General features: G+C 41.3%; 1 protein-coding gene across 1 annotated transcript; it reads right to left on the reverse strand.

Annotated features, from left to right (window-relative positions):
• Window positions 1–6,754: 6,754 nt before the first annotated feature.
• Window positions 6,755–52,095, reverse strand: enpp2l (ectonucleotide pyrophosphatase/phosphodiesterase 2-like). Its single transcript, XM_063465587.1, has 25 exons — window positions 51,949–52,095; window positions 50,078–50,183; window positions 49,062–49,211; window positions 46,494–46,619; window positions 46,350–46,410; window positions 45,808–45,905; window positions 45,531–45,610; window positions 45,213–45,332; window positions 44,868–44,923; window positions 43,763–43,828; window positions 42,657–42,729; window positions 42,453–42,561; window positions 41,214–41,339; window positions 41,094–41,125; window positions 40,855–40,982; window positions 40,462–40,540; window positions 39,664–39,751; window positions 39,147–39,313; window positions 38,957–39,014; window positions 38,602–38,741; window positions 36,367–36,508; window positions 35,609–35,686; window positions 33,927–34,059; window positions 31,790–31,943; window positions 6,755–9,047 (listed from the first exon to the last, which is right to left on the reverse strand). Exons 1-25 carry the CDS (start codon window positions 51,964–51,966, stop codon window positions 8,877–8,879), a joined length of 2,559 nt encoding a protein of 852 aa, XP_063321657.1. The 5' UTR covers window positions 51,967–52,095; the 3' UTR covers window positions 6,755–8,876.
• Window positions 52,096–59,860: the final 7,765 nt, after the last annotated feature.

Genomic DNA, 59,860 nt, shown 5'->3' on the forward strand with positions numbered 1-59,860 from the left:
TTTTAAAGATGTTTGTAATGACTCACTGACTCACATTTCGCCGCCAGTTTTATCAAAGCTGTCGGGAAGGCCTTGATTTGTGTGTGTCACTAAAAACCTTGAGGTTGGAGCTGTGGCAAAGCTTGATAAGGTCTCATTATGAACTACTGAAAGATCAAGACCTTTGAACTAGGCTGTTTTTTTAAAACTGGCAGTGTAATAAAGTAATGGTATACTTATTGCCACTTTAAAGACTTGTGGTACGTAGAGTGAGAAGGAGGGTCCAAGTGCAGACACGGAACTGAGTTTAAACAACAAGCGAGTCGTTTATTTGCAAAGCAAATGGGGCGTAAACGAATTTAAAACCCAGACTGGGAAAACTAGACTACGATAACTGTGACAAAATGGACATGAACATGATTCAGGGCAGGAGCAGGCCAGAAACTATGAGGGCAAAACATGAACATGAAATATGAGCTTGACCTGACATGGTGGGAGGAAAACAGACGACCTGACAAAGACTGAATGAAAACACACAAACTTAATGCACACAGGAAACACATGGAGAAACAGCTGGCTCAAATAATCATGATCATAATCATGACTAAGCACAATGAAAATAGACACAAGGCTTTCAAAATAAAACAGGAAACATAGACAGACATGAACTGGGACAAGCAAGCTTGACACAAGAGACGGAGGAGAGCGACACAAGGGGAACCTACGTAGATGAGGAAGCAAAGAAAAAACCATTAACAAGACTAAAACTCAACCAAGACAAAATAATAATGCTACTAGAATTTAACTTTATTCCATAAGTAGTGCTGTCAGCGTTAATCTCGTTAAAATGCCGTTAACACCATAACTGCATTAACGCGGCAAATCTCTGTTAGCGAGTTAACTACTCATAAGTAACAATATACAGAATGACTCAACTCTACCCGTAACTTAAGAATAGCACATGACTTTAACATAATAGGAAATCATAAGAAATCAACAATTCAAAATAACACAAAACACTGGGTCACCGCCGCTAACACAGTTAACAGAGAAGCATTCATTAATGGCAGGACTTCTTTGAGCAGTCTTGTAGGAATGGAGTCTAAAAGAAACATTGATTGTTTCGAGGAAGTAATTACTGAAGTTAACTCAGAAAGGATTCATTATTTGAATTTTGTTTTAAAATTTAGAGACTTACAATTGATCAGGAAAAATAAACATTAAATTATACAGACCAGTATCTCTTTATAAATTCAATTTCTTGCGGGTTAAAGTGGATTTTCCGATCTCACTGCAGAAAAAAAAGACCCACACTGACTGTTAAAGGACTACTTTTTCATTCTCTTCCATTCAGTGGTACACGTACCTGAGCGCACACAAACCTTGAAACTTTTATTTTTTGTGAAGTAATTTTCACAAAGTAAACATGTTCAATCCGAACATTGTCATATAGGATTTCTTCCCATTTCTAATAGTGCTTAACCTTTGCCTTTTAAGGCCTTTAACCTCCTAGGACCTGCCGTCCACATATGTGGACATCACATTTTGTGTTATATAGACCAAAATACTCAATTTTGCTCTACATGGGCCTGATATCCACTTACGAGGACATTATACTGCTACTGTTCTATCAAATTTTTAAATGAATATCCTCATTTGTGGCTCTCATTTTTCTTAAAAACAAAAATAAGGTAAAAAAAAAATCTGGAAATTCTTTGTTTTTACATTCATCGGGCCCCAATATGCCCAAATATCCAAGAGAAATTAAAAATGCATGTCGTGGAAGAGTTCGGGTCTTAGGAGGTTAAAATAAAAACAAAGCTCTTTCATTGAAATCTAAAACCAGTTCAACTAGTGACAAAAGAACACACGAGGCTTCTGCAGAAAGGTCAAATATAATGACACGCATTACCATTAAAATTATCTCAAAGGAAAAGGAAATTCTTTCACGCAGTCTTGCTTTAACAATATTCTTCTTTTGTGGTGCCAGACGTCTCAGGTCATTATAATTCCCGGAGCAGAAATTTCATTTAGATTTTTTAATTTAATTTTCAGTGTGAAACAAAAGTGTTGGTGCCAACTTCTGACATCCATTAGAGCACTCTTTGAAAAAAATAAAAACCTATAAATGACTTTATTTTTTACCACTGCTCTACTCTATCCAAGGAGAGCCAGGATATTACAGAAAAGGAGTCAACCTAACTGAGAGGCATTTCTACATAAGTGTGCCTGATTATAAATCACTCATAAAACTATGGTGCAGTGTGATAACTGGACTCGGCTGATGTCCAGAGGGGGTTTTATATGCGTCATCTCTCTTGGTTACAGTGTAGAGAAACATGAAGATCAGTAGAATAACCTTATCTGTAGGGAGAAATAAACACAGACTGAAGCATAAAAATGCTCCCACCCATAGAAGAAGGTGTAATTTGTAATTTCCAACAAATAATATTATATATATTATAATCATAAATATAAAGAATATTACAGATTAAATATGTATGACTTACGTTTGACTCTAACTGTAACAGGTCATCAGCCTTGACTGAGCAGAAGCTAGGCTGTTCCCTGCAGAGGATGTTCAAAAGGTTGGAACTATTTCAGTGTGTTCTGTGCTTTAAATGGAGGAGTACGGGGCAGCGGTCATTTCCTGTTTCGTTCTGTGGTGCATTATGAGAAATCTCAGTTTCTCGCTAAACGTTCTCCTGTGACTGGCGAGCAGGTCATGGAGTGGGTGGGTGTTATCCTGCATTGTTCTTATCTTGGATAACATCCCCTCCGACACCACCCTAAGGGAGTCCAGCTTCAACTTACTCACTTTTGTGAGATTTGCTATCGTATTCGCTTTAAGTAGCATTATTGCTGGAGAAATGTTAAATATTAGCTCATATTTCATATTTAAGTGGGACTGACTCGTGTTACCACTTGAATATTGTCATGGTCTGGGTCATGCAACCCAGTGTTTGGAGTTTCACTGTATTTTGTTATTCATTTATATTCTAGCTTAGCTTATCCAGTTATTTCTGTTATGCCTAGGTAGCTGTTATTGTTCTTTGTTTAGTAGATTCCCGTTGTGTTTTCACTGTGTTTTGGTCTCCCTTAGCCTTCATGTTGTCATGTCTGTCATGTTTCGGCTGTGTGCAGGCAGGAATTGGACCCAAACGCAAACTCACTAGAAACAGGATTGAACTCAAAATGGCAGCTTTCATTGCTGAACAAAGAACATCTACAAAACCTAAACTGAGAAGAATCTAACAAAACACACACAGGGAGACGCAGGGGGCAACACACAGCATGAGGGAGATTGCAACACTGACACAGAGAAACACAGGGCTTAAATACACTGGGAAATAACGAGGGGAATGAGAAACAGAAGGGGAGCACAGCTGGGAGAAATCAGAACTAACGAGACAAGGAAGCAAAGTAGGATACACTCACATGAGACAGACCTTCAAAGTAAAACAGGAAGTAGCACAGATGCAGACTTGACTAGGGGAGACGGAGCAACTAAGAAACACAGAGAACAACAACAAAGAGACACAGAGGGCAGCTACTAAATACTCAGAAAACTAAACAGAATACAAGAAAACCAAACTAAGACACTAGACTACAGAATAAACTGGGGCGACAAAGAGAACTAAGATCATAATACAAAAACTCTGAGACTCAAGAAACTCAACACTGGGTCTCCGACCCAGGACTGTGACAATGTCTGTGTCATCATGTTTGATTTTGAAAGAGTCTGGTGTTCTTTGTTTATTGTATTTAGTTTCACCCTCCCTGTCCCGTCATCTGGTTCATGTGTGTCAGCTGTGTCCTCTTGTGTCTCCACTTCTTCTGATCAGCTCATTTGAGTATTTAATTCCTCTGTCTCCCTTGTTCATTGTTGCGTCATCTGTGTATCTTCCCCTCATGTTATGTCTGGTTTCAGGTGTGCTGGTCATGTTCATGTTGCTCATTCATGTATTTGTTTTATAGTTATTTCATTTTCCAGCACAGACTCATCATAGTCACCCATTCATAGCCTTCCTAGTTGTCTTAGTTAAGTCTCAGTTTCTAGTTTAGTTTTTGCCTCTGTGCTTTCTGCTTTGTTTGCCACCTTTAATCAGCCAAAATAAAGGCTCGCTTTTTGTTTCAAGTTCAGTGCTGTCTCCTCGTCTGTGTCCGCACCTGGAGGAGCTGGAGGAGGTGGCTGGGGAGAGGGAGGTCTGGGCTTCTCTGCTTAGTCAGTCTCAGCTGACTGCAGGTTTCCCCAAACCTTATAAACAGTAGATCTGCATAATGACTGAAACCAGCCCACTGAAGGAACAATGGGATGGGAGGTCGTCCAGATAAACAGAATCAATCAGGTGGCATAACAGCTCTCAAATGTAAGGATACTCTTTATAAACAGGAGTATCCTTTGTGTGCTCGATGCCAAAGATTCTGGCTTTATCATGCAGGCTTAAGCTTGCCTCGTAAATGCTGCTACTACTTTGGATGGTTTTTAGCACAGTATGAAAGTCTTATGCAACATCTTTGGTTTAAATTTCCACAAATGATAATGAATATTATAACTTGTGTAACATGTGCCTGAAATTTTACAGTGTGGTAAGGAAAAAATAAATATCAGTATAACTTCATCAAACTTGCTCTTTGACCACACAAAGTATCTGTTAATCTAAGCGACAGCGTGAGTTTGTCGATTACTGTCATTAGTAGCAGAGGCGATACTGCGAGTTTTACTGCTTACTTTTGCCAGAAGTTACTCAGAATTTTCCAATATTAAGTAATCCATCAAAACTATTATTCATCCATTTTCTTCCGCTGAATGAATTCAGGGTCAGGGTGACTGGAGCAGAAGGCAGGGTACACCCCAGACAGGTCACCATCTGTTGCAGGGTTAATACAGAGAGACAGAGAACAATCCACTTTCACACCCACAGGAAACTTAGAATCACTAATTAACTCAAGCCCACTAACTACATGTCTTTCTACTGTGGAAGGAAGCCAGAGTAGCAGAAAGAACCTTCACATACTCAGAGAGAGCACACTCATCACAGAGCGGCCTCGGCCAGATGGTGGATTCAAAGCCAGGACTTCTTTGAATGTTTTAGCAACAGTGTTAACATCGTTGCCAAAACATGGTTCCCGGCGTGATTTGTGATACCGCAAACACTATATTTTCTACCACGAATTATTCAACCTCACTTCAAACTTGAAATTGACCTCACATTCACAAGTAAGGAACATAGAGCCTAGCCTTCAGCTGGGGTTACTGCAGATGCATAGACACACCTAGTGTGATCTAAATGATGTAAGTCATGATTATGCAGCTTATGTAACCTGTGAAAAATTCCCCCTTCTAGCAGAAAACAAGACTGTCATTCTGCTAAGAAAAACATACCACTGAGCCACTTAAGCAAAGAGTGAAAGAAGCTGTGTGCCAATTATGTGCCAACCATGAGCCAAACACCCACACCGCCAATTATTATAAAAACAAATACCCAGTCATGCAATAAAATGTAAGAAATGTAAAGTAAATACAATCATATTAATAGCATTTGACTGAGGCTAGTGCAGAACTCACCGTGACAAGAGACACAAAGTTCTTCTTGACATTCAAGCATTCCTGAGTCTAATCAAAGTGCCTGCGCGGCCTTGGTGTAACTGCAGATGGGAAGCTGGATGTAAACCCTTGTCTCTGTTGTAAGAGGTACACACTTTGTACACCAACCCTGACAACCTCAAACTGATTCTATGGTTAATGGAGCTACAAGTTATTCCCTTCACCAGCCTAACTGAGGAGTTCAAGGTCATCAGAACCAGGGAGGTGCTACTTTTTTGGAGCCTCAGCAGACACTGGAGTTTCCTCTGCAGGTGTTGCTGTGAAGACTGAACAGAAGTGGCAGGCTTTGGAGGCTTTTGAGTGAGCACATATTTTGAGTTGCTCCCCTAAAGCCCTGGTAGAGGGGAGAAATATATGACACCACTGAGGTCTTGAACACAGTAGCTGATGCGATCTCTACAGGGAACCAACAGGCCAAACGCCAGATTTACCAGATACTGATTTAAACCTCTGAACTAGCTGAAGACCTGTACAGGCTTTACAGGCTTGTTGACCTTTGAACTCACAATCCCCCTAGGAGGACCATTTTGAGGATACCCATGAGCTAAAGGTGGCAAAATATCAGCAGCTTGTAGAATTCTGACGGGTGGAGGGTCTGCTATGAACCCTTGAGATGGGCTACAGGAGGTTCCTGGGTCAGTCTCCGCAGCACACACTTACAGTTGTTGGCATCAGAGGGTTGCAGGAGTGGAAAGCTTCCAGATGGCTGTGGATCAAGAAAAGGGAACCGTGGTGTAGTGCACTGCTTAGACACAAGCTGGGGCCCGGTCACCTCCAGCTGAGTCACCCAGGTGAAAGAACGCCAGAGAACCCTGGGCTCTTCATTGATAATGTGACCCAGCTCCTCACCTGCGCAGGTGATGTTTCTTTAAACTTAGTTGTATAGCAAAATCATTTAGGGGACAAAGGTGCATGTAAAACATACTCTGTGAGGGCATACTGACTGGCTGTCCTGCTCATCACAACAGGTAACATGAAGCATGAGCAATAAATTCAAAGGAAATCTGTTTTGCAAAATAAAGTTGAAGTTGAGCCATCACAGAAACCTTGATGCTTTCTTAAGATCAAAACGTTTTTTTTCAGGTTTTCAGGAGTCACCATCTGCCAGTCCAGTGGTTGCAGAAGACAACGCAATAAGAAACAACTCAGTTAGTGAACATTTCCACTACTCTACAGATTTTATTTGAAAGACTACAAGAATAAACATGGCTTCATACACATCTTGACAGGTCTATTAACTGACTTTTTATTGATCATTTTACTTATTACCATGACTATGGCTAAGCAGTCATGAGTAGTTAGGTATGGTAACAATGGGCTAATGTTACAAAATGCCAAACGTGAAAAAATGCAGGTTCTGACTTATCAGTGTAGAAATAAAGGCGTGGAAGCAAAGTTGAATTTGAATAAAGAGATAACATCAGTGTTGCCTCTCCACCGTTTAAACAGAACTAAAGGACACTTCCATGTTTTATAGGTTAGGTCTCATTTTAAGCTATCATGTTGTAACTCAGCTGGTTCAAAATCAAAGTGAAGGTCAAACGATATTCATTTTAATTTGTGTTTTCAGTATCTCGGCTATACTACACTGTATTGCAGAGAAACATGGTTTTACAACAGCCTCTTTGCACACCTAATGTCTGCATTCAGTTTGCAAAGTAGTAATCATTTGGACTGAGATGAATGCATTAGAGTTATGAGTTTATAGCTTTCCCATTCCCCTTTTCCCCATTTAGTTCATTTCTCTTTTAAATGTTCTTAAAGAGGTGGTGACATTAAGTTCTTGTTTTTAAACTGGACATGTTCCAAACCACACTCCTTTGTTGTGATTGTGAGTACACTGTTAGAGCGGGAAAAGCAAGAAAACAAGACTGGAATTGGCATGCTGTCCTTGTGCTGGCATGGGCTCCCTGCAGGTACTCCGGTTTCCTCCCAAAGGTGTGAATGTGAATGCATGTCTCAGATGTTAGAGCTGTGGAGGATTGGAAACCTATATTGGGTGTACCCCACCTTTCACCCAATGATTGCTTGGTTTCAGCTTCAGCTGCCCAAGACACTGAACAGAATCAGAGAAGCGATGGCTAGCAGGATGGACGAGAGCCAAAGTTATTATAAATATGATAAATTGTATAAAAATTCACACCTTTTGGCAGAGTTAGCTAAAGAGATAACAAGCAGGTGCTTATGAAATCACCACGACAGCTTTTCACTGTATGTGCAGGACTATGGTAGGTGAGGCCTGTTGGATTCACTATCACACAAGTGTTAGTTAAATCATCATGGAATCTAAACTAAACACCAGCAAATTTGTACATTTTAGCCTTTAAACTCTTAACATCCGCTAGGTCACCATCAAGTGGTTTAGGGACAAAGGGATAAAGTTGGGTTTTGTAAAAAAGAAGTGTTACATTTTCAGAAATTAAAAGATAAGAAAATATGTGTTCACTTTTTTTCCATTTGGGAAAACTCTGCCCATAATCATAGTCTTATAGTTAGTGGCACAGGCAGTATAAAACAGGGAAGTACTTTTGGAAAAGTTAAGCCAGTGCAGACATGCCTTAAAGCTGCATTCTGTTTGAAGACCAGCTGAAGGCCAAGAGTTCTGGACCTATAGAAGTCTGTCTTAATCTTGATCAACTTTTTGATGAGTTTACAGACTCAGTGACTAATTTGGGGGTATGTTGAAATTTTAAAAGTTTGTGATTCCACCTGTTATACTGGCTGCGGTGAACAGGTTCAACTACAAGATTAAAAGATTAAAGCCTGATTGATATGTTCTCATTTTTCTTGTAATTTTTTAACCACTTTGATCTTATTTGCGTGTTATTTTCTTACAGTTTGCAATGAAAAATTCTCACTGTGTCAGTTCACAGTGATCATGTTCCGTGATGGAAGACCACCAAGAATTGATTTTTCTAAATGACTAAACACATTTAACTTTAAATATTAAATCTCATAGCATGCAGTGCATATACCAGTAGAAATGTGAAGGAGAAATCAGTTTTCACTGGCGTGGTTCTTGATGTGTGCGTTACAATGCGTACTGTACCTGCCCTGCATCTTTCCTGTGATAGCTTATTCCTAAACAGATTTCGTAGCTAGGGTTGAATATTCCTGTCATAAAAAAACATTCTTGTAATTTTCAAATATGTGTTCCCTTTCCAAGCACTTCTTGGGCGGTTCTTCAGCAGTGGAACAGCATTATGTTGTCTTTCCAAAGAGCATGCAATAAAAATGCAGAAATTTTACAAAGGGTTACATCCTATATGATCATCTCTGTCTCTGGCTCCTACTCATCCCTCTCAAAGGTCTCCAGGTAGGTTTTGAGAATTAGGGTGTTGGTGTATGTGAGGTTTGTGGATCTGTAGAGGTCCAGGCCCGTAAGGATCTCCACATCTCGTACTCGGGCTGTATGGAGCTTCAGCATGTCCTCGACCCACTGCGATTCATCCTCAGCGCTCTGCAGAAACAAAGGCATCAAGCTGTTATTCAGCAGCAGATACCATCATCAACTTGTGCATTCATTTTTTTTCTAATATTTTCCACAATAATTGAAAACATTTCATCCCACAAGTTGTGCAATTGCAGTGTGACTTTTTCAAGTGATTCACTGTCTGACTAACAGTAAAGAAGAACGATGTCTTTGTGAATGTCTCTTGTTTCCTGTTTTACTTAATCTTGTTAAAATGACATTAACGCCATAAATGCATTAACACGGCAAATCTAAATTAGCCGTGGATCACCCCATGCGTGGGGCTGGACGGGGTCAATGCGTTAGTGCGGTTAGCTCATTAACACGTTGACGCCATCCATTTTAATGAGATTAACGCTGACAGCACTAGTTTCTAGTTTCTGGTTTCATTCTCTTGTATTCAGTGTAGAATTTTTCCAGCAAATAAAGCCGCTGTTTTAAGTCTACTTTTCCATGTTCTGAGTCCTGCGTTTGGGTCCTCATCCCGCTTGCCACACAGGGAAACATGAGACGAAGTTATTTCTAGGATCTGAAATATTTGTAGAGAAATATCTAACATAACCTCTGCACACTGCAAGGGTTGCACACTTTCAGTTTGTGCAACCCTTGTCAACCTTTGACCCTGTACTTTATTTAGTTTACATTTCATCCCTTTTCCTTTTTTCTGTTTTTCTGGTTAAGGCCTCTGTGAACTGGGTGGATCCGCCTTTTTTGGGGGGCTTGCTGAAGTTTCACATAGCTAAAAAAAAACAAATATCCCCATGCTGTATCTCTGCCTCTGTATATATTAATGTTGTGAAATTTTACCAGCCAGAATGTAGATTAAATATTACACATGCTCCAACAAGCTACAAAGAGAGTCCATAAACCTTACTCATATCAAACAGCAAAAATGCCAGTCCAGCTATTTATGTGGGCTGCTTTGGTGTTAGCAATATGTAAAACTATGAAAACTCATTGTTGAATATCCAAGGTGAAGAAAAAACCCTCTTTAGCAGAGAAGTACACTTTAAAAACTTCTAAACATTTAGAGCCCATTGAGTTGTTTTCTCTAAATTTATGTTTCAGTAATTTGAAACTAAAGCTAGATTGTGTTGGTTCTGCATGATACCATTTTACCAAGATTGAAGATTATGTGAGATTATGTGAAATCCCTAAAACAAGTTAAAATACTGACCACATAACTATGCTTCAAAGCCAGCACACCATTGTTCATGGGAGAACAGAAACACATGTCAGCACTTGCCCTGCTAACAGAGTTTGGTTTACTTATTGCTATTTTGTTGACTCACTTTCAGTACTTTGCAGAATTAACAGGAATTTCAATATCAAGCAATAAAAAAAATTTCAAACAGCTTTTCATGCTTCCTCAAAGGAAACTGACAATTTTAGCGATATGACACATGACACAGAGCTGCTCACTGATCCCAATATTGCAGTTATTATGCATGACTTTAGAGCTGGTGAATGTGACTTTCCTTAGAGCTAGATTGTGACACCAGTAATGCTAAACCTCTGAATCACCAGCTGTCTAGAAATAACATGTTTTAAGCTTCTAATCTGAGAGTGACTCATAATTTTTTAATATCAATATTTGCTCACGGCCTGAGTTGTCAGTTCCTGTAAAGTTTATAGTCAAAATGCCAGTTACCTGAAATTATACAAGGTCTTCATGTTTTTGTTGTTGTTTTTATATCTTAATTATCTCTTGTGAGGTAGCAGCATTATGTAGGTATTGGATTTAGGAGAAATCCAGTATTGCAAAGTTTCATATTGTTTCCCTTCTGAATCCACATTTACTTAGTTTTGCAGATGAAATATTGGCTCTGTACTCTGAGCCTTTACCAGCCTTATTTGCTACAGCCTCCAAGATTAACCCACAGCTCATAGACACAGATGACATGCTGGTGAACACAGTAGAACATCAAGTGGCTAACAGACCAGATATGTTTACAGAGTTGATCTAACACACAAATTGTCATTTGGCTTCAGCGGCCCGCTTTTCTGGGTTATGGCATTAGACAGGTCTGACACTCCCAACCTTTAGCTTTAAAAGTGCAAGTTACTGTTGTAGTAGGGTACTTTATACGCCAAACTACAATCTTTTACAAACTGTACACCCTGGCGTGAGAATGAATTTACTTCAAAAATTGTTCTGGTTCAATAAACGGTGGTTCTGCTGCTTAACATGGAGTTAAAAAGCAATCCAGAAGCTTTCAGTACCAAACATGTTGTCTCCTGTCCACAGGACAAGCGTACTTAAAACTTGCTGGAAGTAATTTCTAACTATTTCTAACCATTTTGGACAGTTCAAGATCGTTCTTGTGTTCACAAAATAATATACAAAACATCAACAATGGAATCAAACCAGCAACCTCTAACCACTACACTTTGTTGATGATAACATTGACAACAAAATGCAAGATGCATCAACTGATGGAAATAATGTGAAATTTAGATTGTATAATGCCACTGCTGGGAGTATGACTAATGCCATATCAGCGATCTTTCGGAAAAACAGATCAACGGCATTAGCATTGATGACTACTATTGACAACATTTCATTGCAACAGACAAAAATAAATATACAATAGGGGTATTTGTTGACTTTAAAAAAAGCTTTTGATACGCTGCAACATTTTATTTTGATTTCTAAGCTGAATACTTACGGGGTGAGAGGAATCGCTTTGAGTTTTCTAGTTATCTAGAAAATAGGTCCCAGTATGTGCATTATTTAGGCAATTCATCTGAAAGACTCAAAATTGAATGTGGGGTTCCTCAAGGTTCTGTTGTGGGACCAAAACTTTTTAATTGATATATAAATGATATTTGCGATGTGTCCAAAATGTTAAATTTTGTTTTGTTTGCAGATGACACAAATTTTTATTGTGCTGTGGACAAATTGAAAGAATTGGCTGAATTAATGGTTTCCGAAATGGAAAATCTAAAAAAAAAATAAAATGGTTTGATGTAAACAAATTCTTTGAACTTGACAAAAAACGAAATTTATGATTTTTGGAAAGCGTGTAAAAGAGGATGAAGTAAGTCTGTCCATTGATGGAGTTCCAATTGAGAGAGTTACTGAACTCCGTTTTTTGGGGGTAGTATTGGATGATAAATTAACATGGAAATCTTATATTGAACATGTTAGAAAAAAAGATGGTTAAAAATATTTATATTTTGGGTAATGTCAGAGATATACTAGATTATAAGGCAATGCGTATTTTATATTTCTCACTAATTTTCCCCTATCTCAGTTATTGTGCTGAGGTGTGGGGGAATACATATGCGACTTATATAAAACTTTTATACTTGTTACAGAAGAAAGTGGTACGAATGGTTCATAATGTTAAATATAGAAAACAAACAAATCTGTTTATAAAATCGAAATTGTTGAAATTTGAAGACTTTGTGAAATTACAGACATTATTAATCATGTGCAAGGCAAGAAATAATACATTACCTCTTAAGTTACAAAGTTTGTTTGTATTGTGTTCAGGAAGTGGGGACAGTAGAAGGAAGTTTTACTTTAAGCATCAGTTTGCGAGGACCACACAAAGGCAAATGTGTCCGACAGTTAAAGGTATAAGAATATGGAATTCTCTTCAAGATAATCTCAAGGGTTGTACAAATATGGACCGTTTTAAAATGTGTTACATACTTAAAACGATAAATCAACATGAAGAACATGAAAGTAATTTGGGCTAAATGTGGAAGGAACATTTTTGGTAGGGTGTCTGATGTAGGGAGGAGAGGTAAGTGACGGAAGTGACGGACAAGGTAAGCGACTCATGTTGTAACTGACGTCAGACGCCGGAGATTTTGGCGGAAAATTAAAGCGAATGGTAGTTTAGATTTGAATAAATTCCTTTAAGCTTCAGTATAACCAAATACACTTATCAATTGTCTTATAACTAACAACATTTGTCTAAATAATCTCCAACACCCTGGAGAACAACGGGGAGAGTTTAGAGGCTCTCCAAGATTACATTGATCAGTACTTCCAGGATCTCGTGATGAAGAAGGCTCAGAGTGCAGCTTCCCCGGCCAAACCTGACACGCCGTCGTCGAAAAGACTTCGCCCGGCAGATTCCCCCGGCACAACATCGCCAGCCGGCAAAGATATTGTCGACATACTGGAGTCAATCGACCAACGACTGTCCAGTTTCGATGCAAGGCTGTCCTTGGTGGAGATTCTTCACCGGGAATTTAAATCCTTGCGAGAGTCCCTGGAGTTCAGCCAGCAGCAGGTGGAAACGCTCGCTGCTGAAAATGCCACGCTAAGGGAGTCGGTGAAATGTCTCACAGACAATGTTACTCAGCTAAATAGAGAAAATAAAAAAATAAAAGAAACAGTTATTGATCTACAAGCTCGTAGCATGCGTGATAATCTGGTATTTTCTGGTATTCCAGAAGCCGCTGGAGAGGACGCGGAGACCACGGTAAAAAGCTTCATCAAAACCCACCTGAAGCTGCCCGAGGACACGGTGAAGAACATCGTCTTTGATAGGGTGCATCGCCTCGGCCCCATTCGGGCTGCGGCCGGGAGACCACGTCCTATCGTGGCCAAATTCGGCCACTACAAACAAAAGGAACAGGTGAAAAGCCGCGGCAGGGAATTAAAAGGAACGGACTTCAGCGTGAACGACCAGTTCCCCAAAGAGATCCTGGAACGACGCAGGGTCCTCTTCCCAATCCGACGCAGCTTTATCCAGAAGGGCTCCCGCGCTGTCATCGCTGTGGACCGGCTGTACGTGGACGGACAGCTTCACCGCGACCCCGACATCACTCCGTGGCTGTATTAACTTCACACCAGATAAGAATCCGCTACACCCTTTCCCCACCCACTCACACTAACTTGCATTAACATCTGTTTAACTTACTAGTATCAAATCACATCTTAGGTGTGATTTCATAGCAGAATTAACACCGTCACTCTCCGTCAATGGTTTGATTGGAATGTTTCCGGATTTTTTTTTTTCCTTCTCGTTTTTTGTTCTCTTTTTTCCCCCTCTTGTTTTTATGCTGCTCACCCTTGTCCTTGGTTTCTTTCTTTCTTTTTTCTTTCTTTCACTGCTTCGATCACCTGCTTCCACACTCATCCACAAACAACATCCTTTATTTGGACACATACGCACAGCACGATCACGCACAGCCATGCGCTCAACGGCAGCACATTTACATCAGACAGCGCACACAGTCGTATAGGATACACACACTTAAACCAAGCGTACTCATATTAGTAAATATGCACACACATAGTCAGACTCAGGGAGCATCTCACCACACATTTTTTCTCTTTCCCCCTCTTTTTATTTACGAACAAGTGATGTATTCTCTCCACCTGTCTAAGCGACACACACAGCGCACACCGCTAGTTATACACAGACATCTATGGGTGCACTAAGATTCGTTACATGGAATGTAAATGGAGCTGGCTCCAGAGAAAAGAGGTTAAAAATATTTAACCAACTCAAAAAACTACAGGCAGATGTTGTCCTTTTACAAGAGACCCACAGACCTCTTAGAGGTTCGAATGAACTTAAAACACCTGAGTTTCCTAATGTGTTCTCAGCTTGTTATAATTCTAGACAAAGGGGAGTAGCAATTTTAATCCATAAAAAAATTAATTTCACAGTACTCGATACAGTTATAGATCCAGAGGGCAGATTCTTAATCATTAAACTATCTATACTTGATAAAAAGCTATGTATTGTAAGTGTATATGGTCCAAATGTTGATGATCCCTCATTCTTTCACGGTTTTTTCAGTGCACTCTCCGAACACTTAGATGGCACACTTGTTCTTGGAGGCGACCTCAACCTTGGACTAAATGAAGAAATGGATAGGCTCAATACAGCAGGAACTCAGCGTAATTGGCAGTCCATAAATATAATCAAACAGTATATGAGCGACTTTGGTCTTTGCGATGCATGGCGCTCCCTTCACCCCACCAGTAAGGAATATACTTTTTTCTCACATGTCCATCACTCCTACTCTCGTCTGGATTATTTTTTGGTCAGCAGCTCACTGCTGAGGGACATTTCAGACACTGAGATTCGCCCTATAGCTGTCAGCGATCATGCTCCTGTATCTTTAACACTAATGCACAAGAATAATACTACGCCTAGTAAAAACTGGAGATTTAATACATCACTGCTTAAAGATGAAGACTTTATTAAATATTTTAAAAAAGAGTGGACTTCATATTTAGACTTTAATGACACTCCCGGAACATCAGCTTCTGTTCTATGGGAAGCAGGGAAAGCTGTGATGAGAGGTAAAATAATTTCTTTCTCATCACATAAAAAGAAAAAAGAAAACAAAAATATCCAGGAATTGGAAAAAACCATCAAATCACTAGAAGAAGCCTATGCGTCCGACCAAGATCAGGAAACATTGAACAAAATACGCAAAACAAAACTAGAATTAAATGAGATAATTGATAAAAAAACAAAATTCTTAGTACAAAGACTACGCTTACAAAATTATGAACATGGTAATAAATCCGGTCAATTTCTAGCAAACCAGCTAAAAATAAATAAAGAAAAAACAACTCTATGTGCTGTTCAAGACTCATCTGGGAATACAGTATATGACCCGAAACAAATAAACAACATCTTCAGGGATTTCTATAAAACGTTGTATTCACCACAAATAAACCCATCTAAAAAGGAAATTGATCAGTTTTTAGACAACATAACTCTCCCAAAATTATTAGACTCTCAAGCAATGGCATTGGATTCGCCACTGACACCAGGTGAACTCCAGGAAGCCCTGATAAGTATGCCCAATAATAAGGCTCCAGGTCCAGACGGCTTTCCTGCAGAATTCTACAAAGAATTCTGGACGATTTTAGCCCCAATTTTTTACAGAACGCTGTTGGAAATCAAAGAAAATGGCAGACTCCCATCAAATATGAATTCTGCAAACATTAATCTCCTGCTAAAACCAGGCAAAGACCCTGTATATCCCTCAAGCTATCGTCCAATATCCCTTATAAATGTAGACCTTAAAATAATCTGCAAAGCTCTCTCGAAGAGACTAGAGAAAATAACCCCCCTCTTAATTCATCCTGACCAAACTGGTTTCATAAAAGGTAGGCACTCATCAACAAATACACGTAGATTACTTAATTTGATAGACTACTCATACAGTAAAAACCTTGAAACTACAATATTTTCTTTAGATGCAGAAAAAGCGTTTGACAGAGTTAACTGGAAATTTCTATTTGCAACTTTACACAAATTTGGTTTTGGATCTTCTTTCATCAGCTGGTTAAAAATATTATATAATTCCCCAACAGCTTGTGTCAGAACAAATGACCAGACATCCTCCAGCTTCTGTCTCCTGAGGGGCACCAGGCAGGGATGCCCACTCTCCCCTTCACTGTTTGCAATTTTTATTGAACCACTAGCAGCAGCAATTAGACAGAATTCAGTAATTAAGGGCATAAAATGCAAGAACGTGGAACATAAAATCAGCCTTTATGCGGATGATGTGCTACTCTTTCTCCAAAATTCACAAACCAATATCTCTGGGGTGATTGAATTGATAAACTCTTTTGCAAGAATATCAGATTACTCAATTAACTGGTCAAAATCTACAGTCCTTCCGATTAATTGCTCCTTCCATAATTCCTCTTCTACTCCACTGCAATCGGGAAATATAAAATATTTAGGTATTAATGTTTCTCCCAAGCTTGCAGATCTAACTAAATTAAACTATATCCCACTTTTAAAGAAAGTAGAAGGCGATCTGGCTAGGTGGAAATGTCTACCCATATCACTCATGGGATTGGTTGCCGCTATAAAAATGATGGTCTTACCAAAAATAAATTATTTATTCTCAATGATCCCAACTAAACCGCCACAAGATTGGTTCAGATCTCTAGATTCATATATGTCCAAATTCCTTTGGAAAAATAAGCCCCCACGTATAAGCTTAAAAACACTACAAAAGACCAAGGATAAAGGAGGATTAGAACTACCTAACTTTCAGCACTACTTCTTAGCCAACAGGCTCCAATTTATCTCAGGATGGCTAAAACATACCCTCTTAGATGAACCTTGGCTAGATGTAGAACAAGCACTTTGCAATAATCTAGAGATTTCAGATCTACCATTTATCAGCTCAAACATTCAACGACATGAATGCTTCAAAAGCGTCAACATTAGCTCCTCTCTGACAGCATGGTGGGAGTTTCTGAAGTTGACAGAGTCTTCATTAATCCCATGCAAACGTACACCTATCTGGAACAACCCTGACATATTACAAAACAATAATATGATAAACTTTTCAGATTGGAGTGGTAAAGGAATCAAATATTTAGAACATATACTAGAAGGAACAGAATTTATTTCATTTGACAGACTAGTTACACAATATGGGATCAACAAGAAAAGATTTTTAGAATATCAACAAATTAAATCCATAGTAAAAAAGAAATTTAAACCGGGTCAAGTTGAACTACAAACACCACCAAGTGTGGTTCAATTTCTTACTCTTAAAACCCCCAAATTACTATCCAAAATATACAGAATGCTTTCTAAAATAGATGAATCAATATCACTTCCTATTGCAAAATGGGAAGCGGATTTATCAGTTAACTTAGACCAAAACTTCTGGTCTCAGATTTGCTTAAAAACCTTTCATCTAATTAGAAATCCCAGTCTTCAATTAATTCAATACAAAATACTACATAGAGTGCACTATACAGGTCATCGGATGTTCAAGATGGGCTTTACGTCTACCAACAACTGCTCACACTGCCAAACCAATTCACTGGACAATTATATCCACGCTCTTTGGTTCTGTCCACCAGTTCAGAAGTTTTGGCGTGAGATATGTGAAGACTTATCGAAGTGTCTGAAATGTAACATTCCAACTTCTCCTTTAGTGTGTTTGTTGGGCAGCTTAGATAATGTCACTTCAGAAAAGAATATAGCCCACATGGTTTTCACTGCCCTATGCATAGCCAAGAAAACAGTCCTCATGAACTGGAAAAATAAAAATAATCTTAATTCTAACCAGTATAGAAATTATCTATTAGATTACATTAGTCTTGATACAGCCTCTGCCACCACATCAGATCAATTGCTCTGGGCTCCTTTGATCAGCTCCATCACCTAGTGGGGGTGGGGGGTCATAGTTTGGTCCCACCTTTACTGTTGTGATTGGTGTGGGGGTAGGGACAGGCTTAGGGCGTCGGGGGGTTCCCCAGGAGCATCTTCCTTGGGGGGCTCAACCCGGGGTAGCGGTCATGGCCAATTAAGGGCTCTGTTGGCTCTTAGGTGACGGTTTCCTCGTGGCTGCGTGCAGCGGGGCTAGGGGAGGGTCTGTGCTGACGGACGTGGGTTACTGACCTGGTAGCCTGGCTGCCCCTGGGTGGGTCCGGGACGGGCGTGAGGTTCTGGGGGCGCTCCGTCTCTGGGCTGGGGCCCTGGCCGGGCCTCGGGGGCTCGGGTCCTGGTTGGTGTGTTGCTGGGGTTGTGGGCGGGTGGGTATATGGGGGCCCAGTCCTGGCGCAGGGCGCCGCCAGTGCATCGAGCCACCTGGGGGACTCTTCAACTGGTGGGGGAGGTTGTCACATCTTGCAGGAGCTTTCCTCTCCTCAGGAATTCTCTCTGCAGGAGGGGGAGATATAGGAGAGGTGGAGGAAGATCTCAGCCTGGGCGTCTATTGTCTTGTGTAGTCTGGAAGATGAGTGGATGATGGGGTGGGTGCAGTTTTCTCTGTAGTGGGGTCGGGTGGGCTGTCCCGGGCTCTGTGGGGCCGGGCGGCGCTGCTGCACTGGGCCCCCTTTCCCTGGCGGGTTGCAGAGCATGGGGGTGCCTACTGGGGTCAGCGGGGGAGCTGGCCCCAGGGAGGGGTCACTTGCCCCTCCCTTTCTTCCCTCCCCATCTCCAGCTGCCTCCCTCTTCCCGCTCTTAGACATTCACATTACTCACACTCTCATAACACATACATATAGGATCTTGGGGGTGGGCTCACAACACGGACTCCAAATTACCATCAGGGTGTACACCTCACCCCTGGCGTCGTTGCCCACCTCTCAATTTTAAATACACGTAGACATTGAGGGCTATCAGGAGGGGCTATGCGCTTACCTGCTGCTCTCTGGCAGGTAGCTCCATGCCCTCCTGGGTTTTAATTGCACCTTAGAACACATATACATCAACACTACATATGAGCGGGTAGAGGGAGGTTTGGAGTCTTCTCACACCCCCGGTCTCTGCGGCCTGCTGGAGCGGGGGGGCTAGGAGGAGGAGTTGGCCGTCCGACTGGGGTCTGGTGTGTGGGGCCTCCCTGCTGCTGCGGAGTCGGGGCAGTCTGCTTCTCCCCACTGCAGGGAAAAGGGTAACACCACTGGGTCTGGGTGCAGTTTCCCCCTCCAGGGGCAAGGGTACCTAGACCCGGTTCTTAGAGTACGCTTGGGGAGTGTGATTGTGTGTACAGCGTCTCTTTATGTCTGTCTCCACGTTGGTTGAGTGTGGAGTAATTGCCTATGAGAGCATGAGGGTGGGAATGGATGTTTGTATTTGAGTGTGCCTGTATGTCTGTGTCTATATGTCAGGTTGGGTATCAGACGCCACCTCTCTGGGGACATCTCAGGCCCTCCAAGGTTTGGAGGCCTATCTCCCCCCACCAGTTCCCCTGCCGGTGGCGGACGCCCTCAGACATCGATGCGTTGGTGGTTCTTTGTGTCCGGGGGTGGGCGTCCGGGTACACACCGGCTCACTCCTTGGTGGCTGCTTATCGGGGCCTGGAACCTGGGGCTCGCTCGGGCCACTTCGGGGGTGGGGTGCCCTCGGCCTCTCGGCCTGGGGCTCGGTCACTCAGGCACAGCTGGCTGCCGGCGGAGCTCACGGGCACGTCACTGCAACCCCCCCTGGCTTCTGCTCCGCGGCTGCTGAGTGATCCCTCATCTGGGACTCTCCTCAGCTCTTTCTGGGACAGTGGCGCGGCTGCCCCTCTGTTGGTCTTCCTTGGTCTCTTGTGTTCTGAGGGCCTCTGGATGTCTGGAGTTTTGATCTCCTCCATACCTGCTTCATGCCCTGGAGGATGGGACTGTGGCCCCCCACACCCTCTAGCAGATCATTACATTAAGGAACCTTTTAAATACAAGCGCGCTCATGCTCACAGGTGTACACACAGGTGATCACACACACAAACTACACCCTTTTTGGCTCCTACCTCAAAGCACACTGTGCGCTGTCGATCTTACGTGCTGCACAATAATGTTTAATATTAAGTATGTAGTGTTATATTCCCATATATCATTGTGATGTTGTTTATTCTATTACTCTCGTTTTCTTCTGCTTGTTTTCTTTTTTCTTTCTCAACAGGTGATCCAGGTGATCGATATATGTATTTTTTGTCTGCTTATTTTGTTGGTTTTTGTTTTTTGCCCTTTATCCCCGTCCCTCTTCTCCGCTGTTTTTTTTTTTTTGTTTGTTTTGTTTTTTCCCCCCTCTTTCTTTCTCCCTTTTCTTTTCCCCTGTCCCGTATCTAGCAAGTAAAAAATAAAATAAAATAAAATAAACAATAAAAGGTAAATCAAATGGACCATTACGGCAAGGCTGGGATGGTCCATTTGGTAAAGTAAATCCGTTGGGCATCTTTCTTCGCCTTTAGACAATAATTCTGATGGCAAAAGAACCAAACGGGACAGGTTTAAAAAAAATAAATAAATAAATAAAAAAAAAAGGAAGGAACATTTTTTCTTTGCCATCTAGTAGTGCTGTATATTGTTGATTATACTGATTTGTTGTTTAGTTTTGCATTGTTACATATCGATAAATGTTAGAGGGCTTTTTGGGTTGTTGGCGCACTCTTGTAAGAATAATTAGATTTCAGATAGGGGCCAATAAATAAGAATTTATTGTGCTCCTTTTCACCCATGGGTGCAGTGTTATATTAATGGGAAGGAGGATTTGTATGTAGGCAATGAAATACTGTTTAACCATGTGTGAAACAAATAAATAAATAAAATGAAATTAAATCTGGATTACTGGCAGTTATGAGCAGTCTACTGTCGTGCCCCTGGGTGTCGGTGGTCCACCTGCAGCATCATCACCAATAATCAAGTGCAGCAGCTTTTAGGAGTGGTGCAGAGTGACATTCTTCACCAGATTGACTGCTAATCCACGGAGGTAAATCGGCTTTGCAGCATCATTTTCTCGAGTGTTTTCCTTGCGTAACCTTGTACTTTCAGTCATCAGCATCTCTGGCTCACTTCTTAACCTTCTCCACACACAAACACTGACAAGTTTGGACACACCTTCTCAGTTAATGGTTTTTCTTTATTTTCACTACTTTCTACATTGTAGATACAAACTGAAGACATCAAATGTATGAAGCAAGATTGTCACACGCAACTCTTCCCCAAACCACTCCGGTGGAATGGCCCGATGAGATCCATACCAATGCGTTCAAACGGGATTTCCATCAGCGGCAATTGGTGCAATGGTGCCTTGGGGATGGCTGGTTGGTTAACCAGCTGGCATTCTGGGCACGATGCGCACCAGCGCCGCACATCGGCCCAAATGCCCGCCCAATAGAATCGGGTCATTATACGCTCCAGAGTTTTTTCACATCCTAAATGCCCTGCCATGGGGTTCAAATGAGCCGCCTGGAAAATCGTTTCCCAGCGGCTTTGCGGCACCAACAACTGGGTGCAGATCTTTTTTTCGTGCGAGTGTCGCGACTCACTCAATAAAGCCAGTTGTTCCGTAATTCGAAGTGGGGGTAAGTCTGTGTGGCTTCAGGCTGCACCAAGCGACCATCAATATCTATCACTGGTCATAGGCTGAGCGTAGGATGTCATCCCGAGACTGCTCTAGTGGAAATCTTCCATGGGGTGCATAATGGGAGGCAGTGGGGTCTCCGTAGAGGTCCCCGCCCCCTGAGTCAGTGTCAGTTGACCGGGTCCTCACTCTCCACTATCCGGTGCAGCGTCACTGCCAGCGGGGCCCTCGCCGGCGCAGCTGTGGCAGCTGTTTGAGCACCTGCACCTGCTTGTGAAGCACTGCAAGTTGTTCCTCCTGAGCTGCCTCCTGCCGAATTGTCATTGCCACCAAGTCCCACATCATCTGACCAAGGATCAGAAGCGGCTGTGCAGGTTGCTGGGCCTGCAGGAGGTCAGCTGGGACCTCGGGCTGATGGTCCGACATTCTGGTGTCCTGGGTTTCCCACGTAACTCTTCCCCAAAGCATACGCTGCACAGGATGGTCGATTTGGGCAGCAGCCCTTTTATTTGCCACACACAAATACACTGTGGTTTTTGCTCATTCAGCCTGGGACACAGACACTCCCCTGGTGACTCACTGCTGCCTTCTGTGTCTCTGCTCCTCACTGACAACATGAAACACAACCCCACGTCAATCCTCTGACCATTATTACTTTAAAAACTGTTGGCCAATCCATCCAGAAAATTGCTAAAACTTTGTATGTGTCCCCAAGTGCAGTCACAAAAACCATCAAGCGACAAAACTGGCTCCCATGAGGATCGCCCCAGGAAATGAAGATTTGAAGACCTCTGCTGCTGAGGATAAATTCATCCAAGTAATTAGCCTCAGAAATCGCACCTCAGGTCAGAGCCCATAAAGAGTTCCAGTAGCAGACATATCTCTACATCAGCTGTTTAGAGGAGCTAATGTACATGGTTCCCACCGTGAAGCAAAGAGGAGGAGGTGTGATGGTGTGGGGATGCTTTGCTGGTGACACTGTTGGGGATTTATTCAAAACTGAAGGCACACTGAACCATGGCTACCACAGCATCCTGCAGCGACATGCCATCCCATCCAGTTTGCATTCATTTGTTTTTCAACAGGACAATGACTCCAAACACACCTCCAGGACGTGTAATGATGGAGTGCCAGAAGTAAAGAAAAACTAATGAATAGGTGTGTCCAAACTTTTGACTGGTAGCGTACCTGCCTGGACCTTCTTTGCCACCAGCTCCACTTCCATGCACTCCTGTTCAATCACTTGGAATTTTCAAACACAACTCTTTCTAAGAAAAGAACAGAACTCCCCTACCTGCCCTCCAGTCCTTCACCACTCCTTCCACCGACTGTCTGCTCACCAACTCCTACGGAGCATTCCCTCCCCTCAGCTGCTTCACTCACCTGTAGACCAAGTAAGCCAAACCCTCTCCATCTCCGATCACACACCTCTCTATAAAAGCAGTGCCAAGACTCTTCTCTCTCCCGTTATAGAGGAACCTGCTCCTGTGAAACTCTCCTAGTGTCTCATTTTTGCCTGCCTTTCTTTGTCATCAATTAATTAGTTAAAGACTTTGAAATCCTATGCATAGTGTCTGCTTTTGGATCCATCCTCATGGTGGCTTAAACATTTACAGTCAGGATAGCAAAATAAGCTTGAAACTAGATAAGTATCTCCCTTTGGGCTCTTCCTGAAATGAGATAATTCAAGAATTTCCTTGTTTCATTTTGCATTTCATCCGTCTTCTTGTTTCTGTCCTCTTAGGACATCTGTGAACCAGATGGACTCAACATTTTTTATGCTACTGTATACTGGTTAAAGTGTCATCCAGAGATGGCATGAATTCCAGGAAGCAAAGGACAGACTCTCTATTTTTGGGGAAGATGAAACCTTTCAGTCAGGAAGTATGCTATTTCTAATAAAACTGAAAACATTTCAGGTTGTTCTCAACACATTCTGTGAATAGTAATGAATTCCGTCATTGGGAAAGGGATCCAACCACAACTGATACTCCTCCACATCAACAGAAACCAGTCGAGCTGGTTCATGCATGTGACTAACTCCTAAAGATTCCTCCTAGGTGAGGTGTTTCTGGGATTTTCAATTGGGAGAAGGGCTCAGTACATACCTGGGACACATGTGAGAGATTACGCCCGACTGACTTGTACATGCCCGAGTACCTCCCTGAAAATAGGCGAAGGAAGTGGCTGGGGGAGGGAGGTCTGGGGAGCCATGGCCAAGACCCAGACAACACCCATCAATGCAAGAAAATGGATGTTACAATTACTCTATTATGGTGTATTGATAAAGGTAGGTAGCCCTTTCTAAATAATTAAAATCAACTGTATGTAACTATGTGCATATATGTTTGAAAGATGTCAGATTGTTAGCTTTTACATAATCCTCCTGACAGACTGTAAAAACATTTCTTTAGCTCCGCCTAAAGCTAACAGAAACTCAAACATCATTGTTATAAGATGTCAAAACAATATGACTCACAAGCAAAAGGTTGACAAAGAATAATATTTTGTCATTCCAAGACACAAGAGCTGAAGTGACTGGGCACCCACACAACGAATGGAAAAAGTTCAAGAGCACAAACAATTCAGGTACACAAAGGGAACGACATATCTCAAAACTATTTATCCTCACGATGCTTGTCACGCACATGCCCACACACAGAGTGAGGGTAACCCCTGCGATTATGTTTCTTTTAGGACGTCAACCAAAACAAATAGAGCGCTGAAGCCTGCCAGGATATACTCAACTGAACCTCTGAAACTCAGACGCCAGTGCCAATCTAGGTTATTCCCTGGAAAGCACATTGCATTAAAACATCTTCCCATTTATCCATTCAGGGAGTCTGCCAGGAAGCCAGCTGTTTCCTCCACATCAAATATCTTTGCTAGCTTCCCAACTATAGCTTTTATCAGACTCAAAGCAATCAGTGGAGTGCAATCATTTCCCAGAAACAATTATAATATTCAGAGTAAGATGACAGGAAAGCACAGACAGTGTTTCCTTGTCCAGGGGAATATTTGTCTGTCAGGATTGATTAACTGTTCCAATACCAAGAGCAATAAATACTTCCAACAAATAACTGCAGCCTTTCTTCCTCAGTGACTTGTTTCTTATTGAGGCCATAACCACAACATTACTTTCATTCTTTCTTTTCTTAGAAATTCGCCATGCCATAAGAGATTGCAAATGGGCCACTGTGGCTCCCAAAGTTTGCTTCAGGCACGTCCTCCCTTCACACCTTTGTCCCTTCTAAAGAAGGTACTTTGTCTACATCTTCCTGATATCTTGTTCTTTGTCCCGTTTCTTTGCTCCATGGATATTGTTAAAGAATATTTCCTTACAGTTTTCTATGTTTTTACTCCCTCTTTCATTCCTTTTTCATTCTCTTGAGCTTTAATTTCCCAGTCCTGCATCTTCTCTTACGCAGATTCATAGGCATGCTATTACTGAGCAATATATATCATATATTGATATATAACAATCTGTTGTTGTTACAATTTCCTCATTTTAGTAATTTCCTTTTGCAGTTTTCCTTTGCCTGCTCCCAATCTGTCCATTTCCACTGTCTGCAGGACTTATATCATCAAGTATGTCACAGCACAGAATCATGTTTCAAGGCAAGGGTTTGCACAGTTCGCAGCCCTCCTCTGAAAACATCCATGAACTTTGACAATTAACCACAAAAATGATGCTGTCAAATAATCAAACATTATATGAGCGAGCAACATCTTTACAATCCTGTGACAGTAAATAAAGTATCTCAGCACACTGGAGTCAATTTATGTTTGTGCAGTAAGTTAGCTGGCGGCTTGCATATATTACCATAACCTCACTGTAATACAGATTTTCATAAACCTCTGCTATCAGTGCAGATTCTTAATGGCTGATATGTTCTTCCAGTTGCACACAGATACACTGATCATGTACTCCGTGTTCTCTGAAAAGAATTATTTTTATCATTTAGGACATTTGGAGTAAAACAAAGCAACATGAGAGACTAGATCAGTAATGTCTGTCAGGTGCAAACAGCTCATGCAAACCTCCAACCTGGTGGCTGCTGGGAAGCGATCTCCTCAGTTTTCAAATGATCAGTGAAGCTAAACATCTATTGTACCATTTCACAAGTGACAATGGGCTGATTTTTAACCATAAAAAACACACAAACTCAAATGTTTTATCACTTTTCCTGATTTATTTTTGTTGCAGCTGTTAGATAAGACACGATTTATGTGTTTGCCGATGACTTAAAAATTTAATCCAAGGAGCAGCCTCTGTGTGTCACACACAGTGACTCATTGTTTATTCAGAGGCACATTTTTCAGCCACACTTACCCATATTTCATTACATATTTAGACAGCGGGAAAAAAAAAAAAAAAAAAAAAAAAAGCCCGATATTACAGCAATGAGTCGTATCATTATTTAGCACGTGTCCCAACACTCAAGTTTTGGCATAATTTCCCTTCACAGAGAAGAGGAATTCCAGTGGATCCAAACACTACGAGTCTAATATGGATTTTGGATTTCCTTTGTCTATAATCAAATATTTATTGAGGGTGCAGTGATCTGAGATTGGTGGAAATCGTTATATTCTGTTTTTTCTCACAATTCATATGCTTTGAAAATATAATATCATTTCAAATTTGTCTCTGAATCACAGACAAATGGGCCGAGTGCTATGCCATCTTTACTTTATTTAACATACAATAAACAGAAAACGAGTGCAGACAAAGAATAGCTGGCCTCTTGTCCTCACTTCTACTTGCCGTATTGCCAGCTTCCATATTACCTCACAGCATCATGCAAAACAGGACTGCAAAATACTGTTTGATAGGTGGTTTCTGTAATCTGAGCGTTATACTTATTTTAGGATCATTCGTGGCTCCTTGAACTGCCCAGCTGGCTCTGAACTAGCAGTTATGCATGAACAGGCAGTCAGGGTGGTAATAAGTTTACATGTAATGTTGATGTACTATAGATACAATGTTTGCCCCCTCCCTGATTTCCTATTTCTTTGTATGTTCATCACACTTAAATGTTTCAGATCATGAAACGACCATCAAACAGGTAAACACAAAGGTGCTTATTAGTAAAGGAGAAACTTATAGCCAGTTTTCGCAAACGGTTGATTGCAGTTTTTGCGGCTAAGGCTGGCCCAACCAGATATTAGGTTTACGGGCCAAATACTTTCACACGGGGCCAGGTAGGTTTGGATTTTTCCCCTTAATAAAAGACCTTCATTTAAATTATTTTCAATGGTCTGAAATATTTAAGTGTATCAGGAAATCATCAACGAGGGCAATCTTTGCTGGGAAGTGCTGATATGGCTGATGCCAGATAACTCTCCAAAGCAACAGTCCTGTTACAATCATGACACCATAGCCTGTAAATCTAAACTAGTGAGTGGGTTCAGAAGCATGTTGTAATTGGTTTTTTGTGCAGGAAGTGAGCAAAGAAGCAGTCAGTGACGCACAAAATCAACGGTTCTGTGAGGACATACGATGTTACTGGATCAGTGTTATTATTACATTCGTCATGACTCTTTGTTCCAGTGCCTCCCAAAGCACATGGCATGAGTCAGAGTGTAAGAATTATCACTCTGCTTATCATTACAATCTCTCTAAATTATTTTTTCCTGAAATTCAGATGAATTTCAAAGCGATTAATGGTCAGCACATCATGTTGTTTGGGGAGGAGCCATTACTGCCTTTGGAATGAGTGGAGCAATAAATTCAGAAAATCCAGGAGGGCAATGTCCGAACATTAGTTCGAGCCCTGAAGCTCAGTTGCACTTGGGTTATGCGGCAGGATAATGATCTAAAATACACACCAGCAAGTCCACTTCTGAACGGCTCAAACAAACCCAAAGACTCTAGAGTCAAATCAGATTGAGGTGCTTTGGCGTGATGTTAAACACAATCATTTTCATGCTGGAATTTAAGAAGAAAAAAAAACATAAGGGAGGAATGTAAGGAAGGTGGGCCAAAGTCTAACTTGGCTAAATTTATGACAAATGTCATAAATTTTCCCATTGATGCTGCTTTCTTCTTCTTCTTGGATCTTGAACTACTTTTATGAACTTGTTTGAAAGACGTTGTATATCTATGGAAACAACACAGTTGTTCAGCTTTACTCCGTCCAACCCAACAGAAGAAGAAAAGACCAAGTTTTGTGCCGATAAACAAAGGCACATTCTTTATAAATGACTCAATGGCGCATTCGCAGCACGGGTTTGTTGACTGTTTAGTTTTTAAAAAACTCAATGAAAGCATGGCATGAGAATGGATGCAGTCTAACCTATACTGAGTATATATTTATAGGGTCTGCATAAACATGAGCAGTGTGTTTATCACACGGATTTCCCTCAACACGAACTAATCGCAGTTTTATATTTAGAGCTGTTTGTAAAAGCATCGTGTAAACTCCATCATTTAATCTGCCCACTCCATTCATTCTGCTCACGACTGGAGCTGAAGAGTCCCAGGAAAGTTTGGAGATGTTTACAAAGCTTCCCATTAATAAGCACACAGGACAGCGGAGTATTCATTAATCACCGTTTATATAAGATTGTTATTGAGCTTGGATGCAGAATAAGAAAATGTACTAGTACTAGAAAGTGAATAAAAAAAAAAAATGCTGCGCATTGTGGTTATTTTATTGATTTAATTTGGATGTATGAGAGCACTGAGCCATGCTGTCGGCCTTTATAATCATTTGAGACAGAGTGGGTAAGTCATGCTTATTAAAGCATGAATGGTGCCTTAATCAAATGTCAGTGTTGCAACACACCCCCTCCCAGATATTAGATGATCAACTGCAACTTATTGCAACATGCAAGTATTTCAGAACAGCACGTATTTAATTCCTTCCATAACACTCACGTGACTGTCTTTTGATAAGACTTTTATCCATCTCTATGGTAACGCTCTCAACTGAAAAACAACATTTTAAAACTTCACTGAAAGATTAATGAAGCTGAATGAGTTGTTTGTAAGGATGTATTATGGCTCATTACTGTATCATTACTGTCACCTGAACTACAAAAGCAGATACAAAGACACGATGCAGTGTGAACAACAATCGCTTGATTTCAGCTCATGCAGGAGAAAGCAGACATGCCTGTTGACTGCTTTTATTTTACCGCAGTCCAGTGCTGCCGACACAAAATCAAAGCTCTACTGAAATATAGTACAGAACAGCATAGTTAAGGTTTACGATCACGATGTTCATTTTGTTCTTCTTTTTCTTAGTGAACGATCTTTTGTAAGAATTTCTGATTTAATTCATAAGCTAACAAAGAAGATTTAAGGAGACGAGCATGGACAATAAAGATGCCGTTTGCTCACATAGCCCCACAGAGTCGTAGATTCAAATGTAAAACATGGAGCTGAACACAAGCCTGTTCTATTCACCTCAATTTGGCTGCAATGAAAAAAAAAACAAAACATGCATTACAAAAGTACAAACTACACTCATCTTTGTCAGCTTAGCTTTGCTGAATCATTCCTCCTGACACGTACTTCCAATATCCACCTCACCCAGAACTGGGAAAGACTCATGTTTGACTCGAGGTCCAGGTCGAGGTTATCAGAGACAAACCACAGACTGTCATGGTGAGTCATCATATAACACAAGATTATAATACCAGTGGTATTATTATTATTATAATAATAACAACAATGGTTTCCTAATAGCTTGAGGCAAGTCAAGACAATCCATCGGATTTCGTAGCAATTGACTGGAATATGCAGCTGCACAAGAGCCTGCGGTTTCTTTAATTTTCTCCTTTATTTCTACTCTCAGTGTAGATGGATTATCTGTTGGGAGACAACACGTCATAAGTGCCTGCAGCTAATAATAATACTACCCAGAGACAAATGATGAAATGTTAACAATAATAATAATAATAATAATAATAATAATAATAATAATAATTAAAAAATGCAGAAATTTAAAGAGGTAAGCCTTGAAATTTTGGTTTGGTCTCTGATCCAGGCAGGTCAATAATGATTCTGATTACTACAAAGATACAGCAGCATTTTATCCTGCCTCTTTTTATGATACTACATCAGACTGCACCTACAGTGGTTTGGAGTGTTTTTAAGAAATATGGTCAAAGTGACGAATTTGTGACAAAACCCAGCTGAAGGTGAATTCTTCAAAATGATTTTACTGCAGTTTGAGTCATTACATAAAGTATCTGACATTTACTCTATTAAAAAAGGAAAAAGATAAATGGCAATCAAGAGAAGTAAATGTTTATCTATCGGCGATACTTTAATCCTGGGAATTTAAAATTCAAAGCATCATCCTGTAAATCTTTTGATTGTTTTTCATGTTTTCATCTTTTTAATGCAGATTTTAATATGATTTCTGAAAAATTTCAATCTGGTTTTAAATCACTACATAGCACTGAGACGGCACTTTTAAGGATTTTTAATGATATTCTTTTAACTCTGGACTCTGGCAGCCCTGCTGCCCTTTTACTGTTGGACCTGTCAGCAGCTTTTGACACGGTCGACCATGACATCCTGTTATCACGGCTAGAATTTCATGCTGGCCTAAAAGGATCTGCCCTACAGTGGTTTCGGTCCTATTTGTCAGAAAGGTCTTTTCATGTCAATATGGGCCCCCACAACTCCAAAACAGCCCCTCTTAAATACGGTGTACCTCAAGGCTCTATTTTGGGTCCTGCCCTGTTCGCACTCTATTTGTTGCCATTGGGCTCCATCTTCTCGCGGTACAGCATTTCATTTCACTGTTTTGCTGATGATTTGCAGATTTATCTACCTTTAAAAGCAGGGTCAGACCATCCCCAGCTCTTATTACGCTGCCTTGACGATGTCAAACAGTGGTTGTCATTAAATTTTTTAAAGCTAAATGAAAATAAAACTGAGGTTGTCATTTTTGGCAACTTTAATCATATCGACAGCACTCTGGGCGCCCTTTCCTCGTGTTGTAAAACACATGTAAAAAACCTCGGTGTCTACATTGATGGTTCTTTTAAATTGAATAAGCAGGTGAGTGCAGTAGTTCAGTCCTGCTTTTTTCAGCTAAGACAGCTAGCCAAGGTAAAGCCATACCTCCCGGCTAACGTCTTTGAGCGTGTTATTCACCTTTTCCTTACTTGCAGATTAGACTACTGCAATTCATTGTATTATGGTCTAGATCAGGCCACCATCCATCGTCTTCAGATGGTTCAAAATGCAGCTGCTCGCCTGCTAACTGGTACCAAACGGAGAGAGCATATAACCCCAGTTTTAGCTTCTTTACACTGGCTTCCTGTCTCCTACAGGATCCAATTTAAAGTTTTACTTTTTGTTTTTAAGTCACTTAATGCCCGAGCCCCTCCTTACCTGTCTGAGCTCCTCTCTGCCTATGCTCCAGGAAAGACCATGAGGTCTAGCTCTAAATTAATGCTGTCCATCCCACGGACTTATCTCAAATCCCGTGGTGATAGATCCTTCTCTGTGGCAGGTCCCAGACTCTGGAATAGTCTCCCCTTAAATATTAGATCTGCACAAACACTTGAGCAATTTAAATCTTTACTAAAGACACATTTTTATGCCCTGGCTTTTAACACACTATGATCCAAGCATTTTGGTCTTATTTGAATCAGTTTTAGTTATTGTTTTAATTCTTTTATTGTCCTATTATTGTTTTTTATTGTTATTATTGTATTACATTGTTGCTTTTTAATGCCATTTTTATATTGTTAAGCACTTTGTGCAGCATTGGCTGTTTGAAATGTGCTATATAAATAAATTTGACCTTGACCTTGACCTTAATCTTTAAAGATCAAATGAAAACCTACAGCTTAATAAAAAATGGTTAAAGGTCATTTTTTTCCATGCTGCTGCTCACGCTGTGCAAATGAATTCACTACAAAGATATGGAGGTACTGCCACCTGCTGGAATGATTGGAGGGTCTTTACCTTAAAAAAATAAAGCTCCATGAGGCCATGAATTCATTCTTACTCACATTGCATGCCTCGCTGTTGTCTGGCTTGTTAGGAAGAAGGAAGGAGAAAACCTTTAGCGCTCCGTCACACTCATCAACCGTCTGGTTCACCTCCTGGCAGCTTGTAATCACAGTGTAGAAGTGGGTGGGAACGGGGAAGCCATCAGCTGAGAACCTGGACCGAGGAGGGGGATCAGAGACACGTGCAAAATGTGAAAAAGTGAAAAGCACAGGTCACACTGGTATACTTCATCGTACAAATGCATCACTTACACTGCTGTGGCTGCTTACGTTAGGAGCTAAATTGCATCAGAAGTCTAATAAAACATTAAATAACCTCATACCCCAGCTCTGGCCCCAGATGTCAGCCTAATGTGTACCTTAATCAAGCCATGCAATAACAACATGTGCCAGAACATGAAAACAGTGCAAAAGTAACATGCCGAAACTCTGTTCAGACAGTGAATGGACTGATTTTTATATAGCCATTTTCTACTCTCCCAGATTACTCAAAGTGCTCTATACAACATGCCACATTCACCCACTTTCGCTGAACTGAGTGCTTCCTAACTACATTCATACACATTCACACTCTTGACATGCAGACTGGAGGAGCCAGGGATCGAACCACTAACCTTCCGATCAGTTTGTAACCTGCTCTACAAGCTGAGATATGGCATGCCATCGCATAAACAGTGGCGTCATTGCCAGACCTGGCACACATCCGGTTGACATACACTCTGCCAAAACACCACTCAGTCAGAAGTGCCAGCTTGATGCCAGATCTGGGCCAGACCTGTTTTCTGTAGGCCTGGGCCACATAAACCAAACCACAATCAAGCCAGATATGGCATGCCATCACATAGACAGTGCCATCTGTGCCAGGCCTGGCCCACATCTGGATGACATACGTCTTATCATGCCAGATACCAGACCCTGGCCAGACCTGCTTGCTATGTGGGCACTAACACATACACACAGACACAATTACTTTACCAACTGACCCCTGACCCCTGAGCTCCTAAGTGTCCCTCAAACCTCATTCAGGGATCCACTCCTCTACTTCACTGTCACTCCCTGAAAGCTCACTGTCCTCACTTTCTGAGGACAGAAAGTGCACATTCCCTTGGTTTCCTTCCATAAAAGGTATTTACATCCATGTCCTGTAATTATGAGTAGATTGTAAAGTAAAAAACATTGACTATGATCATATATATGCACACAAACACATCTCTACACACATATGGAAATGCATTATATTGCCTGAAAAAAAATTGGGCTAACTGCGCAGTGTTGCCTTGAGGCAACAAATGAAAATTAACAGTTTTACTGTATAAATAAATTTTAAAAAGTAGAACAAACAATCAAACATGCTTCTTAACATATTCATGCACATACAAATATTTTTTAATATACATTTATTTCACTATAAACATGTAAAATAGTTATCTTTATCTTGCCTCCTAATGGAGATGTCTCTCATGTAGTGCAGCTTGCAGAAAGGGGTCCTTTCCCCCCCCCCCAAATTAAAGTCACACCACCTTCAACTCATCATTTTATTGGAAAGAGATGTGTCTGGTACCATTATTTAAAAAAAAAAAGTTTTTTATTTGAAGGGCCAGTGTAAGGCATGAAAATGTGGTTTGTTGCCTCAGGGCAACGCTATGCTGTAGAGGGTTTTAAAGTGCATTTATGACACAGGCAGACAGGAAGGCTCTGCAAAGGCTCATAAAGACTGGAGAGCATCGGAGGGATAAAACGTCCATCCATGGACTCCATGTACACACAGCGCTGCCGGGAAAGAGCTGAGGGAATTATCAGGGACTCACTGCTACCTCAGAAATGTGCATATCCTATCTGCATTATAATATAATGCATTATAATGAGACTGTGTATATACTCCCACCCCTCTTGTAAAGAGGGTATAATATAGTTTATAATTTATATTAGTATTGTATTTTGCATTGTCTTACTTATTCTTATCTTTTCTCTCTGTGACTGAGAGAGCTCTGCGCTGCTTTATGCACAAATGGCAACAAAATAACCTTGAACATTGTGTTGATGTGTTTTGACACACATATGCACAGGCAAGCTTACTTTATTTGTTATCAGCTAGCTGACCGAGCGCCATCATCGCACGCCGCTGCAGTGAACTTACTCTTTTATCTTCTCGGTGGTGTCTCGAAGGCCGTCGTAGTTATAATCAAAAACAGGGCCGCAGAGAACGTTGATTCCATTGTTTTCCTCTGCATAACGCCGCAGCAGCGTCCCTTGTAGGTAACTCCACACTCCTGCACATCCACAGGAAAATAGGCCATGCTGTTTATACTCACTTTTTATAAACATCAGTAATAAGAAACACTCGAAGAGCAGCTCACTCTCTGTCCAGTATTTGATTTTGTATATATTCATTTTGTTTTCTTTTTTCTTTTCGAGTAGATTTTTCATTTCAAAGAAAGAAAGAATAAAAACAGGAGAAGTGAGGTTTTACTGGTGGAGTGGAACATCTGTAAATCTACTGACCATAACAAGACTTTAGGCGTCACGTCCTAACCCAGTCCTAAATAAGGAAACCTATCCTGCTCTTGCTGTTTCCCTTTTATTCCTGCAACCTTTTATGGCCTTAATATAGAACCTATTAGCCGAGCAGACGCAAACAGAGACACAGCTGACGCACACACAGTATAATGGGTGCATGCATGGGACAGGTATCCAGCGACTGAGTGTCTGCTTTCTCCTGATAAGTCCTCTCTCTCTCTCTCTTTATAAACAATGGGTATCAGGCCATCCTCGCTCAGACCTGACATCACCACATTTCTGTCCTGTGCCTCATGGAACACAACTCAATTTCCATCTCCACAAAGACAGTTAAACTAACAGATAAAAATACTTGGAAATGCGCTGCACATGATGTCAGACTCATTTAACTCTGAAACTATTCTTAAGTCACAATTTACTGTAAATACAAAGGAAGGGGGTGAAAAAGTAAAATAGTAAGACTGTCACCAAACAGTGTGTTGTTGCAGCGGCTTCAGTGCTGATAAGAATTCATAATTATTCAAATAGAGATGCAGTCACTCCAGACAGTCTGACATGTTTTTGCTTTGGGTTCGAGCTAGAGACTGTATATCAAAGATGGACATTCCCGCTGTACTGTATTTGCTGTACTTTTGTATTTTGAAACCTTGATGTTGGCCATGGGCCGACTGTGGCTCAGACTGAGGAGCGAGCTGCCTACCAGCTGGATCAAATCCCATCAGTGGATCATGAACAAGATACTGAACCCCACATGTTTGAGTGTTAGATAAAAGAAGCTCAGGTGTCGATAAAAGCACTGTATAAACACCTGATCATCGTATTTAAATGACTAAATGACCTCCCCAACATGTCTTAAAGTTCTCCAGATGCCTGCTAATGGACTAATCATCTGATTCAGGTGTGTTGACCCAGGGTGAGATCTAAAACCTGCAGGACCCTGGCCCTTGAGGCCTGGCATTCCCCACCCCTTTCTAATCCATTGTAGGATTTTTGGAGCCAGAAGAGGAATTTGCTAATTACCAGTTGACAGTGGCATATTTGGTTAGTAGGTTTTATTTTACAGACAAAGTAGTGCTCAGTGAGTAAAGTCCTAATGTTTCACTAGCCTGTTACTGAGACTGAAGCGCAAACATCTTGTATGGGAATGTAACATATTTTGTTGAATGCAGTAAAGACCAGATTTCCCACATTCCCAGTCCCTGGTATAATTACAACATCTTGAGACAACTGTAGCAACACGCTAACAGTTACGTACAGCTGAAGTGAAAATAAGAATTTTTGACTTTTATGGAGGTGACTTACTCTTGAAGGCAGGATACATGGGGACAGTGTTGGTGATGAGCGAAGCGTCATATCTGGACTCGGGAGATGTTGCCAGCTCTGTCAACACAAACGTGTGAGTCACACCTGTCTTATCATCCACTGTTTGCACATATCCAAACAAGTTCATATAAGATGTTGACATCGCAGAAACGTCGCTCAGAAGTTGTGACAGTCAAAGTTAACCCAGTGAAATGTCTGATTATTGTAATGATTTAATATTTTCCCAGCACTCCGCTGGAATTCCAGTGTTTTCCTCCTCAAATCTCATTTTAAATGTAACTACATTATGTTAGATAACATAAGCTATAGTGCTAACAATGTATGCAAAGTTTGGACAAATGAACTCCCCCATCATATGCAACAAGGTGGTCCACTTCCTGTCGTCCTCTAACTTTCTTGGAAAGGTGAACTTCAGGAAACTGGTTCTCAGGGCCCTGACTGCCATCCTTATTTAAGAAATCTCCCAGCGTTACAAGACTTTTTTCACATAATTGATATATTTTATTTTCTATAATGTTCCTCTATGACTACATCAGTTAAATCGTCAAGAATTAAAGCTCAACAAAGCCTAAACGACTTTTTCGATTACAGTTAATATCTGCATTACAAATAACTCAACATAATATAATTTAATCTCATTTATACTAAGGTCTGCTTTTTATGATGTTTCTACAATGTATATTAAGCAACATGAATATTTCTGCACAGAGGGTCCTGTGTTTGTCCTGTGGTGCTACCTGGGGGGAAGAGGAAGCCATACGTGAGGTGGGTGTTCTGGCTGTAGGCGCTGCAGCTCTGACTGTGATCAGCTGACACTCTGGCGTCGACTCGGATGCACTTAGCACTCGGAGAAGCATCTGGTATAGGAGTCATGTCCTCCTGTGAGACAGACATGTGACAACATACAGTGAAACTGAACTGAAAATGTGGTTAATCACAGTCAATTCATGGTTTAACAGTAGGGGCATTACTTTATCCTACATAGGGCCAGGTAGGTTTCATGTTTTTTTCCCTTAATAAATGAAAAAAAGTGTTTGTTTTTTCATTTAATGGTATCAGTTGCAATTTGGTGCAGCTGAAAGAATCTAAGATAAAAGATAAAAAGCATCTAAAGTGAGGGTGAAACTCAGATGTAATGCTGGGTGCTAATATAATGTTTACTTCCACTCATGTCTGGCATTCATGCATGATGATGTATATGCACAGAGCAGGTGTGCCATATGTGAGCAGCTGCACAACATCACAACACGACACCCACAACGAGTTCAAGTCAAACATGCACGTTCACCGAATCACAGACCGAGTGTGTTTACTGGAGTGGCTGTTTGAGATTTCATGTTTGCATGTTTTCAGAGCTCCGTCACATCCTGCTGTGACACAAACACAGTCACTCACTGCAAACAACACCACGTACAGAGTGCCTCTAATATGGTTGCATCAGAGTTTTTAACCTCATTTATATCAACGAAGGTCTGAGAGTAAAGAGAGGAAGAAAGAGTCCGTTTACTGCATGGACACAGGAAGGGGTTCAAAAAAGCAGAAATGCAAGAGTTACTCTTGTACTCTTATAGTCACTGTAGTTTTGACCATAAATGCTACATTTCAAACATTTCAAACTAATCACCTGAGTAAAGACTTTTGTAATAGTCTTTACTGAGGTGTCAGTCTGTCATCAGTTACCACGTATCCCCGATACTAGCATCCTTACACTGGCTGCCAGTCACTTTTCAAATGGATGTTAAGATTTTAATTTCCGTCTTTAAGGCGTTACATGGGTTAGCACCCTCAGACCTTTTAGATCTTTTGAACGGGTACAGTGCTGCAAGATTATTGAGGTCTGCGGATCAAATGTTCCCAGCTGTGCTGAGGTCCACGTTAAAGCACAGAGGAGATCGGGCCTTTGCTGTAACTGCTCCTAAACTTTCAACTAAACTTTCAAAACCCATCTGAAAACCCACTTTTATTCCTTGGCTTTTAAATCAGAATGAGGAATGAGTGAACTACTTTTATTTGTCTTATTTCTTACTCAAATCTTCTCATTTTATGCCTTTTTTCATACATTTTTGTTTGTTTGTCTTTTTTGTTTTTATCTCTTTTAATTACATTTATGTTTAATGTACAGCACTTTGCTCAACAGTTGTTTTAAATGTGCTGTATAAATACATTTGACTTTAACTAATCATCATAAAGTACCATGATTGCACCAGGGTTAGTAACACCAGCATGTCCCTGAAGCGCGTTCAAACATGCTGATATAGCAGCACTTCTGAGAAGATAAGAAAAGCGTCGAAACATTGCACAGGAAGGCTTCTTCCTCTTCTTCTATCCCAAGCGCCCTCTTGTGTCTTGCAGGCACCTCTGCATATCCTCCTTGACCACAACCATGGACGTCGTCCAAGGTCTTCCTCATTCCTCCAGCATATCCACTCTCCCTCCTCTGAACAAACTGTCTCAGCCTCGTCTCGCAGTGCTATCTCCAAACTACTCGACCTGAGCTTTGCCTCTGATGTACTCATTTATCATCCTGTCAATTCTGGATACTCCCAAATGAAAAAGTTTGCAAAAGGTGTGTTAAAGTGCTTTTCACAGACAAGAGTATAAATATAAGAATTAGACTTTCCACAGGAACAGGGCGGTGATGACCTGCAGACTCTTCAGGTTAAGTTTCTTGATATGAACAGCAGCTAATCTTAAGCAAACAACTGCCAATCAATATGAACATAAGGACTCCTGAAATATACTGGTAACAGAAAAAAAACCGTATGTATGAATTTATCCTCTTAAGTTTTTATAATTTGGACTAGCAGGAACACAAGAACCAGAGATCAGTGAATGAAATTCCAACAAGAGAAAAAATGAAAGTTTGTGGCTCAAACTAAATAAAGTTTTAGGTGACTTTCAAGGGACAATCAATGGCTCGTAGAACCCCGCTGACTGATATAAGATGGAGTGAGAAATGTATATGTGTGTACCTGTGGTGGCAGTGTGTATGATGTCCACAGGGGCATGGCTCGCTCTTTGCTGTATCCACTGATGAACTCCACATGATGAAGAAGACTGTACTGAGTGTCAAACATCACCGCTGGTCGACCAAACGGCAGCTGGGTGCTGTCTGCAAAAACAACATGTTGTACCTCAATGCAAAATAATTAAACGTGATTCTGTTGGTGTCCTCTGCAGTTCCTACTGATCAATAAAACAGCAAAAAATAAAAATAAAAGCAGAAACAGGAGGTATTGCTTTTTTAAGACGCATGATATAATCATATTTCCTCAGCTGCTAGCTGAATGCAGCTGTTCCAGTGTGTATGTGTATAACAACACTTACTATAACTGTAGACCCCATCTGATGCACGAGTGAATGGTCCACTGATCTCCACTTTGTTCTGAAAATGATAAAATGTGATTTTTTTCCTCATCTTTGTTTGTTACAGAAGAAAGTGACAAACACAGTGAAATCAGCTGAATTCCACCTGATGTTAGAAATGATTTCTGTGGCATTGCTGCCTCCCACAGACCTCATCGTCACAGCTGCAGCCCAGGTCGTGGCTGATTTCGGCGTCGGACGGCGGCGATGGTGGCGTGACTTCCTCTGGCATGCTGGGTTGGAAAGGCGGATCTTTCAGCATGTCGTTCAGACTGCCGTGTGTCCCGTTGTTTGGAACTGGCTTCAATCCCAACAAGTCTAAAGCGCGAACAATCAGAGGACACACTACTGTTAATAGTAATGATAACATTAGTATTATTATCTAGGCCAGGAGAGTCCAACTCCAGTCCTTTAGCGCTACCGTCCTGCAGCTTTTAGACACATCCTTGTTCCGACACACCTGAATCAAATGAGTGGCTTGTTATCAGGCCAAACTTTGCCAAACTTGATGGCATGCCGAAGAGGTATCCAACCATTTGATTCAGCTGTGTTGGAGTAGGGATGCATCTAATAGCTGCAGGACAGTCGCTCTCGAGGACTGGAGTTGGACACCCCTGATCTAGGCCATATTTTCTGGCATTCAAAAGAAGATAAAAAAGAATTCTTACCACACATGACATTGTATAACTCTATATTCTCAAACTCTGGCACCATCTTCTGAAATTTAAAGCTTGGGCCATGGCCAATAAAGATTGTCTGCATGCAAAAAAGAAGGAACATGTACAAAAATCAAACAGTGAAATCAACTCGTGGAGTTTTCAAACAAACTTTATGAAAAACTATCGTGTGGACATCAGATCCGAGAGATGTATTCCTCATCATGAATTATAAGGTAATAGTCAGCCATGTTTCTTGTCCTTCTCTCAAATTCTACTTTTCTCGAAACAATACTCTGCGTGGAACAAGAAGTAACCTCTGGGGCTGAAAAATGAAGCCTAATGATTCCAAAAGCTGCAGTTCCTTCAGCCACCACTTGATGTCATCATCAAGGGTCAGTCAATCATCATGGCCTTCTGTGATAAACTGCCCGCTTTATAACAGATGGTTTTAAAATGGTACAAAGTCTTTTTTACGTTCTTTAACAATCACATCTGTACTGAGAACACATCGGTCTTCAACTATTTAAATTCTGTTTACCTATAACTGCTACATGTTTAACTCACCTGGTTCAGCCACTGAGCTAGCCCTCGTGCTTGTAGAGCTGCTGGTGTTTTTTTTAACATATTAAAATACTATGGCTTGCTGTGTGATTTAAAAAAATGTTACATGGTAACCTTTGGCTCAGGAAGCCCAAGATGGCAGTACTCATAACGCCAAGTATTCAAACAAAGTATCCAAGCTTGACGCACGATGCCTTTAACATATAAATACAGAAGGAGCAAACAGCAGATGTAACACACGAGTACCCTCATGCTGGTTATCTTGTTGTCAAAGCCGTGATCACCAAAGAAACCACACCGAGTCCTCGGTTTTTCTGGCATTTTCCTGAAAACAACAAACATGGAGTATGCAGGCACTGAGTCATTTTGTGATTTTTGTAGCTCAGTGTGAGAAAATTCAAAAATCCTTTCTTCAACTCACTTTCTTGAAGAACACTGAATAATTCAACCCTAAATATCAGTGAACTGAATGACTTAAAGTCCTCAAATTTAACATAAATTAAAACATAAAATGAGAGTAGAGGTCACTGAGACTGCTAGTTTCCTTTGTAATTGTCTTATTTTTTCCTCAGACTTGATAAGATCTCGATTTATTGGTAGTTAAAACACCGTTTATGACAGATTAGAATCACAGGCTACCTGGCAACGTGCCACTTCCTCTCCATCAGCAGATGGACATCCTCAATCCGTCTGTTGTTGGCATAGTGAAGCCTCTTGGGTAAATCCCGTTTCAGGTATGGCTTGAAGTGCTGAGCTGGCATTTTGCACTGAAACATTAAATACAAAGGTGAACGACCTGACCCCTGCAAACACAGCAAACCGCCGGGTGCCTCAGTTTGTTTTAGGCTGTACCGTGATCTTATACATTTGTTACTTACAGTGAGGTTTGCAACCACAACTTTTGGGTCATCTGGAAATGAAAATTTGAGAAATATAAAGCAGGTTTTGCATCTAAAAAAGCATGTGTCACAGTGTGCTATTTAAATGTGCGGACTTACACGTGGTCGATTTTGGCTCACGGGGTCGTATTCTGCCCAGCGAGCCAGGGATCAGCGTGATCTCGTCTATGTTGAGTGGGTAGCTGCTGAGAAACTCTGTCCTGTCGCAGTGGGCCTCCTCCATCCCTGAGACATAGCAATGACATCTGTAACTTCTCGACACACCTCAGACGTACACAAGTTATGTGACCAAACGTTTCATGCTTGTGGTGCTGACACTGATAGTACACCCCAAGTGAAGGAACCTGTGTGTCTTTTAAAAGAACCATGTGACTTTCAACAGTTTTAATAGAGATTATCAAACCTGATGCAACTCTTGATGGCATTTCTGTGACCTCCAGAACTAGAAGAGGTCAGATCTAGCATTTCTTTAATCCTGTTTTTCTCCCCTCACCCTCAACTGGTCACGGCAGATTTGCTCTTGTGATTTGGTGCTATAGAAATGAAAGTGAATTGAATTAAACTAATGTGAAGAAATGTTGAGTCATTTTTGACCAATCCTTTCTTCTGTAGCCCTCATATAAAAAGTCTATGCATAACTTCTTCCTTCCATTGCGAAAATTGGCAACATCCCATCTCAGAGTCATGCTGAAAAACTAGTCCATGCATGTGTTGTTTCTGGATTGGACTATTGCGATTGCTCATTTCCAGGCTGTCCGAAAAAGTTCAGTGAAACCCTTCAAAGTTGATCCAAAGTTGTTGCAGCAAGAGAAATAAAGAGAGATCATATTTCTCCAAAAACACTGGCTCCCTGTAATATTCAAGACTGAATTTAAAAGTCTCTCTGGGACGATAAAGCACCATAAGATTTTAACGGTCTCGTAAAATTGTATTATTCCAATAAAGTACTTCCATCTCAGGCTGCAACCTTACTTGTTGTTCCTGGAGTTTCTAAAAGTAGAAGTAGAAGAACCTCCAGCTATCAGGGCTCTCTCCACTGGAACCAATTCAGATACCTGGATCAGGTGACCCTGAAACATTATTTAGTAATGAGGCTACAGGATCAGGCTGCTGGGGGGCTTCCTGAGCACTTTTCCTTCCTCCCAGTGAAGGAGTAAAGGTTCTAAAGAAGGTCTCTTACTCTGTAAAGGAGTTCTTCCCTCCAAGTACGACACATAGAGGACTGTCCAATCATTGAGGTTTGCAGTTGCAAACTAGTGCTGTATTTACAAGAACTGTAATAAAAGAGTTAATTAGACAAAATCCTCTGAATTCAACAGGTTTCTGTGGAGCTCATACCGTGATCTCCTACAATGATGAGATTGATACAGCGGTGCAGGTTCATCTGCTTCAGTCCATTCATTAGCTGACCAATGATGTTGTCAATTTCCCTCAGAGGGTTGTCCAGCTGTGGACAATATTTAAATTTAAACCAAAATGATTGATTACTGCATATTATTAATCGCACCTCCAGTGAAGAGACCATCTTCAGGCCTAGCTCACCTCACTGCTGAGCGGACCCATTCGATGTCCGTAGGCATCGGGCTGCTCTGAGTGGATAGCATAAACATACGGCCTAAAAAGACATGACAAAGGAAACGTTGTGCTGTGAGAGACTTTTCATGGAACAGTGATGACTAAACAAGGTAGAAAAAAACTTTGTTGTTTCAGTGTGAGTTCAAGCATCTCACCTGAACTCACAACCAGAGAAGAAACACAAACACCTGCTTCAGCTGCTGACACACCGAGCTGTAAAAACACTTCATGCACGTCACCACCCAGCACTTATCTGCAGCATCGCACACACGTGCGCGCGCACACCTTCAGACACCAAGCTACTTTTTGCACGATACAACAGTATTTTGCACATTTCCACTGCACTGTCCTGTTTCTGTATCGTCCTGTTCTGTCTGGTGTTTCACTGTCTTGTCTTGTTTTATTGCAATTTTTGCACATTACTCTTTACGTAGTCCTGTGTTCATCTGTTATATGTCATATGTAGCACCAGGGTCTCTGAGGAACGTTGTCTCATTTCACTCTGTACTGTAACACTGTGTATGGTTGAAATGACAATAAAAGCCACTTGACACTTATCAGCTTCTGATCCGATCACTGACCCCAGACTAGCTCTACATACACTTAAATCTGCAGTCTCTTAAACAGACACACCTACAGTATCACTGTCACTATCATTCTTGAGTAATTTTACACATTATTGTGTGTGAAAGCTACATGCTAATTTATTGTCACAGTTTAAGAGACAAGATTTTATATGTATATTGTTATTTATGATGATACACAGTGCTGTGGAGTAATTCAACTTCAGTCACATTTACTGCATGTCTGTGTAATTCAACCCTCTCATAGTTGTTCCCCACTGAACCATAAACAGCTACATGTATCCTTGTTTTAATATTATTTCCAGTTGTAATTTCACACATTTTGACAATCCTCTGATCCTGATTCTGATCCTGCTTGCACGGGCCATCGACCAGATAATCATCAACAATCAACACACAAACTTTGACATGAGAGAAACTTTACACGAGTGCTGCAGTTTTTGCTCGGTAGCTCGGGTTGTTTAGTAAGTAAAAAAGATATGGACACACCTTACATCATCAGGCAAGTGCAGCCAGTGCAAGATGGTCAAAATCCTCCTTTCAAGAGGAATCACCCTGAAAACAAAAATCAGCTGATGATTAAAATGTTAATGACAAAACCTGCGTGACGATCAATTTTTATTCTGTCACCAAATAACTGAGGCTGATGGTTTGAATGTAAATCCTTGAACACGCTGTTCTGTTCTGACTCCTCGGACTCTTCAATGGCCTCTGTTGTGACTGACTGTGTAGGAGTATTGTCCCATTGTCTGTCTGTCTCAGGATGTGACTAGTGCACATCTTCATGTGTAGCCCTCGTGATCATTGAGTCATGGACATGCAAATACTCGCTGACATGAACCTGTCTGCTTCGTGCCTGTCAGTCGAGCCGGGCTCAGTCATCGGGTCAAATCAAAATCAAAAGCTCCTCTTTTACTTCTGTGTTGCTCAGACTTAATAACAGTTTGTAGTTAATTACATGAAGCATCGGAGAAGCACTGTTACTCGATGATGTCACACTTTTTAATACTTGCTTTTTAAAATTAAAATCTTTGCCTCTACCCAGTATCCCATTATCATTCCTCTTCTCCTCACTGCTTCAGACTCGATTTTCAAGAGTTTTTCAGCTACTAAAGTGTATTTTTGTTGTCTTTTCCCTGAGCTTCCCTCATTATTTCTCCTGAAAGACTGAGTTTTATTTATTTTAGTGCATTATTGCGTTATTTGGCAAGTAGAAAGATTTCACCACAATGAACAACAGCTTCACCAGCATCCACATCATGTCTCCTTTCTGTACTGTTTCCCTAAATTGGCAATATCCTCTGCAACATCCACACCTAAGCCACTTCCCCAGCCACAGACTGGCATCCAGGGTGTACCCAGCTGTTTGCCCTATGAAACGAGTCATAGGCTCCAGCCCCACTTATCCCTGAGGGGGCATTTTATTAAGAGAGATCCAGGGGGCATCGAGAGACTGAGGGCATCGAACATTTAAAGAAAATCAACACAAAATATATCAAGAATGTATAAGTAGTTCAGGAAAAGTGGAAGTGACTCCTCAGTAAAGTCTGATGTCTAAAGCTACTGAAAAACATTCCAGTACTAACTTAAGTACCAAGGCCAGAAGAACGTGCCTGGTTTCACTCCTTGTTTCTCAGCGGTGATCCAGATCTGAAAAACAGAAACAAAAGGAGATGAAATCCAGAAATCCAACGGTCCTCTAAAACACATTACGTAAGCTCTTCAAATCTATGGAGAGAAAACGTTGACAAAATGGTCACAAATGTGTTAACTATTCTCAGGATTTTGTGTCACTCTGCGTACTTACAAATGTATGTTCCAGCACACGTACAAATACCAATATTTAAAGAAGCACACTTTTTTTAATTTGCATTTTATGCTTTAAGAGTTACGCCTGCTTTTTGGTCAGCTCCTACACTGGACTCTAGACTGTACTCACAGGCTGTCCGCCCCACCAGCGGTGGTTCAGTTTCTCTCTGGAACGCAGGGTGAACGTGGCATTAAAGTCTGGGTCATACATGGTATTCCCCACAATCCCGTGGGACTCTGGGTACAGACCCTGCAGACAGATGGCACATTTACTGTTTTAAAAATGAGTCCTACACTTGAGTAGCAACACGAGCACAGTGTAAGGGCATTTTGAACATACTGGCAAACATTTGTGTTTGCTCAGCTTTCAGACAGAGTACTCATTAACAGACTAGCTTTACTGTAACTTCTGACATGAACCATCCATTAAATATGCTGGCTCACTTACCGTGGCTAGGGTGTACAAATTTGGAAATGTTTTTGATGGGTAGACTGGTCGCATGTACGGTGTAGACGTACCACATCCTCCTGAGGGAAAACAAAAGGTAACCTTTTGTTAAATTTGGTATTTTAAAGAGTAAAGAGTTGTGAAAGCTGTATTTTACAGGATGATACAAGCAACCAGGCTATATTTTGACTTATCAAAAAGTATATAAAGGACATACAGAAATTGTTGGCTCTATAAAAATCACTTAAATACAGATAAAGTTAAAAAGAAGACATACTAAGTTTATGAAGGTTTGGGATGACAGATTGGTCCTTCTTCAGGTAGGAGGCTCTGAACCCATCAAGCGAGAGCATGATGAGAGGAGGACGGATGAAGCTGAGAAGCACAAGAAAGACAAAGTTGATTGACCTGGTAACATCACCAAACTGCAGTTATCCTCCAAAATGGAGTTTCAGGTTTCTATAGAAGGTGTGGAGCCATTATGCTTTTTTTAGAGATGTGGTTAGTCATCAGACTCCATGGAGTTTGCATCTTCTCCCCATGTTTGCGTGGGTTCTCCCCGGGTACTCCGGCTTCCTCCCACAATCCAAAGACATGCACTTAGTGGGGATAGGTTAACTGGCAACTCTAAATTGCCCATAGGTGTGAATGCGGGAGTTAATGTGAGTGCAAATGGTTGTCTGTCTCTGTGTGTTAGACGGGCGACCTGTCCAGGGTGTACTCCGCCTCTCACCCTAAGACAGCTGGGATAGGCTCCAGCACCCCCACGACCCTGAAAAAGGATAAGCGGATGGATGGATGGTCGGTCATCAATCTTACCCTGCAGGGCATTCAGGACTCTTGATGTCCTCACATTCTTCTTGCAGCCATGGAGTCTCACCTTGTGAGGAAACCACAGTACATCACATGCTTGAAAGCAAATTTAATCTCCATGCCACTTCATTAAAAATGATAAAATGATACCTTTGCAAATGGACTTGTAATTTGAGCAGCAGTCTCCTTTTTCCAGACAGTCCTCTGAGCAGTGGCAGGCATGGTCTTCGTTCCTCTCCTCCCCACACCGATCCGGTTTGCATTCAAAGCCTCCCTCTGAAGCACAAACAGGAAGTCAGTTCATTGATTATTTCCGTGTGTGAAAAATAAGATTTTCACAGGATTCTCTGCAGTTCTTTGAAAATCTAAGTACATGCAATGATTCAACAGCTTGTAGAAGCAACTTTAGCAGCAATAACCTAAGTAGGTCTAGTCCACTGGTCCACTGGTCTCTGCAACACTGCTCCAGTAGATTGAGGTTGATGGTTATTTGTTTGTGCACAGATCTCTTAATGATCTGCAACAGCAGTTTAATCTACATGACTTTGACTGGGTCATTGTGAATTATGGCCAAACATGTCCACTCTGGGTTTGTCTCTCCAAAGGACATTGTTCCACAAGTTGTTTTTTTCTTCTTCTGTATATTCAGATAGAACTTTGCAAACCTAATCTGTGCTGCCGTGCTCTTTCTTAAAGATTAGAGTCCTATCCTGTCACCCCGTAATATCATGAACTTTAACATTTAACATGTGAATGAAATGAATCATTTGAGGCCTCTGAGCTCTAGCTTTTGTTTTGTTTTGGGGGGTTTGCAGTGAGCCTGAGCAGAGGTCTGACATCCACTGCTGGGAAGATGGTGACATTGTGATAAGATATACATACAAGCATTTGATTAGCAGCACCAAGCTGCTTCCTACCCTATTAATTCAGATGAAAGCAGGAAGCACAACACATCAGCATCATGACAAATTCAATCTGATTACATCATAACGTTACTGTTACTGGCTCCATTTAAGACTCTCTTAAATTAGGTGTAGACTCCACATGCGTTTTTTCACTTTCATTCAGGCGTTTACAAAACTTCTGAAGTGTGTTATGTGTTGTCATGTACAAAGTTGTAGTCTTACAAAGTTTTAATAATAATAATTATAATGGATTGCATTTATATAGCGCTTTTCTAGGCACCCAAAGCGCTTTACAATGCCACTATTCATTCACTCTCACATTCACACACTGGTGGAGGCAGCTACAGTTGTAGCCACAGCTGCCCTGGGGCAGACTGACAGAAGCGAGGCTGCCATATCGCGCCATCGGCCCCTCTGGCCAACACCAGTAGGCGGTAGGGTAAAGTGTCTTGCCCAAGGACACAAGGACCAGGACAGAGAGAGCTGGGGGATCGAACCGGCAACCATCCGGTTACAGATGAGCTTCCCAACCCCCTGAACAGTCGCCCCGATACCAGAGTTTTCACAAACCTCTGATATTTGTAAAGTTTCCTGAGACACTAAACCGATGCTGAACCTTCGCACAGCCTGGTTAGTAGGTGTGAACCCACTTCCATTAAAAAATTACTTTCAGCTGTTCCCTTATTCACAGCACATAGTGCTCTGTGTTTGATTTGGCATCTCAAAGGATTTTTCTCTCCTTCTGAGAATGAACTCTTTTGATTATTAAGCAAAATCACTACACAATCAAACCAGAGGAGGCCCTTCCTCTTAAGGGAGTGAATCTTAAAACGTGTGGGGAAAAGGACTGATGGGCCACACTGCACAGAGGAATTGGACAGTGTAACTGGTACAAGACAAAGTCCTCAGAGTCTCCTCCTTCTGTAGAAACCCATCCACCTGAAACCCATCCAGCAATCAAACTCCTGGACAGCATGTTCACGCCATTCACTGATTGTTACCCATGTGGTACAAACGCCACAGAGCTTATTGATTAAACCATTGTGTTACTGAGCCTTGAAAGTAATTCAGTGTCTCTGTGGGTCCATGACCATCTTCCAAGTCACATGTTAGACAAGCTCAGGCTGCACGTTCGCCTTGCCTCCAGCAGCCTCGACAGCTTGTTCAACTTTAGCTAAATTCTACTGAGTTCAGCTGCCTCCGAGTCCCCAATTAACCCTGTTCGACTGTTTAACTGTCTTCTCCCAACCAACGTTTTCAGATCTCAGATCTCTGTTGCATAACAGAGGGTCCTAAAATGTGTTACAGATTATCCATACCCAAGCAACGCTGACTTTTTATTATACATTTTAAAAAGAAGACCCACAAGAAGCTCATGGTTGCTGAATTCATTTGAAGATTTTTTTTTAATGTTCCACAGTTGTTTACTTCATGTTTTCAAGATGAACATACAGTTATATGTGATTTATGCAACCAAGATTTAAATTAGCATCAGATGAAAATGAACATTTCGGCTTTCGTTAAATTCCCTGTGTTACAAGAGAAAGTACTCATCCCGAGCTTCCTAGGCAGTTCATCAGATGTTAGACACTATATGAAGCATATGTAAATATCTATACTTTTAATATTAGGTTTTTTTCAGACAGCTCTGTAGCTATTCATTGGGCGGGCTGTTACACATCTCTAAACTGCTTTTAAGGGTTTACATTGTCAGCTCGATGCAGTTAGTTCTGGACCAAGAGCCACAGACTGGGTAAGAAAACAGGAAGTGAAGAAAAGAAGAGAGACGTGAGCAAGTGTGTAGAAGACTGACCTGTTTTCAGGCAGTGCTCATCAAAGTCAGAGCAGCAGCTGTAGTAGGTTTTGCAGAGATTGTCACATCTGCATCCTGGAGGGCTGGCCACCTCCAGCTCAAAGCACCTCCCCTTACAGGAGCCCGCTGAGCTGACCCACTCTGAAATGACTACAGGGAGGGGAAGGGCACGGTGAGACACACATGCTGCAAACATACCCACATACAACGTTTACCAAGTAGAATGGTGTACAGCTCTGATATAAAATGTGTTTTTATGTCTTTAAGCAAGATCGAGAAGTCATAGTACACAAGTTCTAGTTCGGTTTGCCTCCATAACAGTCATTCAAGGTAAATTCAATTAATTTCCTATATCATTTTTTGTCATCTAGATTTTCGATGTCAAAACTCATGATTAAAACACTCCTGATGATGTGAAGTTAAAGTTAAATAGATGCAACACACTCGTTCCTGTTTGAAGCTGTAGCGCTGCACAATGTTCACCTAGCATTAAATTTAAATAACTGTGATTGATAATAAATCTTTTTTATTATCAATCAATCGTTGTGTCCTTGGCTAACGATGTTTATGGAAAGTTTTGTTCACATTGGCCCAACCATTAAGGAGGAAATATGTACATACAGATATATATTCACATATATCCTGCTATGATTAGAGTGAGATAATTCAGTAAGAAAACAAAACACCAACACAGTATGCCTGTAGCTACTAGCTCGGTGCTAGGCTTCACCTCAGCTACGTCGAGGCAGTGAAGTGAACCTCTGGGATGTGTCTGTGTTGCTCGTGCCTTTTATAACAGTTGATTTGTTGTGCACTTTACTGTTTTTTCCAGCTTTGATGCTTTGATGTAACTTGGCACTACACATTTTAAACATCAATGTCATTTTGGTCAAAATGCAGAAATAAAGGTTTCCACCATATTTGATCACATCAGTCTTCAGCTCAGTTATAAGACTTTTCTTTTTGAACTCAACAGCCCAGAATAAGCGTTGCTAAGATATCAAGTGTGTTCTCACTTTTAGTATGAGATGGCGGGTTGTCTCCTCCCTCTGAAGGCCGGCTTGCTTGAAACACATAAGCTCTGCTGACATCAATGCCCCACAGACAGAACACGACCACTACCTGCAGAAAACCAGAGAGCATTACTTTTTAACACATTTCCACTCATAAAGGTCAGAGGTCAGGCTTGGAGCATCTCTAGAGCTGGTACAGCTTTAGTATCCTGCTCAGCAACACTTTAGTATGGATGTTTTCCAAAGTACAATTTAAAACCCAGATTTAAGGTGAAAGCTAAGCAGCACAGAATGGTAACTGGAGCTTTGTTTTATGTAGCTCCAACGCTTTTAATAGGTTTAATTACACAATCATGCAGTTGGACATTTTCTTGCTTAAATAAGTAAGACGTTCCCTGAAGAATCAGCTAGATGGCAACTTTGTTACTCGAAGATCTGTTAATGATGAAGCCGAAATAGTTGTGCAAGCTACCGTGCCATGTGCACCAAGTGCACTTTTACACCCACATACAGTTGCAGATGTTGACTCTCCTCACAAGCCTGATGGTCTCCACTTAAATAATAATAAAAAAGATTCACACCGATTTACATATTCAGAGTTTCCCTCTGCTACTACATGATGTTCACTGGGTTTAAGCATTTCTTGATTCTCTGAATATTTCCATTATGATATTTATTACTATTCAATATTTTCGACAATAAAAACACTCAAATTAGTTGAAATCTTACATGAAGTAACATAAGTTAAACCATAGGTTAGACCATGACCTGAACACCGAGTTTAGAAACAAATGTTTGATCTAAAATGTGACTCACATCAGCGGTTCTCTCACAGATCACATTTGGCCTTGACAGACAGTTTGGACGCAGGGTGACTCTGGTCACCCCAACTCTGCAAAAGGTCAACCTCATACGTGTCATATGTCAGCGGTGGTAACATTTCTGTGCCATATCAGGCACACACAACACTTGTCAGTGCCATAACTGAGTTATAAAGTCCCAAAGTAGCCCAATTGGGTCCAGATGTGTCTGGTAACTGGATAGTTTCTGTCAACTCAGCATGTATTGGCCAGATGTTAGATGTATTGTGACTTCTCCGCCACACTACAGCTGTCATAACCTATGTCAACACAGCGTCATGACTTGTGGATCATCTCTGGCCCTCAGAGTACTCAAGGTTGCCAAAATCAGTATGTTATCCGGGTATTTTGACGTCAACTCAGTGTGGACTGGTATGTTCTTTAAACTATGACGATCCAATGACTGATGACTAATTCAGGTATAATTCATGTTTAATATATTGCAATACCTATCACACTATACAAGTATTGCAAAACACTTATCGAGACATTCAATGCTCGGTTGCTAATTTCAATTCATTCTAAAATTAATGATAATAATAGTGATGATGGTGATCAAACCCACGTCCTGAAGGACGGAGACGGGAGTGATCCATGGTGGAACCGTTAACCTAAAGCTTTTTGCTTACCTTTACCTCCCACAGGTAAACAAATCTGCGGCATTGTTGACAATGAGCTGTTCCAGGCTATCCATCATCATCATCACCATCATCATCATCTGTCCCGGCGTGAGTCAGACCAAAAATAACAGCAGCAGTCATCGCTGCTGCATAATTGATACTTCTCAGAGTTATGTAATCCCTTCTTTCTTAAGGTAAAGCTTCCAGGTTTGCGCTTTTGCGCTGATATCAGGCGCGGAGCGATTGTCTCGCTCTCAGGTCGATACATCAGTTCTGCAGCCGTGCAATCTGTGTTTAGAGGGCAGGCGGGGCGGAGCTGGGAAACACTTTAAATGAAGCTAAAACTACACAACGCTGAAATCAAACCAACAAAACTGTCACAGTCTTACCGTACCAAATTTTCCAGAAGCATTTTCCAAAGAGTGACTCTACTTCTGGCATTCACTTAAAAAACTGAAAGATGTGACCAATGTCCGACAGAAGGTCCTCGGTGCACCTCTGCAGATCGATGAAGCACAGCGCAGGCTTCCAACTCTCTCTCTCTCTCCACTTGTTTGCCTTTGCTCGCTCTCTCTCTCTCTCTCTCTCTCTCTCTCTCTCTCTCTCTCTCTCTCTCTCTTCACTTGTTTGCCTTTGTTCTCTCTCTCTCCCCCCCCTCTCTCTCTCTCTCTCTCTCTCTCTCTCTCTCTCTCTCTCTCTCTCTCTCTGCCTCTCTCGGTCTTGATCCAATAAGAGATGAAGTAATGGTAACAGCTGCGCTGTGGTACAAGAGAGCGTCAGGTCGGGGTGACGCTCCGGAGTCCGACACAGTCAGCAGCATTGAACCGATCACAGAGAGAGGAAGGGAGGGGGAGGAGGGGGGGGGGGGCACTCACGGGGAAAAGAAAATTGTATAATCTTTGATCCTCAACCGTTTACTGTCTTAAAGGAATATGGTGGTTTCATTACTCTGCTGGACAGAATAATTGACCCTGATTTATGTGAGGTTGATCAAACTTTGTTATAATAAGCACTGACAGCTGAGATTTAAAGGTCTCTGTAGTAGCTGCTGTGATTTTTTCAAAACAATAAGAAAAGTGTGCGTGGACACATATTGCATAACAAAGCAGTTTTGAATTTTCCTGAGAAATGTTGCACTGTCTGAGTCAAAGTCCCAAACCGACTGCAACGAACTGTATGCTGTCTTATCAAATGCTTAGCATTGCCTAATGACTGGTGGTGAAATCTGAGCAATGCACAGTGACTGTGAGCTGATGTTTCAGAAAAACAGAAAGCCGTTCCAGTTTCACCCCATTTTCAGTCTTTATTCGTGGCAGTGTAACACTGAAAATCATCTGAAAATACCAGTAAACTGTGGAAAATCCACAGGACGGGGTTTTTGAAAACTCTAAGCTCTGTCAAACTTAAAAAGTTCATATTTCCTTATAACACAAACAGTAGGTTGAGCTAAACATTGGGGCCGTTATTACACCAATCTTAAAATGAATTTTGGCTAAAGCAGTAAAACAGAACAGACCAAGGTCTGGCACGTCACTCAGTGACTACAGTGAGGATACTCTCTGCATGAATACACTTTATGTTCTGTTTGCAAATGTTCCAAAACAGAGGGACCAGTGAGCCAATGCCCATGACTTTCAACAGGAAAGTACTGCAGTGCATAAGGATGGGCTTTCCACAGTCATCTATGTAAAGACGTGGGCAGTGAGGGCTTTAAAGTAAACCTGTTTGCCTCTGCTTTGAGTTTTTTGGGGTTTTGTTTTACTGTTTCTATGAAATTCACATACCTCAGGAATAATTCACCAGTGCACAATCATCCCTCAGGCTGGGTTCCTCTTTGTTCGCAGAAGAAGGTAGAGTTTCATCCAGGATGTGGCACCACCACACCAGATGTGGAAATGAGCTCTGTCCATAGGGTGTCTTGGATCGCCCCTAGAGAACGAGGAGGGTGGCGTTCCACTGGAGGTGCTGGAGAGATTCTCAGTGTTTTACTTAGAGATCAGAAGAAAAAATATGGTTGTAAATTAGCAGAACGTGTGCACTGATATTCCCGCCTGCTACCACACAAGAGCAGGCCACTAAAGGCTATCCAGAAGCCGTGTGTACAGAACCACCCACAGCCATTCAGCACCGTAAACCTCCTCCTCGGATAAAGACGAGAAACGTTTGGATTTGTGTTCATGAGACACCTCAGAGGTGACACAGATGCACCTCAGAGGGCTTCGTTAAAGAGTTGGAGACATTTCATAAGTTTCCTTTACTTTAGACACACATGCTCAAATTTCAGTGGAGAGGTCAGAGGTCATGTGCTGCAGGTCGACATTTATTGACTTGTTCAAGGACATCAAACACATCAGCTTACTCTCCTGGTTTTTCTTTTGTTTTGTTTTTGGGGTTTTTTTACTGAAGCAATGAAAGTCTTTTGCATTTCAGTGTATGTGAATCTACTTGAAATTCATGGCATAACATAATAACTAAATCAACAAATAAATGATTAATGGCCAACACTTATAAACACACGTAAACATTTAAGGGACTTTGTATCACAGAGGGTATACATGTCAGGTCCCATGAATGGAGAGAAAAGGCTGATCCACAAGCATCAGAAGCCGTTTAGCTCAGCCTCGCTCTTTCTGACTGAAAGCTCAAAGATACCTGAAACCTGCAGTGTACCCAACCGAGCGCAGCCAAATCAGCATGTGAACGTCTCACATTTCTTGCTGTACAAACAGCGGGATGAAGACACAACACTATGAAGAGAGCGCTATTAGTCAAAGCTATCTCGTCTCTGCACGCTCTCTAATGGCGCCCTTTGTACGGCGGGCGAGAGGCTTCAGAAGATGTTTATCTGTTCTGTAAGCCTGGATGATCACCACAGAAAGTCACAGCTTAGCCATGTTTAACAGCACATACAGGCTTTTAAAAGGCTCTGCTCTCACTGACAGTCTGGACTCTGCTGGGAACACTATGTTGGGGGGGGCGTACTGGGGGAAGGGAGCTCTCTGGGCTTTGAAATTGATCTGTACATCCATCACCTCAGGGGGAAACATCCTCGTCTTACAAAGACCACACACAGACATAAACAGTCACATATGCATGGGCACGCATTCATACAGAGGCACGGCCCACGGCAGCATGCCAGAAACACACACGGTGATTTTCATGGACAAGAAGACAAAAGCCAAAACATTTGAAAACATTTTATGAAACTACGCCTCATTCGTGGTTGTTTCTGAGCCTCTGGAAGCTTTGATGCTTTGGCTGGCTGATGGTGGTCAGGCCACAGCTTGAATTTCAAAGCACCTGGACAAACCACAGCAGCAAAACCAGTGAGATTAGATTAGATGAAACTTTATTAATCCCTCGGGTGGGTTCCTCCGGGAAATTCAGTTTCCAGTAGCACGGCACCGACAGAAGTTGCATGTTACAGATACAATAAAGGGGAATGTGAGTGAGGATATAAGCATAAATATACCATATGTACACATATACATATAAATAAATACAAAATATATAATATGGATAATGTGGATGTGGAGGTGCATGAGGCTCAAAAACACCCAGACTTAAAATGTTGTGTACAGGCATTTTATTTCATTCTTCAGGGTCACCAGGGGCCTGCTGCCGTAGGCTGAGGATGGCTGGATGGGTATTTAATTACCTTGTTTATCTCAGTATTTGAGTGCATGATGAAAATATTCAAAAGACTTTGCAGACATGCAAATATAAACAAATGCATATGAAAACTTTGTAGGGTTTTTTTGGATTTCAACACTATTCAAATCTTCACACTTCAAACATGAGACGAGATGACGGTTTGCAACCAAATCTTTATGTTCCTCAGCCTGAACTGAACACTCTGACTCATGAACGTTATGGACAGAAGCGTTGACCTTACAGAATCTGAACTTCCTGTTCTTGTACCTCACAGCGCCGTTGTCAGCTCAGCATAACCAGAGAGGCAGGAAGAAGTGTGACGCAACCAGAAAGGCAGATGCTTCCTAAACAGTGCTTACACATGCACAGTCTGCACTGAGCCAGCAGCTTACTTACTAGATGACAGTTATGTGATTGCATTATGACACCATTTAACTTTAACACATAAAAAAGACAGTTAGCGAGAACAGCTGTTTGCGTTTGTGTTATTATCAGCTGCAGGTCAGACAAGAAGTAAAGAAAGTCAGTAACATGGAGTGTTTTTCTTTTTATGATCTATATTTTTAAAACTACAAATACATTTCTGACAGATTTAGTGTGAAACTTCAGCTTTGTTATATCGATCACTTTTATGATGTTTGGGTCATTATTTGGTGGTTTTTCCTGCTTCATTCTAAAAGCTTATACACTTACTGTCATGGGCCCGGCTCTGGGGACCCACGGTTCATGTGTTTGTGGACTTGTTTATATTTCTTGGGCTGGCAGTCCTCACTGGTCGCCCTGCCTGTGTGTCTGTTTAACATGTATGTGCTGTTGTTGTTGTTGTTGTTGGCGGTGTCCTGGTTTCCCTGGGACACCAGGCCTGGAGAGTGTTTCCCACCGTGAGGGGAAAATATTCCCCTCACCCGAGGAAGGATAATTACACGCACCTATCGCTGATCAGCCTCGTCTGGAGGACTGTTTAACAGAGTAGCTGAGCTGCAGTGGATTGTTGTGAGAAACCCAGTCAGTTCCCAGCTAGTTTGCAACCGTATCTTGGTTCTCAGGTCTTTGCATGTACTAACAGCAGCCTATTGTTGTTTCCAGAGGGTTGCAGAAACAAGTAGAAGGAGCGGAGCACTGTTGTACATCAGGATAAGATTACTCACCACAGACACAGGAGAAGCCACAGCACAGGAGCAGGGAACGAGCACAGGAAGAAACCCCATGGAGAGGATTATTTGCACCTTTGTCATTTGATTCACTGTAAATAAATGCACTGAACTCTACACAGGACGTCCTGCGTTCAGGCCCTACTCTCTCCATCTCTGACACTTACTCTGGTTTTCTTTGTCTGTGCTTCTTGATCAGGAAGGCTGGCTCTGTGGTCGGCATGAAGCTGGACACTCTGGTGACAGTGGCAGAGAAAAGGACACTAAAAAAACTGCTGGACATTATGGACAATGGTGGGCATCCTCTGCACACGGCCATAAACAACCAGAGGAGTCTGTTCAGTGACAGGTTGCTTCTCCCAAAGACAAGAACCAACAGACTTAAAAAGTCCTTTGTCCCACACGCCATCAAACTGTTTAACTCCTCTCTGGAGGGGAGAGGGAGGGGAAACAGGAGGACAAAGGAGGGGGCAACAACTAAGCTGTAGTGCCTTTTCACTGTGCAGTACTTTTTGTTAATAACCAACGGTGCAATAGACTTCAATACTTGAAATGTGCAATTCCCTTGTATTCTTATTCCTATTTATTCTATTTATCCCTTTTGTATTCTCTTTATTTATATATGTGTATATATGGTATTCTGCTCACATTCTGTAACTTCTGTCGGTGCTGTGCTATTTGGAAACCGAATTCCCAGAGGAACCCACCCGAGGGATTAATACAGTTCTATCTTATCTTATCTTTCCCAGCTTGTGTGATTGTTTAAGGAAATGTTTTGTTTTGTTTGTGTTCAGCCAGTTTTCACTCAGTTGTTGGTCAGTTTATCTATCTGTGGGTATTTCTCGAGTTAATCACTCCTTGTGAGCAGTTGGATTTTCTGTTTGCTTTCTGCAGCATCTTGTGTTTTCTCCTTTTTTAAGTTTCCTTAAGACCCCGGCCAGAGGGCCTTTGGGTTTCTATTTGTAGTTTTGCTGGGTTAAACTAACCAAATTTTAATAATTCATGTATCTAGCATTAATGTCAGGTATATGGGAAACAGTACATTTTTTTTCGAAGTCTATAGAAAACATTAGGAGGAGAACCCGGTGAACCGACAGGCCAGACTCCCCAACGTTTCACAATAAAACTGCAATAATTGTTTTTAAGCCACTCATGACAACCTTAAAGTTGGCCTAACAGTCCCATATTTATATTCTTGGACTAGCGTATGTTTGCAAAATGATACTTTTTATCTCTGCTTGGCCTTCGTCCTGCCCCGCAGTTCATCCATGTAACTTTCTGGCTTTAAATACCACCTTCCCTTTAAACCACATTACTTCTGATTGGCCTGGAAATTTGGCTGTTGGCCTTCTGTGCTCACTGTCAGAGCTGTATGCCTGGTGTGAATGTATAAGGGGCAACCACTCTCACTGACGTTCTACAGATTCGAACATAGAAAACAGCTGTATGGTCTGAAGGCTGAGCCTTTGACTCGCATGTATTTATCTTATTCTTTGAAATGCTGCCTATTGTAATAGTACATATGAGAGAAAATAAAGAGGAGCATAATAGTCCCCTTTAAAACAATCACACTTAACATCTTCTTTCTTTATAAAATTGCTACAGTAACACATTAACGCGTGGTTGCAGTTCCCACCATTGAACAGCTTCACATGTCTGAAGCAAAACGTGGAAATGTTAGCATTACACATTTAAATGTGTGTTTAGAGACACATGTGCTCCTGAATGCAGTTTGAAGTTCAGATAGCATCGCACTGAAATACATGAACTCTTTGCTCATCGTAATTCTGGAACAGTAATGTACTTTGGACAGGGTTAATATTTGCCTCACTACGCTCAAACACACACCCACACAAACAGCCTGGTCCAGTGTTCATGTGTAACATGAGATATTTTATACATAAACTGCTTTTTGTGTCACTCAGTTTCATTTTATTTCTATTGTGCCAAATCATTCAGCCCAAGGCACTTTATAAGGATCACAAGCCAACAGTGTCATTAGAAACAGGAACGAGTCAAAAATTAAACTCAGAAGCTTTCAACAGTTTTCAGAAAGAAAAAAACTATCAAAACACCAAGGGTGTGAAAGGCAGAGACAGCAGAAGTGCTGACTCTACTGGAGCTGGTCAGATACTTCTGTTGGAGAGGAGAACAGGGATTAATTAACATCCAGGACTTGAGTTCTTGATTGGGTTTATTTAGCAGGTGAGTATGCAGACAGCCAATGGAATAAAGCAGCATAACTTTTATTAACTGTTAACAATTAAGAAGAAAGTTTAGCAGCGACGGTGTGAGTGAAGCTTGTGTCCAGCAGAGGGCAGCAGTGCTTCTTTTACAAAGGAGGTGAGGCAGTACCTGCAGAGAACAGGCAGAGGAGCGGGAAATGAAACAGATATTAAAGTTTACTCATAATCCTGAAAAGACGAACATAAATAAACCATGCCAACACATTTTGTGCCGTACTATGAATCAAAGTCAGATCTTTACAGCTGCAGCTTCATATTTGTATGTGCACGCAGCACTCTGGAGATGAGGCGCTTTTAATGGATGATCTTTCCAAGAGTCAGAATTTACAGCTGAGAAAAGGGCCGTATATTTAAATACAGGCAGTGGATCAATAGTAAAACACGTTAACAGTTGTGTAAAACATTATGTGTATTGACTCTGGTGCTCTGTGTCCTGTAGTCTGGGAGCTCATTGATCCGTGTAATCAATGAGACACGACAGCGTTAGATCACCGCTGCTGAGGACAGTGTTCCATTATTAACGAGGAAGTGCACAGCGAGTGATACTTAATCACTGGAATTTACATCCATGAAACTTCTACTTGCAGCAGTCAGTTATTTAAACGACCTCAAAACATGTCCGAATCTTCTCTGAGCAAGACGCTCACAAACGGAGGCCTCTCATGCTTTGCTCAAGGGCGCTTCTACTGAATATGCAGTGAGAAAGAGAAGTGATTAGTGATCATTTTTAACCTTTATGTTTTCCCAGACTGGGAATTGAATTACTTTGTGATTAAAGAACTAAAAACGGACATTATAATAAGCCACCAAGACAAAGAACCTCATTAGCGGCTCTTACTGCTCGTTCTTGGGTCATGTGTGCTTTAATGTAACCGCTGTCTCGGGTGATTGATTTTAAATGAAGCCCAATTGTGAAATAAGCTTTTAAATTAGGACAAACATTTCCCATACAAAGGTTATTAAAGGGCTGCTATTTTCTACATTCTCAGGAAGAATATTGAAATTATATTAGGAGTATTACATTATCTACTGATTTGTGTCCATGCACATCAAATTTTCCCATTTCTCCAAGTGTTGTGGTTTCACCACCCACACCAGAGACCAGTTTGATCTAAAGTGAACCACAATTTTGACACTCGTTGGTATCAAATAATCACTCACCAGTTCTTCCTGTTCGTTATCACATTGGTATATCAGCCTATATCCCAGCATTAGTCCAGCTTTAAAGTTGTCTGACTTACTTATCTGAATCTCA

This window comes from Pelmatolapia mariae, linkage group LG22 (genome assembly GCF_036321145.2).
Source record: "Pelmatolapia mariae isolate MD_Pm_ZW linkage group LG22, Pm_UMD_F_2, whole genome shotgun sequence".
NCBI lineage: Eukaryota > Metazoa > Chordata > Actinopteri > Cichliformes > Cichlidae > Pelmatolapia > Pelmatolapia mariae.

Bases quoted from the DNA above. Each gene is read 5' to 3' on its own strand.
- enpp2l (XM_063465587.1), bottom strand. The intron at 49,212-50,077 runs GTGAGAACACAC...CCCTCCCTGTAG, and splicing joins CCCGCCATCTCATACTAAAA to TCATTTCAGAGTGGGTCAGC. The intron at 31,944-33,926 runs GTAAGTTCACTG...TCCTCGGTCCAG, and splicing joins ACCACCGAGAAGATAAAAGA to GTTCTCAGCTGATGGCTTCC.